At 53.0% G+C, this 70,583-nt stretch overlaps 1 protein-coding gene and 2 long non-coding RNA genes across 6 annotated transcripts; 2 read left to right on the forward strand and 1 right to left on the reverse strand.

Annotated features, from left to right (window-relative positions):
• Positions 1 to 7,217: 7,217 nt before the first annotated feature.
• SNX10 (sorting nexin 10) lies at positions 7,218 to 52,387 on the reverse strand. Of its 4 annotated transcripts, none has more exons than XM_040965063.1 (7): positions 52,307 to 52,387; positions 31,344 to 31,390; positions 19,021 to 19,107; positions 15,158 to 15,258; positions 14,788 to 14,886; positions 8,476 to 8,688; positions 7,218 to 8,045 (listed from the first exon to the last, which is right to left on the reverse strand). In XM_040965063.1, the coding sequence occupies exons 2-7, from the start codon at positions 31,365 to 31,367 to the stop codon at positions 7,964 to 7,966; spliced, it is 606 nt and encodes a 201-aa protein (XP_040820997.1). In that variant the 5' UTR covers positions 31,368 to 31,390; positions 52,307 to 52,387; the 3' UTR covers positions 7,218 to 7,963. The 4 variants fall into 4 exon arrangements, with proteins under 4 accessions (XP_040820997.1, XP_040820995.1, XP_040820996.1 ...); XM_040965061.1 differs by lacking the exon at positions 52,307 to 52,387 and adding an exon at positions 50,789 to 50,807; XM_040965062.1 differs by lacking the exon at positions 52,307 to 52,387 and adding an exon at positions 43,451 to 43,577.
• A 1,509-nt stretch (positions 52,388 to 53,896) lies between these two features.
• Positions 53,897 to 55,256, forward strand: LOC121145892. Its single transcript, XR_005882100.1, has 2 exons — positions 53,897 to 54,366; positions 54,572 to 55,256. It is a non-coding gene; the product is annotated as an uncharacterized LOC121145892 (long non-coding RNA).
• Positions 55,257 to 66,618: 11,362 nt separating this feature from the next.
• Positions 66,619 to 68,635, forward strand: LOC121145670. Its single transcript, XR_005882064.1, has 2 exons — positions 66,619 to 66,894; positions 67,794 to 68,635. It is a non-coding gene; the product is annotated as an uncharacterized LOC121145670 (long non-coding RNA).
• Positions 68,636 to 70,583: the final 1,948 nt, after the last annotated feature.

The following is a 70,583-nucleotide window of genomic DNA, read 5'->3' on the forward strand; positions in this document are numbered from 1 at the left end:
TTTCTGTGAACTTTTTTTTTGAAGTACCCAAATATGTCTGAAACAGGATTGACCGTGATCGGTTGACTTCCACTCTGCCCCTCCTCTTTGTCAAATATCACCTGTTAACATCCCTGCAGTTGCGTGCTCTGGGAACACCGCAGAACCTTCCACACCCTGTCTTCTTGCATTTAGGAAGAAGTTAACTTTAGGGGTTCACCTGCAGCTCAGCCCAACTTCCTTCCAGGCCGGCACTCCCCTGCAAAACCCGTTTCAGTACGCCTGTCTAAGCCCTACCTCTGATAGAGACAGTACACACATTGCAGGAGTAAATGTAACCTTGTAAATGTCAGCTTACAAATCACCCTTTTTAAAAAACACAAAGAAACCCCTAGGTGAGAGCTGAGATCATGTACACAAACTTGAAGTGTGCTTATACACACTGCTAATCGCCCTTGTCAAAGTTCCTAATGGGTCTCCAAGTCACGTTGCTATCAACTGTTTATCTTCATCACCGTCCCACTGAAATCATAACACCAGTAACCCACCAGCGCTCTTTCCACCCTGTGAAGGATAACAACATGTTGGTGTAAATTTCTAGTGTTTATGCCCTCCTGTAAATGGAATCAAAGCTGGATAAATCACTCATTAACAAGATCATCACACACAAATCTTTTTACCAAGTGCTTCCTTGATAAAGCAAATCTCATTATCATTAACCGAAAAAAAAAGGAGGGGTGGTGGTGGTGGAATTTGGCTGGAATCAAGACAGAAAAAAAAAAAGAGGGAAAAAGTGATGCAATTTTTTTGTGCTTACAAAGATTCAAAGATTTATATTTGTTACATTAAAATTCAAGTTACGTTTGACTGGAAATTCATAGAGGAAATATACAAACCAAAAACAAATTTCAAAGAGTGGATAATCTGGCTTCCCCCAACCTAGGGACGTGCCTCTTCCATATCAGGGTGCCTGGAATTGAGTTCTGCCTCTGCTTCCCATCCAGCTTCCAGCTTATGCACCTGACAGGCAGCAGGTGGCAGTCCAAGTACCTGGGTACCCTTGGAAGACCTGGACAGACTTCTTGGCTCCTGACTGCAACTGGGGATATTTGGAGAGTGAATGGAAAAAGCTCGCTCTCTTCCTCTGACGCTCTACCTTTCAAATGAAATGAAATAAATTAGGAACATTTCAAGAGGTGTGACTTCTCGACTTTGAGGAACACACTAGGCAAAGCCAATTGAGCCTTGCATCCAGTGGGTACCTGTGCTGTGTACGTGCTGGCCAAGCCGTGTGTATCAGCAAGCAGAGGAGGCAGCTGATACCCTGCCAGTGCTTTCAGTGCAGGATTCTGCTCAGCCTCCTACAGTATGAATGATCCTCAGGACACCTGTTGCATTCATCGTTTCACATAAGCCCAGCAATAGGGCAACTTACTATGGAAAAGGGTAAAAACAGAAAAGAAAAAAAAAATCATTTCTTCTCTGAGATCTTTTTCTCAATCTAGGAAGTTTCTGATTGCCAAAGGGTGAGAAGAAAGTTAGACATTCAGGGGCCCGTGCGATGGTATAGCAAGCTAAGTCTTGACTTGTGGTCCTGGCATCCTTTGCAGACACTAGTCCATGTCCCTGCTGCTCCATTCCTGATCCAGCTCTCTGTTTAAGACCTGGGAAATCAGTGGAGGTGTCCCAAGTCCTTGGACCTCCACACCTGTGTGGGAGACCCAGAAGAGGCTCCTGGATCCTGGCTTTGGGTTGCCTAGTTCCCACCACTATGACCATCTGGCAAATGAACTAGAGGATGAAGATCTCTTTCTTTCCTCTCTATAACTGCTTTTTTCAATAACAAAAACAAAATAAATTATAAAAAATAGAAAGGACATTAATTAATTAGTCAATTCATCACCTGGCTTTCTTACACTTTCAAAGAAGCCAGACATTTGCAGATGGCTTAGGCATTCCTCGTTGCACAGTGGGGCGAGGGTACAGATTCCATTGACTACATGCTGACCATAGGACTTCTGGGTTTCACAGGGTTGACTCGGGGCTGTCGCCACCGACAGGAAGCAGTTCCTGAGAAGGTCAATTGCTCCTCAGGTCTCTGAGCTGTCACAGTAGCAAAAGTGCCATCTCCCCTAAGTTGTCCCCTTCCTTCCTCCTACGGCCTCCATGTGCACACAGCGGCCACTCCAACACAGCGGGCTCCCCGGTCCCTAAATCTCCTTTTGTCCTTGACAACTATGCCACACCTGCCCCTGGGAACCTCCCACCTGCTCTTGTCCCCAGGTGTTGAAGTGTCACCCGACTTGGTGGAAAGTTTGCGTCCCACTGCACATGCTCAAGCTCGACCCGTGTGTTAACCAGGGTGAGCACGGTGCCTCAGGCTCCCTCCGCCGGGTACGACACCTCCTTTCTCCCTGCTCCCCCCCCCCACTACTCCTTTAATGCAGAGCAGGGGCTACTGATTACAAAAAAAGGCAGCTTGACTTGGGCAATAGGTCTTCTTCACTAATCCTCGCTGTCATGGAAATTCCAGCTGCTACAAGAATAAGAGGCTCAATCCATATTTGCCAGCCCTAATATGAAATCTGTCAGGGCCCAAATTAATGAGTTCCAAATTCCTTACATCACGATAACAGGTTAAGACTGGTCAATTAATTACATAAATCCTTCCCGATTCATTGTGCGTCCGCAGCCCAGATTGTCTTACATCACTAGGCGACACGAGGCCTTTTGGCTCCTCTTGTTTCACAGAAAAGCCCCATTTGCGTGCAGGCTGCCTGCCACGGCAAAACGTTAAATGTCACACATTAAATTTGCACTTTTCTGTAATTGCTTTTGTTAAAAAAAAATAATAAAATTAAATGAAAGCCCAGGGTGCACTCCCCGCCTTCCCTCCACCCCCACCTGCCCGGGGTTGTGGCTGTGCCAAGGGCTGGGAATGGGCTGCTTAGATTCCAGGCTAAGGGGGCACTCCCCCACTGCTAAGCACCTGCGCTGAGCGGGCAGCAGCACCCGGTGTGTGTTCTCTGGTCGTACGATCATGCCTTCCCCACTAAGACGGACAGACAGCAGGAATGTACACCCAGGGGCTCAGCATGGGACCCTGCACAGCCAAGGACCCTTGCCTGCCCGCTCCCCCACCTCGTGAAAGACCCAGCCTTTTTTCAGGAGTGTGTGCTACGCCACTGTGCATCCCAAACTCCGTGTGAGTCTTGGCCTTTGAAAACGACCATCCCTGACGGCTGTGCTAATTGGATTTGTAAATGTGCACACTGGCAGGGACGGAATGGAGGGGGAGACCTGAGGACCCCCAAATCGTCCCAACCAAATCTCTTTCCTTGGAAGCGTGGTACCGCAAGCTGACTACATGGTGCGGCTGGACACTGCCGTCCGTGGACTCCCACTGCAGCCTCTGTGCATCCCCACGACCTTTCTTTGTGCCCTTGCTAGCACCAGGTACTTTGTCCCTAAGGCTCCCAGTCCCGGCTGCGCGTGCTGGGTCTCCCTAACGGGGGGCTGCGACCTCCGCAAACCCACGACCCAGGTAGCCGGCCCTCCCTCCCTCAGATGCAGGAGGAGCGGGTTCTTTCTGCCTGCCAGCCTGCCTTGTAGATCACTCTCCAGAGCGAGCCAAGCCCGCGGGTGTGCAGCGCCGGACCCGCAGCGCCGCCCTCTGTCCACCAGCGTCCTGGCACTCGGCCTGGCTCGGCCTCTGCGCCCTCAGACTCACACACACATAGATGCTGACCCCCAGCCTGATGGACGAGACTCCCCACTACACACACACACACACACACACACACACACACACACACACACACACACACACACACTGACCCAGGCGGGGTGCGGGTTCACGCGATAGAGAACCTGCTGGGAGGGTTTCAGATCCCCAGGAGAGGATACACAGAAAGAGCTGGGGAGAGCGAGCAGCGCGCGGGGCGTGTGCGCAGGGACACCTGCCCCAGGCGTTCGCGGGGGCCGTGCAGGCCTCGGCCACCCTCGGTCTCGCGCGGCGTGGCCGGCCAGGCAGGAGGGCACTGGGGTCCGCAGCGCCGAGCCAGCCGCCTCTGCAGAACAAAGCCTGAGGTCTGGGCCCCGATGTGGGGCAGCGCCACGGAGGGCGCGAGTCGGGCGGCCGTGACGCAGCCCTGGCGCAGCGAGGTCCCGGCTCCACGGCAGCTCCTAAGCTCGGAGGGGCCGCGGGAGATCCGGGGGCTGGGGTCACCGACCCGCACCACTCAAGTTGCCCCCGCTGGCGAGATTATTTTATTTTTCTCCTCCGAGTGGTCACCGTGACGCTGGCTGGGCGCCTTGGGGCCCGCAATCACAGGTGGGGCCGCGTCGGGAACCGCCGGCTTTCTGTGCCGGTGGCGCCCGCCGCCCCCTCCATCGTTCTTTTTTTTTTTTTTTTTTTCCTCCTTCCCTCTCCGCCGCGCAGTTGCTATGGGTTACCGGGGCGGTTGCCATGGGTTACCGGACCGAGGCCGGTTGGCTCGCTACCTGCCACCCAGTCGCCGCCGCCGCTGCAGCCACGGGCGGGAGGGGCGCGCGTGCGGACGCGGTGCGGGAGCCGGGGAGGCGCCGCAGCCAACCGGCGGTGGCCCCGGGGTGCAGCCGCGGGAGCGCCGCCGCCTGCGGGCGGGGTGGGGGCAAGGCTATTAAAGAAGGCCCGAGGTAAGAAGCGAGCAAAAAATAAATTAATTAACCACCACCACTAGTCGTGTCCGTGCTATGCAGTCTGGCAGCCCAAACGAACGGTGCGGGGGTATTTTCCTCTTCTGCCATAAGCCATTTGCATCCTGTCTTTAGATCGGAGGTTTCAGTTCAGCAGAAAATGGTAGCTTTATATATATATATATATGTATATGAAAGGGAATATATATATATTCCCTTTCTTTTTGGAATTTTGGAGAAAGACTCGTTAAGTATCAAAGTTTGTGCAGCTAAAAATAAATGAGTGTCCGATGCACTGTTTTTAAGAGCCATTGGGTATGACGTAGAGGGACAATGGTGACATGCGCGTGAGAAACTGAGCCAAACGGCTTTGTAAAGGTGGCAAATGTCAAAGGCACTGCTGCTTGCTGACAGCCTTTAAAATCTTCAACTCCACTGAAACAACAACAAAAATCGCATCCATCTCTTAGCGATCTTTATTTGTGAAGAAAAACAGCGCGGCGTGCTTCTGCCAGAGCGTACCAGCCTATTTCACAGTATTTTATATGTGACGATGGTTTATAACAAACTAAGAACGCATCTATATTCCAGACAAAACCGTGTTGGAATACGTCGTTCTGTGTATGTGTTGAAAGGATGCCACGTTGTGTTTGTAAGGATAGCAGTTGGCACAAGGTTTGGAGAAAGACTGCTCAGAAACGGAATAAGCTAATGTTACCTTTGTCTTAAACTCTGGGAGGTTTTCCTGGGAAAGGGTCTTCTCTCATAGCTGTACTCCTAAGAACCTTTATTTGTAAGACATAGGTTCAATAATGAAAAATTCTTAAGACATCAAAAAAGCATTAAAACTATATCCAAATTGCTATTGTCTACAACAGTAACTATGGTTAAACTAAATGGATTTGTTCACATTCTTACGCTATATATATAAAAGTTTGATTTTACTTCATTTTGCGTATCCCTTGTCTGTGTTTGAGCACTCAATGAAACAGGAACAAGGTTTGAAAAGCTCAGGCAAGGTGTTTGGTGTCTGAAGGGACCAATTAAACCTTTGGAGTTTTGTTTTGTTTTGTTTTTCCTGGTGATATTTACCAGTTGCGATTGTATCTAGACAGCAAAGCCAGACTCTGAAGTAACAAGTTGCTGCCTTTTCAAGGCTGACTCTGCACCCCAGGCTGGCTTCCAGGGCTGACTGTGGGCCCCTGGAACAGCAGTCAGCCCTCTAGAATTCAGAAAGCATCCGGGACTATCACTCTTCAAACCCAGGTCACAGGAAAAGTAGTGATGGTGGCATTGTAGGTAGTGTACTGCAGCAGGGTAGGAGATCTAAGCCAGCAAACCTATTGGCAGCTGAAGTTGACCTGCACACTCCAGCTGCCAAGAAGCTGGCAGCCCAGGGAGATGGCTGCGGCCAGGCTCGGATGGGCACACAGGTGGCAACTGTTAGACCAAGTACCAAGGTGCTTCACAGAAACAAGCACCATAAGACGCCAGAAGAAATGTACGTTTAAAGTAAGTGATCCTACCATATAACTCAGGGTTTGGAGGTTGTGTTTAACGTGACAACTGGGATCTCGTGGGGTCTGCACGCCAAGCAAACATCAGGCAATGCTTCCTATTCATTTTGCTGCCGTGTTCTATCATCTGCACATGACGGGGCGGGTGGCACAAGCAGGCCTTTCAAAGCTGCTGTGGAACAGAAATGCTGTGAGTTCAAACACTCAGAGGCAGGGCACAGCTCTGGGAGGCCCACGTGGCGAACCTCCTGAGCCGCAGGAATTGCTCAATCTTTTTTGTTGTTGTTGTTTCCTTGTATTAAAATGACTAACCTCAGATGATAAAATAACACATTAAAATAGTAGCATAAAGTGTAATGCTTTAGAGCAAACCAAAATGGAAAAGTTAAAGATGGCATTAGAAATGTACATCTTTTTTTGCTGTTGCTTCTTAGCTTTCTGTGGTATGTCTACTGGCTTTTCCAAACACTCGTCTCAAAGACTTTAATGATACAAGAGTTCTGAATCTCCTCTTTAAATAAAATAGCTGTTCTTGATATAGCAACCTCTGCAAAACTCTGGCTGGGTAATTAAAGCACAGCACCCCAGTTTTACAAACACCTCATCCTGCTAGTCTCACAGAGACGACTTGTGCCTTTGGACACAGAAGGGACTTCAAGAATTACCCAAGAAACGCTGCCTCAGCCGAAATGTGAAGTTCAAAGTTGTTTATCTAAGACATCTTATCTTTGGGCCACTAGAAAAAAAAAAAAAAGGTGGAGGGGAGGGGAACATTTTATCCAAAAGAGGTCACAGTTCAGGAGTACATCAAAAAAGAAGGGAGCTGAAATGAGCAAGCTGGTCTCCTTTTCTAAAAATGTTTTTGCATTACTTACTGAGAAAACTGAATTTATTAATTTTTGTAAGACTCTTCCTGTAAGTAATAAGCAACTACTACTGATCCTGAGTTATCTAGTGATAAGAAATTGCACATTGTGTCAGAAAGTAAGTCATTAACCTGCAACTCTAATTGCACGATGATAATGAAAACAAATGATTGGTTTCCAGAAACCGTTTATTTCAGCTGATTGGGGACAGGGAGATGGTACTTCTGAGTGTGTAGGAGGCAAATGTGAGGACAATGACCAGCATTATTTGTTTTTTTTTTTTTCCTACCGTGTAAACATGATTTTAATAAGTGTCTTCATAGGGACCATTTTTCCATTTCAGTGGGAAACAGAATACTACAAAGGTTCCAGAACGTGTAACTAGTTCTCTCCGACGTCCAAAAGGGACGTGTCCTGCTGCTGTCAGAGAGGCTCCCCCACCTGTGTCAGGGGGCCGTGGGGTCCCCCGATGCTGCCCTCTGGGGTGATGGGGATACCATCAAACCCCTCGGCAGAGTATGCTGCCTGCCCCCCCCCCCCATCCCATCCTGCTTATCCTAACCCTAACCCTGTGTTGTTGACCCATCTCTCGAGTCCATAAAACCCACGAGGTCATTTTCAATGTGTATGTTAACTCGCTTCACTTCAGGGCAGCATCCCGCTTGCCGGGGAGGGTTTTGGCTGGAAAGGGTAATTTCACATTCACAGGCTTGGAGCTTTTCATGAAAGCTTGGCTTGAGATGAGACGACACAGAAAGAACAAACCGCTAACAAGCGACCCAGCCACCGCCCCTAAGACTTTGGAGAGCTCCGCGTGGCGGCAGTGAGCTCCTGGTAAAGAACGTGTTATTAACAAGCTTTCTTCTCTCTCAGAAATGACACGATCTGCTCTCCCTCGGCCGGTCACGTCGCCACCGCCCCTCTTCAGGATTCCTGGCCATCGGTGCTTCCTTTGCAGCCCTGTGCGCTGCTGTCATCACTGCTGTGTCCAAGCCCGGAGGACGAACTGGGAGAGGGGGGAAAAATAATAAAAAGAGGAAATTGGTTTTCACAACACACTCAAAGCCTGAGTAACAGAGGAGAACTTTAATTATCTCCAGTCACAAAGAGAGACAGGAAATTTGGACTTTTAATTAGCCATTTGGAGTGCGGTTGGATATTTTTTTTTTAGCTAGATAATTTAAACGCGAATAATTCAAGTCTGACTAAATGAAAGTCACATAATCAGAATGCAGATAATTGAATTCCGACTGCATTCATTAATTCAGTGTGGAGGTGTGTGTGAAGACTGCGATGATGAGCTGTCACAGCTCAATAAAATCTCAGTCAATTAATTTTTTCATTATCTGAGGATTGCATCAACACGGAAGGGAAGTGAGTGTGAGGGTCTGTACACACACACGTGTGTGGGAGCCTGGGCGCGCGGGGACCCCCACCTCTCCGAGTCGTAATCCGCCTCGTGGTCTCTCTTGTCTTTCTCGTCTTCCTCGGGGAAGCGCCTGTTCATCAGGGCGAACCTGTGGATGGCCTCCTCCACCGAGTACTTGGTCTGCCCGGACACGCAGGCCTCGATGTCCTCCGAGGTGAGGTGGCTCTGCAGGAAGAGGTGGAGGCTGCTGTCGGATAACAGCAGCGCGTTCTGCAGGACCCTGGGTGTGAGAGAACAAGCGGGCAGGGTCAGCGGCCGTGTGCATGCACACACACACACACACACACACGCACGCACCCAGTGTTCCGGAGCGTGGGGGTGGGCGCCACGTGCCACTCCAGGCCTTCTTCTCCCGGGATCCACCTCGCGTCCACTCCCGGGCACCTCCCCTCTAGGGGTGTGCAACCCTATGTTAACTCAGAGTATTTCATTCGGAAATGTGAGTAAGCAGAAACATTGATCGTGGGAGACATCTGCGCCAGCAAGACCTTCAAGGACACTTCTTTGCTTTAAGCATCTGCTATGACCATGTGGATTAATTACACAAATATTTTGATCAGGTGGGCCCAGAAATGTACGCCACTTTAAAAAAAAAAAGCTTCCTGCTGCCGACAGCATGTCAACCCAGTGATCTTCACTGCACAGGCTGTCAGGAAAACATCAAAACTTTCAACTACTATTAAACGTTAGAAGAAGGAGCTGACGCACTGCACAGTGCGTCTTTCATTTTGGAAGCTGAGCAACTTTGTCAGTTCAAGTTTGCAGGAGCTCATTTTGAGAGGTGAGTTTTCTTTTCTGCAACCTTTCCTCTGGAATCCTGATTGCCTCTGGATCATGGTACTGTCAAAACAAGCAACCAAATGAAAGGAATCTGATTTGAAATATGGCTTTTGCAGCAAGGGTACGCTGGTGTTCCCACATTCATAAAATCCAAGTTTACAAACGGCTCCAGCCACAGCCACACGGCGTGGCACACAGGAGGGGCAGCTGCCCACGCGGCACCTCCACAAGCGTGTGTTCTGTCTGCCGGGCGGGTCTGAAAGTCGGAAACCAAGTCAAAGAATGTGAACATTTTGACACTCAGATGTGTAGTCGATCAAGAGTTCAGTCTTGATACAACTCAAGACATTAAGCCCAGATGTGCAGGACAACAGGGGAACACTGTTCCACATGGGAGGCCCCCCACCCCTACAGGAGAGCTCTGAAACAAAACAAAACAAACGAACAAACAAACAAAACCAGTCATGCACTGCAGGCCAAATGAACCCTAAGTTCTGCATATTTAAATAAGTCACTGGGAAAAAAAAATCTCCTTTGGCCATTCATATTAATGCAGTTTAAAAAAAAAAAAACCCAAGGTCGTTAGCAAACAAGCCCTTATTCTTCCAAGTTAAACAGCTCTGTCCTGCCAAGAGGCAAGTCGTCTAAACACGCACAGAAGCAGAACCCGGAGTTCCTGTTTTCCACACCTGCTCTTTTCCTGCTTCCGAAGGGGGACGGGTCCAATTTTCTAACAGGGATGGCCAAGACACGCTGTCTTCCACCCTCACGTCCCCTGCCCCAGCTACCCCAGAGCGTGACCATGCCACAGGGAGAAGGATGGAATGCCCCCGGACAGGGAGCCAGCCCAGCAGAGGATTCCTTTTACTACTCTCTGAGATGTCTCTTCTACCTTTATAAATGTTTACCATTCTTGTTCTAAATACTTCAGATTAACACCAGAGTCACACGCCGCGGCAGGGGCCCCCTGGGAGCCGGAGCCGGCTCGGCCGCACGTCTCCTGTGGCTTCAGCAGGAGTTTCCTGCGGGTCTCTCCCTGACAAGTCACTGTTCCTGGCACAGTACTCGCTGCTTTATTTCTGTTGGAAATGTGTTTTATTCTCTTTATAAAATAATGGGTAATCTTTCAAATTGATTTTAGATGGTTTGAGGCATTGCCCCCACAAAAGTAATGAGCACTAATGCCAATGATATTGGACACAAATTCATTTTAGCTTTATTTCACGTCTGAAACAATTCTGCTGAGCCTGGAACAACTGGCGCACGGTTATTAACTTGCTGGTAACCCAACACATGGGTACAGCAAACACGAGTGATCCGAGTCCAGAGCGATCGGGATCTCAAGGCGACTGTCCTTTTTTTTCTCCAGCTATAATTCAATTTCCAATTTTACTGCGCCTGGATGCGACTCATTCTTTCCTGGTGTTTTCTGCTCAACGCTGCCATCTGGAGGACACGGAGGGGAGGACACCGGGAGCACACCCAACTGACAGCTAGGAGGGAGGGAGGGAGGAGTGGCAGGGCCAGGCTCAGGCTCCCCGCAACTCAGTCCTCCCCTCCTTTCTCTCTCGCCCGCTCACTGTGCCCCACCGTACTGCACGGACATGAGTCTGACAAAAACTCACGGCGATTCGAATGTATTTATGCTTTCTATTTTGCAGCCAGGTATTTCATCTGGAAATTTTAAATGTGCGTCCCTGTGGATTACAGCGTGTCTCGAGCCTAGCTGGGGTGTCTTGTCCATTAGGGGGCGTGTGATTACCGCCTCCAGTAAGGTTTAAATGCAATTTTTTTTTCCTTCGTCATCTCTGGGCCATATTTTCCACAAACAAATCGAATAGCGGCACATCAAGTTGAAATTTAATATAAAAGGTACTTTGTAGAATAGTCAATAAAAATGTCACTTTTAGAAGCTTCTATTAAAAAAAAAGGAATATATGTGGTTTTCAAGCCTTTTCAGAAGGAGCAAAATATAGCGCCTTGGAATTTTAAAGGAATTTTTGAAAAGAAATTACAGCACCGGTTGAAGGGCTCCCTTTTCCCATGACAGACTGAAACAACAGGGTCAAAACCAGGTTCTTGTTTTTTCCCCTGAATCAAACACAGCTGAAGATCTGGTTTTCCTCAACATGATTTCATTGCTTTTATATATATATATATAATATACACACAATATATATCCAACAATTCTGCGTATCCTACAATACTCTCATCTGAACCTGTATATATATATATATATATGTTGTATTATACACATTAATAATCTTGCTATCCTAGAATATCCTTAATTGAATCCATACAAGCATTACTATGTTATATCCTATCCCCCGCTCAACTGAACCTGTATATATTTAAATAGAAATCTAGCTATAGATACAAGCATGCATATATGTAAACATGACAGGCTCCGTTGAGGATGTTCTAGGAGATGAAGGATTACTTAATCCCTGCTAAGCATGTTCCGGCCTTACTGAGTCCGGCACAGCGAGGTGCACACATCTGTACAGTGCGTGGGAAGTTAGCAGCTGCACAGACATGAAGGAAAAGAATTTCACACAACCTGTTCATCTCTTCGCCATGAGAAACATACATCTTAGTGAAAACATTCATGATCTGGGCTGTGGTGCCCTCTATTGAATGCAAGAGCATCAAAGGTGTGTGTGTGTGTGTCTGTGTGTGTGTGTGCACAGTGTGTCTGTGTCTGTAGGCAGGTGTGGGAGGTGGGGGTGGATGTGGCCAGCTGTAGTGTCCCGGTGGTAGTAGCTATCTGTGAAAAAGAAAAGCTGTAACATCCTTTAAACTGTTAAGGAGCACCAAGCTACAACGTCAGAGTCACGGCAATGGGCCGGCCCCCTATCCCGGTGGCGCCACCAGGGGCAGAACTGCGCGTGCAGCTTGCTTCCAGCAACATTAGAAACGACTTTCACTTGATAATTAGAGAAAGAATACACGAGGAGGATGAAACCTAAGACGGAAGAAGAAAGTGGATGTATTTGGAAGCGTACTGCTTACATTTAGCTAGACTTAGAGTTCTGCTAACTGTAAAGTCTCTGTTGCATGCAGTGCCTCTGCCTTTCCCACGATTGCTTTATCTGTAAAACTAAGCTGAAATGGAAATGGCACTTAAGGCGCTGCCTGCAGTGCCGGCTTCCCTTATGGACACCAGTTCAAGCCCTGGCTGCTCCACTTCTGACCCACCTCCATATGGCAGTGTCTGAGAGGGCAGTGGAAGATGGCTCAAGTGTTTGGGGGTCCCTGCGCCCAAGTGTGAGGCCCAAAGGAGGCTCCTCGCTCTTGGCCTCAGCCTGGCACAGCCTAGCCACTGGTAGCCATTCGGGGTGTGAACCATCAGATGGAAGATCTCTCTCTCTCTCTGTCTCTCTTCTCTTTGTAACTCTACCTTTAAAATAAACAAAACCTTAAAAAAAAAATAAGGCTGAGGTAATACCCAACTTCTAAGACTATATTAAGTATTAGAACAAGACATACAAAATGCCACGTGTGACAGCTATTCAATCAATGGCATCTGGTCAATTTTATCATTTTTCTATGAAATTCCACCTGGATGTATACTTCATTATTAAATATGTATTGTTTCGTATATGACCTAAAAATGAAATGCACAACCAGAATACACACACACACACACACACACACACACACACACAGGGACATCTTGGCTTCACTTCTACAGTGCCTCTGGCACAAAACAAACATAAAAGCCAGATTTCACAAATCCATACTACAAAGTTCTGACGTAAGCCTCTTATCACCACGATGCTGTAATTTCCTGAGGCCCTCAAAAAGTCAGGTGAAGCAGTGGACAGCTGGTCCTGCTTGATGGGCAACTGGCAGAGCCACCTGGGCCACAGGGCCAGGCTCAGGACTTGGCTGGGGCCCCAGGGCCGAGGCTGGGGGAGCCTGCAGTCCACACTCTGGGCAAGTGGACCTCAGCCCTGCATCTGCGCTGCCACCTCTCGGCAGCGGTGTGGAAAGAGCAGGGGCCGCAGCAGGCAGGGCAGGCCTGGATACAGCCACTTGGTTAAGAACTCGCTCACACCCTGTGGTGGGACGAGTCACACCACAGGAGAACACCAGGTCTTTCTGGGATGCAGTCGTCATGAATCTAGCCAAAGCCCTTGGTACATACAGCATGTTTCCTTGCAAGAATGGAAGCTTCAGAGCCAGCACTGTGGTGCAGCAGGTCAAGCTGCCATCTGTGGCACCCACATTCCATATGGGGTGCTGGTTCAAGTCCCGGATGTTTCACTTCCAATCTAGTTCCCCTCCCATGCACCTGGGAAAACAGTGGAGGATGACCCAAGAGTTTGGGCCCCTACATCCGTATGGGAGATCTAGAAGAAGCTCCTGGCTCCTGGCTCCTGCCTCGTCCAATCCCAACCAGCCACCGTGGCCATTTGAGGAACCAGCGGATAAATATCTCTCTCTCTTCTACTCTACCTTTCAAATAAATCAAATAAAAAACGGAAGCCCCACCAGGACAGGCATTTGTGCAAGTTCCATGCAGTGCCATCTCTCCAGCACACGGCCAGGGCCTCTCTGCTCCCCTGAGCCAGATGTGCTACATGCAGGAGCCCCACAGGGTCCTCAGAGTCCTTCCCAGCGGTCAGGTGACAGTCACCACCGCCCTGCATGGGTTCTAGGAGCCCTCTCAACGGCAACCCAAGCCCGATGGCGCCCAGCCTGGGTTATTATGTGTGGTCACCTGGGGAGCAAACCAGTGGATGGAAAAGCTCTAAGAAGGATGGGAATTCAAGCGCCTGGACTCGGGCACGTCTATGTAGCTCGATGTTTAGTTCCTCGTTTATGAACTGGGAAGTCAGACAAACAACCTCAGAGCTACTTCCTGTCTGGGAGGAGTGAAACAGAAAGAGGCACCAACACCCAGACGGCAGTCATCATCTGAAGCCTATCGGGAACCTTACGGGGTTATCACCCCATTTTAGACATAGAAAAAATAAAAGGCACACAGGAGGTCCAAGGCTTGCCTGTGTCCCCAGCTGATAAGCAGCAGAGCCAGGGCACGAGCCAGGCGGTCTGAGTCGGCCTCCCGTAAGGTGGGTATCCCAGCATTCGGGAGTGGGGAAGTGGAGATAGACATTGCAGGTTAACTAAAAAGTTAACGCAATAATTTTTCGCAAGCGCTTGTCTGTGGCAGCCCCCGGGGCAAGCTCATCTGGGTTGGCCAATCCCACATTGTGTAAATGAGGACTGTTCCTGCCTGGTGCCCTTGTGGCGAGAAGGCAAGTCTGTTTCCCAGCAGACCGTGTATGTGCCTTGAATCTAGTTTCAGGAACCCCTGATGCGCTGTTTTCCTTCACAAGACCTGTTCCCACACATGCACCACGTGGCAGGAGCCACAAGATGGCGCTCTGACACAGGCAGTGCACCTGCTGGGGCGCCTGTGCCACCCCTCCGTACACACACACACACACACACACACACACACACACACACACACACACACACACACACACACACACACCCCCCTTCTGGCTGCCCTGGCTGGGGCACTTACTTTCGGAGGAAATCTTCCAGCCCCTGCCTGCGCTGGTCCACGTGCTGGCGATTGTTCATGTTGAAAAACAGGTTTTTAGATGGAAGTTCTGGCACTTGCCTTTGGAGAAGGTTAAAAAAAAAAGGATTTTTAAAAAAAGATTGACTCAAGAGGCAAATTATACATGACAGTAATTATCTCACAGCTATTACATAACTATTATATATACATGTATACACATAATATGGTTATACAATAAGGCCATTCAATAAGGCAACCAGCTAACTTTAAAGAAAAACCCATCTCTAAAGGCCTCTGATTTCACATCAAAAAGGGTTTTACCACACACATGCCACAGCCCCAAGACCCCTCACCCGTCTGGGTCACTCACACCAGCAGGGCGTTGCTCTGCAGCCGCTGCCGCAGCCACACGAACTCCCGGTATCGCCGTCGCACACACGACGTCTTCATAGTGAAGCACATGCTATTGGTCTGCCCGGGGGGGGACACAAAGCAGGAGGGGCATCTCAGCAAACAGCCACGTCACACGCCATCCCAGGAGCCATCCATCCCAACCAAAGTTTAAGCCGAGCTGAGCCGAGGGCCAGGCTGGTTGGCGGGCGCGAGCTGCGTGAAAGGCACTGCCGGCTCTCAAGGCCACGAGTCTTGCTTCCCAGGTTGGATCAGAGCCCACAGTGTAAGGGACCGAGACGCCCTCGGAGAACCCACAGCCATGCAGTTAGAGGGTTCTTCTGGGAACTGGAACTCCCTGGTCACGGCCCTTGGTGGGACGTCACCCAGCAAACTCGGGGGCACCGCCAGTTCCCTGGCAGCTGCGAAAGAAGTGGGATCTGAAGGCAGGAGCGTGGGGTGGGCGCTCTCACTGGCCCACCTGCACAACACACAGAAGGAAGCCATAGGCCGAGGCGCCCAAGAGGGGAGGCCGGGCTGAGTCTCTGGCTTGCTGGGCTGCAGGGAACCCCTGGCGAATGTCACCGGCCACAGGAGTGGTGGGCATGCGTGGGGTTCCTTCCTGCTCCAGAAAAGCCACCTGCAGAGGCCGCAGCCTAACCCAGCCTGCAGGGCTTCCATCTCGGTTCAGACTCGTTTCAAGCAATAATAATATTCTATTTGCACTGACTTCATGATCTTTCCCCTATAGTTTGAGAAACAAACGCCTTTAAGATGTGTATGATGTCAAAAATCCCTTCCCCACCACTCCGTGAGCCCTGCGTTGTTCCCCAGGGAACCAGGAGATCCTGCCCCTGGGACGTCAGGCACAGCCAACCCCAGGATTCAGAGTCACAGGGGACGCACACAGAAGGGTCACTGGCCCAGGAGAGAGCCCACCCTCTCTGACCATCTGGTGTCCAATCCTGCCAGGGTGGGGAGATGGGGGGATGGGGAACACTGGGGCACTGTGACGTCTGAGGGTGAATGTCAAAGCATCCTACCCTGGGCGCTCTCTCCCTCTCTTTCGTGCTCCCTGGGGACAAAGTGAGCAGTCACTGTTCACCATCACTGTGGATGTCAACACCTAGACAGCCATGTGACGCCCACGTGGACTGAGCTGCCTCTCTGGGTCCTACGTCCACAGGGGAGGGAGAAGCTGTGGGACATTGGCCAGCCCAGGGGCTCCTGGTTCACCACACCCATCCAGGGATATGAGGGCTGCGGGTCACCTGAGGTTCATTTCAATCGAGCCAACCACCAGCCACTCCACCAGCAAAGCTAGATGGAGACTTCCTGGTGCTGCTGCCCGCCCATGCCGCTAACAGCTGTGCAGCACACAGGAGACCGTCAGGACCCAGCTCTGCTGAGACCGCCAGGGGGTTAAGTTCCTCTAGCCTGGCTTGCGGGACTGCACCAACCACCGAGCCATGGTCAACTTAGCGCATCAGAGCAATGCCAGAGCACCTCCACCCGTGACGAGGCCTGCGGGCCCTGTCATCCCTGGCTTGTGAAGGCAGGGTTCTCAGGTCACGTGGCTCCCTGCGAGTGTCCTTCGGAGTGTGCAACAACAACACACATCTATAATAAATGAGGCACCGTACCACGAGGAACTTACCTTTTAATTCCATTTTCCATGAACTTCCTGTAGCACCCTGGTATTCCAGTGGCAGGGTAGAACCTACACCTTGATTACTTCCTGAAGGTAATTAAACCTCGTGTTTACTGGAAAGTGTGTGCCGAAGACTCAAAACACTTCAAGAGGAAGTTTTAAAAGGGAACTAAGGGGCTCAGCGCAATAGCCTGGTAGCTAAAGTCCTCGCCTTGCCCACACAGGGATCCCATATGGGTAATGCTTCTAATCCCACCGGCTCTGCTTCCCATCCCATTCGCTGCTTGTGGCCTGGGAAAGCAGTTAAGGATGGCCCAAAACCTTGGGATCCTGCACCCGTGTGGGAGACCCGGAAGAGGCACTGGCTCCTGGCTTCGGATCACACAGCTCCAGCAGTTGCAGCCACTTGGGGAGTGAATCATCCGACGGAAGATCTTCCTCTCTGTCTCTCCGCCTCTCTGTATATCTGACTTTGTAATAAAAATAAATAAATCTTTTTTTAAAAAGGGAACGAAGGAATCATTTTGGGTCCAATGCTTATGCTTATATGCTCAGAATACACCTTCTAGTGTAAACTCGAAAAGTAAAACCAAAACAAAACTCAGAGATACCATATCCTGGCATCAGCCTATTCCCAGCCACCAAACAAGCAGCTCTGGGTGTCCTGATTGACTTGCTGAACTGGAGGTGGGATAGGGTAAGGAGAAGGGAAGATGGGGAGCAAAAAGGAGAAAGCGTCAGGGTGTCCAAAATGCCAACATTAGCAGTTGGCACTAGGAAGAGGGCACACACACACACAGTTTCACTTTCCCTTGTGCTGGGCAGCCTGGTTCCATGCCCTCATGAGGAAATCCAGATGAAACCCAATGAGCAAACTTGGGATCCTCATGATTAGGGGCCAACAGACGCCGGCTGCCTGGGTCAGGCCAAGCCGGTGCTCTGCCGGCGCAGACAAAGACGCACTGGGTACAGTCACACGCACGGGCTGCTTCTGGCCACAGCTGCCAGAAACGGGGAGTCTGCGACAGAGGCTCCATGGGCCTCAAGGCTGACACAGCCCACGACCTGGCCCCTCAAGGAAATGCCCGCTGCTTCTCGTTCAAAACCATCCTGGGTGCCCACAGGCCGCTCACTCTCCAGGAGGGGTAGCAGGGTCTCGTTTCCGAATCCCATGTGTCGCTTCTAGGTGCTGACCCCTCCTGTGAATCCCCCTGAATCTAGGCCAGGGTCGATTCGGTGCGCTCAGTCACTGCTTCCTGCCCCCATCCCTGAGTCTGTGCCTGCCTTCTCTTCAAGGAACTCCACATCCTCTCAAAACCTTGAGGTCACAAGGCAACGTGCCACCCAGAAACACCACAAAGACATACCATGAATGAGCCAGACTTTCCAAGGGCTGGTGCCACAACGTAGTAGGCTAAGCACCCAGCTCACTTCTTAGAGCCTGGAAAAGTCCCCACACCCATGTGGCAGACCAGGAGGAAGCTCCTGGCTCCTGGCTTCGGATCGGCTCATCTCCAGCCGTTGTGTCCACTTGAGGAGTGATTCAGTGGACAGAAGATCTCTTTCTGTCTCTCCTTGGCTCTGTAACTCTGCTTTTCAAATTTAAATATATATATATCTTAAAAAAAGACTTTCTAGACCTTTTTGCATCTTCATACAGCAAAACAACAAATACTGAATCATTCATAGGAATGAAGGTAGAATCCAGAATTCAAATAGGTCATGTTTAAACTTTAGAAATACAAACATTCATCGTTCAGATTCAGTTCTTTGAATTAGAAAAAACTTAAGAATCCCAATGCCAGGTCCCCAGCGGCCGTGTGTCCTCCACCCCCAGTGCGCCTGCGGCTGCCGGTGCCCAATACCAGGTCCCCAGTGGTGGGTCGTCCTCCACCCCCACCGCGCCTGAGGCTGCCAGTGCCCAATGCCAGGTCCCCAGTGGCCGTGTGTTCTCCACCCCCACCGTGCCTGAGGCTGCCGGTGCCCAATGCCAGGTCCCCAGTGGCCGTGTGTCCTCCACCCACACCACGCCTGCGGCTGCCAGTGCCCAATGCCAGATCCCCAGTGACCATGCGTCCTCCACCCCTACTGTGCCTGAGGCTGCCGGTGCCCAATGCCAGGTCCCCAGTGGCCGTGTGTCCTCCACCCCCACCGTGCCTGTGGCTGCCGGTGCCCAGCAGGTTCATACTCACATGGATGCAGATCTCGTAGTCAATGTAAGAGTGCCAGAAATCCTCCTTCTGGATCCTGGGGTCCCGGACCCAGACACTCACGAACTCCTGTAAGGGCATCACGGGGAGAGAGGCTTCAGAGGCACGAGCCGAGCTGAGTGGGGCCGCGGGAACGACCACTCGAGCTCAAAACTGAAATGTGCTTTGGCCAGCGTGCCTGTAACCCTTTAAAAACAAGAAGTGATGAGCGTGAATCAGGCACCACGAGCAAGACTGGAAAAAACACACTTCTGACACCACGGAATTTCTAAAACGATCCAAAACAAAACCGAATGTGCCCTTGGAGGCCATCCTACAGCTTATCCGAGCACAAGGAAGACAGCTCAGCTCAAACCGTGAAAAACGGCTTCACCCTTTTCTTGAATATTTGCAGCCATGGGGGTGGGTGAGATCGGGGTACAACCACTTCCTGTTTTGTCTCTGTAAATTGCAAGTTCAAGCGTGGCCTGTTAAACTGTATCCTAACACGCAAAGACAAGGGCAGCGAAGATCAGGTGTGAAGTCGGCAGTGGCGGCCGAGCCTGGGTGCGAGCGGGCACTGACAGCCTGCTCCTGGCAAGGGCAGCATTCTCTGACACAATCCTTTCAAGAGCTAACTTCATCTTTAGAAATCCCTGTGCTGTCCGTGAAAGAGATACCGCACGGGAAGCGTCTTAGGTTCCTTTGGAAAAACAACAAGAATAGGAAATATGGGGTAAAAGTTAAAATACAATGCCTTCCAGAACGTTCTCTTTTCTAAACAGGGTTAGTTTGAAAATATGTACAGAAAAGAAAGGAAGGAAGGAAGGAAGGAAGGAAGGAAGAAAGAAAGAAAGAAAGAAAGAAAGAAAGAAAGAAAGAAAGAAAGAAAGAAAGAAAGAAAGAAAGAGAGAGAAAGAAAGGGAGAGGTGCCGTGCTGGCCATGATCACTTTTAGAGCACGATTAATCACTGGATGATAGCAAACCTGCTATTGAAACTCAGTTTTCAATAGTTGCAGTGTGTGCTGCTGGTGGGGCGGGGAGCCTACCGTACAGACTTGCTGGGTGCGGCAGGGGACGGAGGGGGTGTGAATGACAAAGTGTGCCAGGGCAGAGACAGGCCAGGCTTTCCAGGAAGCGCAGCGCCACCCCCCGCCCCAGCTCTGCTGCAGCTCCAAGGGGTCTCTCAGAGCACAGGGGTTTTCTCTCACAAACCCACATCCTCCAAGAATGGCTCTTATCACCCATCAAGCTTCGCCTTCTGGAGAGAGGGGGACTTTTTTTTCTGCCAAGGTTCTTTTGGAGATGAGTGACACCATTCTGAAGCCAGTACACAACTTGAGCAGCTTGGTAGTGGGTTTACTGTAGGTCTACTGACTTCTGAGCCCCACCACCGGCTGCCAGGGGGGGCTTCCAATCCCCACCACCGCATGGCTCTTGGCTCTGGCAGCTGGGACCCCAGGAGGCAGGCACCATGAGGGAATCCTTCCAGAGACTTCCATGGGCTCTTAGAGTTAACCCTGCACTGGGCGTATTTTAAAAATCATTTAGGAGACAGAGACAAGATAAAAAGGAGGTAACGACAGAGCGATGCTCCAACGCCTCTGGCAACGAGTCCTTAAAAGCATGTTCTGACTACACAAGCGACTATTACCCAGCAGTTAAAGCGAGGTGTGTGCGATACCCTCCCGTTACACAGCAGAGCTGGGCCAGGGAAGAAGCAGACCTTGTCCAGAGAGGCCGACAGGAGCCAGACGCGGGGAGCGGGGACTCCGCCCTTGGTCTCTGCCTGGTACCCCCGTCCTGTCCCTGTCAGATGTGTGTAATGTGTGTGGTGTGTGCTTATAGGTGTGGTCTGTGTGTGTGTGATGTGCTTATGTACGTGAGGAAGGTATGTGTGGTGTGTGTGCCTGCCCATGTGTGCGGCATGCATGGCATGTGTAGGTGTGTGTGTGCTATGTATGGTTGTGGGTGTGTGCACTGTGTGTGTCTATATAGCATGCGTGATGTGAGAGGTGTATATGGTGTTGTGTGTATATGTTTGTGTGGTGGGGTGTGGTGTGCATGTGTGTGGTGTATGCGTGTAGAAGTCTCTAGTTGTATTATTCCCACACCCGCAATTCTCTGAATGAATCAAATGAACAAATCAACAAATCAATGAACAGAAAAGACAAACTAGAAGTAGAGGTGGAGCCCCACGCGACAGCCTAGTGGCTAAATTCTCGCCTTGCAAGCACCAGGATCCCATACGGGTGTCAGTTCTTATCTTGGTTGCTCCACTTCCCATTCAGCTCCCCACTTGTGGCCTACGAAAGCAGTAGAGGTAGACCCCGAAGGCTTAGGACCCTGCACCTGTGTGGGAGACCTGGAAGAAACTCCTGGCTCCTGGTTTTGGACTGGCTCAGCTCTGGCTGTTGTGGCCACTCGGGCAGTGAACCAGCAGACAAAAGATCTTTCTGTATCTGCTTCTCTCTGTAAATCTGTCTCCCCAATAAAAATAAATACATCTTAAAAAAAAAAAAAAAAAGAAGTGGAGGCAGATTAGAAGGTTGCCTGCCACGCTTTTCCCACGACCTCATACACACACACTCAGGAGGCTGCCCCACCCCCACCCCCACCCCAGCCTCCAGGACCCCTGCCAACTTTTTCCGTAAGTGAAAAGCACACTTCAGGAACACATCACAGGCAAACATGTTAGTGTCACATAGCGAAACCCCTCCTTTGGTCTAGACGCTGATTCTCATGATGTCTAAAAGAATTCACATATTTTCCTGGGCTCCTGCAGAGTGTGGCCTCTGGGCACTGTGCCCAGTGTGGGGACCGGAGGCCAACTCCCAGTCCCTATTCATCAGGTCACAAGGCAGCCATGGTCACCCCGCAGGCTGTGAGTGGCTCCCTTTTTCCACTGAGGAGTCAGGAGTTCCAGGATGTGGCAGAGCAAAACAAAGTCATCTATTTCCAGCAGTTTGGCAGTGTAGACATGCACCTGTTACTCAAGTGTTACGTTCAGAGAAAAACTGAAATGAAGGCCAAGCGCAATAGTGTAGTGGTTAAAATCCTCGCCTTGCATCCCACTGGTTCTAATCCCAGTGGCCCCGCTTCCCATCCAGCTCCCTGCTTGTGGCCTGGGAAAGCAGTGCAGGATGGCCCAAAGCACTGGGACCCTGCACCTGTGTGGGAGAACCGGAAGAGCTCCTGGCTTCAGATCGGCTCAGCTCCAGCAGTTGCAGCCGCTTGGGGAGTGAACCATCGGATGGAAGATCTTCCTCTCTGTCTCTCCTCATCTCTGTATATCCGCCTTTCAAATAAAAAACGAAAAGAAAAACCAATATGATAAGACTAGGACACTTGGACAGGTACTTGTCAAGTCACTACAGACTCAAGGTGGAAAAAAAAAAGGTTCTGCACCAAAATGGTAAAATCCATTTACTCCAATGCCACGCTACTTGACACAGTACCAACTAATGACGGTAATACAGAGTTCCGGGGAGTAAACACACACCTGTTAACACACACACTCTAAATCCGGTGCTGCATTTCAAGGAAAGAGCACTGAATTTACACTCACAAGGCTGGGGGTGGATTCTGGCTCATACACTTCCTAACCTAGGAACTTCTGAGCCTCAACTTCCGCAGCTGAAAAAAATGGGCGTCACACCTGTGCACCCAGCTCGGCAGATTGTCAAGTGGACGACCCCAGGTTCACCCCAACCCTGCGTCTCCCCATACATCCGTGGAGAGACAGGTACCGTGTCACGCAGTGAAGAGCGTCCAGGCAGCCACACCAGAAGCCTTCCACTCTTTCTTAGCTGCCAAACCCACGCGACCAAGTCCCATGGATTCCTCTTCCACGGAGCCACAAGGACCTCCTGCCCAACATGACCACGGGAGCTGCCTACTGAGACCACTCCAGGGCCAGCCCCAGTACCTCCTCCCCACAGCACTGGAGGACAGGAAACACCCTCATGGCCTTCCACATCTGTCACCTTCAAGGTCACACTCTGACTGCTTGGAACCACGCAGCCCTCTCACGAGTCTCAGGACACTCTCCTGCAGAACCTCAGCTTGGGCATCCACACACAGCATGGCACCTGCTCTTCCCGCCTACGAAGCTGGCTGTCTCCAACCCACTGCCCACCTGCCTCCTTTTTCCTCTCCTTTTCTCTTTTTTTCCCTCTGCGTTTTTGCTAATTCCGATTCACATCTCAACTCAGTGACCCAGTGTTTCCGGAAACCCTTCCCACGTTTCCCTGGCCAGAACTCCGCCACGATCACTCTTGGCCCTCTCCTGGCACACTCAAAGTTCCCACAGTGCAACCTTGGCTGTCTCGTGGACCTGGGTGCCTGGCCCCCGACGCATTCTGTTCACACCATTTGATTGGCAGGCAAATGCCTTCAAGAACAGGGACATGGTCTCCAGGGAAAAGCTGAGCTCCAAGGTCAGCTGACCCCAAACCTCAGGCACCTGTGTTCCAGTGCCCCATGAATCAGTAACGAGTTAAGTCAGTTAGAGGCTGAAGTTTATCTCAACTTAGGAAAGCCCTCTCATCTGAGGGGGTGCCAGAGAACAACATGGGGACACCAGGGCGACAGTACTTAAGATCTCTGGGCACAAACTGTTTTGGAGCAGCCTACACACTTACAAAGCACCTATTTCCATAGAAATGCCTGAAAATCACTGTCCTGGTAACTCAGTCCTCAAACAGCATGCAACAATTTGTCAGCTTTAGCTGAAGTTCAGACATGGACCACAATGTAATAAAAGCACATTTATTTTAAACCAGTCTCTACCCTGCAATCAGCAGGCGCTGGTGGAGGTTTCCCCATGCTTCTAGCTAGGAGCAGGACATGCGGGCGACCACGGTGCCCTGGCATCTCGGAATGACACGCAGCCCTTGCCACCTGCCACCATCCTTCAGAGGAAAGCCAAGGCTGCCAGGGAGACCCAAGTACTTGAGCCACTGCATAATCTTTCAGAAATCTTTGCATGTGGATAGCCACGATTTGGTACTGTTTGGTTTGCCAATAACCTCTTGGACGGACAAGTTTAAGATGTAAAGAAAAACTACAAAGGCAGAACAGAACACCTCTGCTTCCACCCCGTGCGGCCCCTTTCACTACCATCTGACCTGCGTGTGGCCCGCTTGCTGCAAACATCAGGGGATGCCTGGCTCACCCACATCCCTTCCCGAGCACCTGCCATCCTTTCTCCGCTCTAGGGACTCAGCCGGACACCACATGGCCTCCCTGGGTCCCCCTTGCCGGGGGGATGGGTTGTCAGCCATCACTGTTTGTGTAGATCACTGTGAGGAGGATGGAGGGTTCCTGAGTCAGGACTGGTCCTGAGATCAGCTCCCTGGTGCTCGCCCGAGCAAAGCACTGCCCTCCTGGCACCACACGACGACGGCCCTCTGCTCATGAGGCCCTGCCCACACCTCTCATGGGTCATGCTTTTCCAATTCTTGGCTGAGTTTTTGTTCACTACTTCTCTCTCTCACTACGCCTTGTCTGATCTAATCACAGCTGGCCAAGTTTCTCCTGCAGTGTGCCGGCAACACTGGGCTGCAAGCGCAAGATCATCGGCTCTGCCTCTGTTATTAAAAGGGAATGAAAAACACACAGGAAAATACACCGGGAGGAGGGAGCCCACCCGTAGGTCAGTGAACAGCCCTCTCAAACCCGCAAGGAAGGGCAGGTATGTGGCGCAGTGGCTGAGCTGCCACATGGCACGCCCACATCCCTCTATGTGCTCGACTCAAGCCGGGCTTCTGATCCAGCTTCCTGCTATGCAGCCTGGGAGACCAGGGTCAAGTATGTGGGTTCCTGGCACCCACACAGGAGACCTCAAAGGAGTTCTGGGCTCCTGGCTGTTGTGGGAATTCAGAACGTGAACCAGGAATGAAAAATCAATCTTGATCTCTGTGTGTGTGTGTGTGTGTGTGTGTGTGTGTGTGTGTGTGTGTCTTTGCTTTTCAAATAAAATGGAATTAGATAAACAATAATTTTTAGAAAATAAAATAAAATACAAAAGGAAAAAAGAGAAAGAAGGTCCTCCTTTGGCACGGACACAGGAGAGCATGCTGAGCCCTGGGAGCTCTCTCCCACAGCGCCGAGCTCCGCAGGGCTTGGCTTGGCTGCTTTTCTTCCAGCCCAGCCACTTGCCAATCAGTTTCCCAGTCTGGAAGCCATGCTTCCTTAGAACAAGTCCACAGTGTCAGCACTGGCCAGTGTGGCCATGCAGGGGGCTAAGCCCCATCTCCCCGGGGGGCGAGCAGAGCCCTCCATCTCTCCTTCTCCACTCAGAGTACAAGCCCAGAGCTCCTGGGGGTCCACTCGGGCCTGTTCCACTAGAGCTGATGGATTTACTGCCACTAAGGTGCTGGGGATCCAGAATTGCTGTTACACACAGCATGCCAGGATCTGCACATGGTGTGTGCGTAAGCACGTGTGTGTGTGTGTGTGTGTGTGTGTGTGTGTGCGCGTGTGCACGCACACCCAAGGGGTTGCATCCTGGGAACTGGGTCTGCATCTTGGCAGGGACTGTAGACAAACCTTAAGGTGGAGTCAAGTGGGAGATTCAGGTCAGTTAGGGGCAGTGCCATCACAAGGGCCTGGGGCCCAGCCTCTCGCTGGCTATCCTGCAATGTACCTATATGCACTTCCACCACAGGAGAGTCCAGGTCACTGCACACCCTTGAACTTCAGAAACTGAGTTACACAACCCCATTATTAATAAAAGTTCCCTGTTTTGGGTACTTTGGTCAAAGTGACATAAAATGGGTTAATACTCCCAGTATACAGCATGTCCCCTGCATGCATGGGAAACCATTATTCACTCAATGGCCATCTGGGTAGACGGACACTACAGACTTCCGAATCTGTATTCAGGTCTGAATTTCTAGTCTGGCCTGCAGACCAAATCATCTTATACTCCCCACCCCTGTAAGGTGGCAAATCTGTAAGGGGAGAATGAAGCCATTGGGGCCTCAAGGTACCCAATCATCACACCACAAAGAAGGAACCTTCTGACTACACCATTGGGGCCTGAGGCCATAGAACCAGCACAGTGCCTTTCCAGAGGGTGTGGTGGCCTAACAGGTCAGACTGCCACCAGCAAGAGCAACCCGCTGTGGGCAATCACCCCTGGACCCCTGCCTGCTACCTGATGGGCATGGCTCAGAGTACCTGCCTATGACCCAAGGCACAGCTTCCAGGCCTACACATGAAGCATGACCTCCGACACGACTAGGAGGTCAAGGGAAACAGATGTACCTTACAGCCAGTTACAGCATCTTAGGTGGGTGGGGGTCTTGCCAGAAGATGCCCCCCCCCGCCCACCCCTTCCTTAGCCTTTAAAACTTGTAACTTATGGGCCTGGCACAGTAGCCTAGCAGCTGAAGTTCTCGCCTTGCTCACGCCAGAATCCCACATGGGCACTGGTTCTAATCACGGCAGCTCCACTTCCCATCCAGCTCCCTGCTTGTGGCCTGGGAAAGCAGTGCAGGATGGCCCAAAGCCTTGGAATCCTGCACCCACATGGAAGCCCCAGAAGAGGCTTCTGGTTCCTAGCTTCTGAGTGGCTCAGCGCCAGCCATTGTGGCCACTTGGGGAGTGAATCGTTGGACAGAAGATCTTCTCTGTCTCTCCTTCTATCTGTATATCTGACTTTCCAATAAAAATAAATCTTAAAAAAAAACTTGTAACTTATGCATAACAAAGCGGATATTCCTCAACAGCTTGTCTCTGGTGGCGTGGTTCTTATGCTGACACAGCGCCACCTCACCCTTGGTGACCTCGGAGCCTGCTGGCAGGTTTAAGCCCGCCTGTCCCTCCCCAGTGCAGAGGACAAGTCCCGAGTGGCCAGAGGGAGGGCCCTTAGCCGTGCAGAAAAAGCCAGCTGCCCGTTCTGCCCATTAGATACGGAAAGGACCCAAAGGCCTGACTCTGCACGAGACGCCATCTGAAGCACAGCCCCGTCACAGCCACCTGCCTTTCCATTTGGGTTCCGGGTTCTGTCTCATTAAACAGCAGTGTTGAGTCCGTTGAGTCCATCTAATTATTCTTATTAAAATATGTAACCATAATATTTTAATTGTAAATTAAAGTTGCATGCATGACTGAATCTGAATTCATTTTAATTTTACAATGGCTCAATGCCAGGGCCTTTTTATGGGGAAGATCCATCATACCCGATACTGCCCTCCTGGGAATTCAAGCCAATGTGCAAATGGAACATGTTTAACTAACAAGGGAGACGCTGGCTCCCTCTTCCCCTCGCTCTAGATTTATTACAGTAATAAAGCTGTTTGAACAAGAGAGACTGCATTTGGTTCCTTAGCCACCACATCCTTAAAAAAAAAAAATGTCCAAAACTTCTAGGCTTGCCATTGCCAGTTAGACAGAACAAGCTGTCACTCCGGGCTGCCTGGATTTTGAACAAGGATGCTGTTAGGAGTGAACTCCACGCCAACGCAGCAGTGGCAACCATGGACACAGTTCGTGACATTGTACCTGACCCTCACACCCACCACGAGCTGGGCCTGAATCACTTTCTAGTGAGCAGCCACTAGCCACAATGATACTGAACGGCTCACGTGTTCTTCCCTGGGACTGACCAGTGCTGGGAAGGGGAAGGGCGGAGACGCCTTTCACACAAGCCCCTTCTCGCCTTTTCTAAGTGAGGCCTGAAGGCTGTGGAGAGGTGAAAACCATTAGTGGGGATCAGCGGGGGGGGGGGGGACGGAGCACAGGAGGAGAAGGTTCCAGGCAGTGGGAGGCACACTGTTCCAGGAGTACCAGGGTGCACACACATGGTGGCAGCAGCCAGGGGACACAAGGGACACTGGGACGTGGGGCAGGGGAGTGAAGACGGGGAGCCGGAGGTGAGCATGCAGCCAGAGGCAGCTCTGGACCTGGGAGAAATCAGGAACCACAGGCTGGTTTTGACGTGGTGCTGAGGGCAGCGGACTAAGAGCTGGACGGTCACCCTGGCTACAGGTAGGACAGAGATGGGGTGGTGGACGGACACAAACCCACTGCCATCCACCCGGACCCTGCCGTGCCCTGTCTGCCTCTCGCTGCCACAGGCTCACAGCACGGTTTTGGATGTTGCCCGTCTTCCCACATGCAAAACGCAGTTTTCCTTTCCCATGGAATGAGCTCACAGACACAATCCCTAAATGCTAATCTGTTACAATTACTGATGAACAAGGACTTCCTCAAAGCCAGTGCCCTTCCTTTATGTGGATGCTCTGAATGAGCTTATAATAAAAACCAAATGATGACACCCACAACAGCAACAACTATGGCGAGGTTCTCATTGCTATACAGGAAAAAGGCTCAGTTTCTCTGACGGGGAGCCTGCAGGTGCCTCTGGGACGGCACTGCTAGGACAAGGGTCCCGCCTGCAGGGAGCACTACAGCTTGCCTGGGACTAAGACATGAATATCGGGCCACTCTCAGGAAGCACAGCCTGACAGTACACCCAGCTGTGCGAGGACAATATTCGGACACGTTTGGCCTAGCTATCCCCACTGCATCCCATACCTCAGAGTACCCACATACAATCCCCTGCTCTGCCTCCTGAGCCCAGCTTCTGTCCGACACAGGCCTTAGGATAGGCAGCAATGACAGCTCAAGTGACTGTTCCTGCCACTTACAGAGGAGACCTGGGTTGGCTTCTGTTTCTCAAATAAACAAAGATTAAAAAAAAAAAAAAAACCTTCAAATCGCACCTGTACTTAGCAAGCACAGAGTTCCCCCTTGTCATTCCCTGATTGACAGAGTGGCATGGATACTGCACTAGGTACTCTCAGTAATCAAGAGATGACTACAGTACACAGGCTCTAGGCAAACAGTACACAATTTTACAAAGGATCTTGAGCACCCAGGAATTGCCACATCCAGAGGCACTAACCTCTCTGGGGTACTGAGCGTGGACCGTCATAACTCAGGCTATAGGGCAAAGCAGAGATAGGAGCCGAGTCTCACAGGCAGGATGTAATGGACTCCGATGAAGTCTGACCACCTGCAGCGTGCCCCTCCCTGGTTGACAACCCTCAGGAGCACTGTCACATAGCGAGGCTGGGTGGGTCCCCCTTCCATGACAGCCTGGGAGAGGGCTGGCAGAAGCTCCACGTTTGGCACCCTCCCTGTCCATGTCTTCCACCGGCTGGTGCTGTGTCATATTCCTTCCCTGCGATAAATTTATCTCCTCGTGAGCAGTTAACCTTGAAAGTTGTTAGAAGAGAAGGAGGCAGTGTGGGTACCTTCGCCCTGCAGCTCGGCTAACATCACGGAACAGGTGTCCCTGGGGCAAGCAGCTCAGTTCCAGCTCCGATTAGCAAAGGATGGGAACAAAGGATGCCGGGTGTAGGGTCCCCAGTCGGACCCCAGAGTGCCTTCTGGAGTCCTGGGCAATAGACCTCTGTGTGAGTGTGGGTTATGCATGAGCTGCACACAAGCAGCGAAGGCATCGTATGCATCTTGCTGCGCATGTCCATCCACAAGACAGCCAATCACATGATGCCCTTTGGAAGTCTTGCCCCTCTCTTTTGTCCTTGTTCTCTCTCAGAAAGACACTGACCTTGCTAACTTTTCTGGTTTACAACAGCTGCAGCCAGGTTCCAGGTCAAAGCCAGGAGTCCAGAACTTAGTCCAGGTTTGCCCACATGGGTGCCAGGGATCAAAAAAATCCTTGCGCCCTTGTCAGCTGCTACCTCCCAGGGTACTCACTGCCCAGAAACTACAACTGGAAACAGAGGTACAACTCCAAAGCAGGCAATCCAAGGTGGGGCGCCAGCACCCCCAAGCTGCTGCTTAGCCACTGTCTGTGCTCAGCACCTGCGCCCAGCCATACCACTGAAGTGGCTATCACAGGCCAGGCTGATTAGATCCAAAGGAATAAGATGTCTGAGGGATCAGTCCCAGGGGTGGAGGAGAAACCCTGCAGCATAGGTTCCTGCCCAGCTCCCACTAACTTGCAAACACCCAGCACCTGGCCTCTTCCAGTACTGTGCGGCAAAGGCTTGCTACAACTCCAGGCCACCTGTCAGTCCAGCTTGAAATCCCACACACAGGATGCCGCGATGAGCCCTTTGCTCCTCACAGGGAGCATCCTTCTTCCTTCTTCAGTCTTGGGTTCCCATCACAGCTCAGGAGGAGGGGGAATTAGGGAATAAGCTGGCACCTCGACCATGGGATAACCCAACTCGAGAAAGTTAAGGTCTATACATAGAAAAAGACATACAGATACGGACATATAGATGGCAGATGATATCGATACAGATAGGAAAACACCCTTTGAAAAATGGAGAGGCCAATCCGGAAATAAAGGTGAGAATGGGCTGGGCTATTCAACAAACCCTGAACCAATAGGAAAGGCTGAAAGGAGGTGAGGTGCAGCAAAGGAGTTTCTGAAGTCTCTCAAATGGGTTTAGTGCTTTAAACTTGGTGAGGTGAGCTGTGAGCCAAATGACCATGTGACATGTATGCATGTGCTCATGTATACCTGTGTGTACACACATGGGCACATGACTCACAAATATGCACACTCATTCATGCATGCCTCATGAACATGACTCGTGTGTGCACACAACTCGCGAATGTGTGCAAGGCTTGTGTGCATCTATGTTCATGTGTGTACTTGTAGCTCACATGTTCGTATGCACCTATGTTTATGTGTCTAAACATGACTCGTGAGTGTGTGGGGGTGCTCCAGTGTACCTCATATGTGTGTGTTTGTACACGTGACTCACATACATGTATGTCTGTACATGTGCACTGGACATCCATGGGCTGCCGTTCTGTTTCATGGGGCTCCCCGAGTGAGGACATGCATTGTAGTATGGGAGCTGGGGGGGGGGCGGTGATAGGACATTCAGCAACAGGCTGGTGACGTGGCTGTCCTAATGCTCCTTCTAATCAGACAGAAGCTTTGGAAACTGGGCCAGGAGACCCAGGAGACCCAGGAGGCCAGGCCACCAGGAAAGGGGGAGGGACTCACCTGGGTTTCTCTGACATCAAGCTCAGAGACCTCCAGAGGCAGCAGGCAGCAACAAAAGAACCCTGCGGCTGACAGCTTCCCTACACGACTACCCAAAGGTGGTGACCTTCAGGGATGAGAGAAAGCACAGCAGGCATAGGTGGCAGGCAGTGCCTGGCAAAGCTCAAGCCATGAAGGCCACTGACATGCAGTGGGTGGGCAGGGGGTACGGGGAGGCTGGTGTTCTGTCCTTTTATCACTCTCCTGTAGGTGGCCATGGATGAAGGAATGCAGAATTCAGTTACACACAGGGATACTGGGTCTCCAATTGGGATGACATACCTCTTTCTGCTGTTCTGGAAACATCTTTGGCACAGGACACAGCTGACCTGGGAGGGAGACAAAGAGATACCAATACAATGTGACCTGAATTCTTAACACGGGTGAACACATATAGCCTCCCACCCAGGTCTCCTCTCGAAGGATCTAGTCCAACCCCCAGTCCTGAGACAGGGAAACCCCTAGCCACTGCCAAGTCCAGGGTGGTGGAGTGATGATAGGTCTTCAAACTACAAGGCCAAGTGAGCAGGCTGAGCATGAAGTCCTGAGGAACCAGAGGAGGCTGGAGATGTGGGGTGAGCAGAAAGGGACCCTGGTGGACAGGGACGAGACAGAAAGGAGTAGCAAACATGTCCAGCCTTGGGCAAAGCACTGGCGGGTTTACTGGAAACCCAGCCTTGTGAGGACCATGAGATTCTGGGAGAATTCAGACAAGAGTTGGTATGACCCCAAGCAAGCTGAAAGCCAGGCCCTCGGCCGTGAGCTCTGGAGAGTACAATGCACTTGACCCCAGCCCTGTCTGTCTTTTGTGATTAAAAGTCCATTTATGACATGAGGCTGTGCAGCACTCCAACAGGGGTCCGTGGTGAGAGACAGCTCTTCCCCCGACACCGGCCCCTTGGATGAGGCAGAGGTAGAGCCTCGACAGGTGTGAAGCCACCTACGGATGGAGCTGAATGACACAGGTTTTGTGGCCTCCATCTCCGGGTCCCAGATGAAGCAGATGCAACCTGGAAAATGGGAACGTTTAATTGACAGGACAGAACTATTCGGGGGCAGGGGGAAGGGCACCTGGTAAATATTTCCAGCTCAAGCAGACCCACTAGTTGCCTGTCATTCATTACACATTGTGACCACGTGCCACACCTGATGAACTAGAAGCAAGGCACACGCGGCGCTGAGCGTTTTGACCTTGAAGAGGGTGGGAGAACAGTGTGCAAGGAAAGGACAGGAGACACCACGGAAGAACCTGGAAGCCGTAGTGGACCTGACTTGGGGCTCCACACATGCAAGAGCCCGCTGTCAGAAAGCAGCGTAGCGGGGAGACAGGCTGGGGAGTTGTTTAATGGCTCCAGGTTATAAGTGTGGCAGGATGACTGCTGGAAAACAGCATGAAGATGTTAACTGCCAAATCGAGCACTTGGGTGAGGTTGTGACAGCAAACAAGCCTAGAAGACAGTGACAGTTAGCCAGGAAAGCAGGAGGAGGCAAACCATGCAGACTGGCCTAAGCAGCGGGGCAGGGGCTCGCTGGAGGAGCAGCACATAGGGATTCTCACCCAGGGAGTGACAGGAGGTGGGTCTTCTCCCTACACAAGCCAAGAGCCACGCACGGCAGAACCACTGTCTGGGGCATTCCCTGCCTGCACCCGCACCCTGTGCAAACCTCCCTCACCGTCCCTCTTCCCCTCTCCTCCCACCCGCCCCCCCCCCCAGGGCAGTTGTCACAAGCTTCCCAACAGCGTGCATGCTCCACCTCCCTATCCCTGTATTGCATCACTTCCTCCACCAGGACACACCTGTGCTCCTGTGTAAGCATCACAGCTGCTTGCCCCCACTTCTTACTCTCCAAGCAAGGAAACAGGTCACATGGGCCAAGCTGCCCAAGCCACGCAAGGACACAGACGGCTACAGCCTTTCAACTTGAACCAGTCTGCATCCTAGCCCTGTCTGACACAAAGGGTTTTAATTTCCCCCCAAATGGCTTGCGCTTTTCTGCAGTTCTAACAGGGGCTGCTAACCAGCTTCCAGCAGATGCTGCAGACCAAGTTGAATTAAGGAGATTTTAAACCATTCCAAAACACCACAGGCCCCACCCTGGGAGCTATGGTTTGTGCCCTCCCCACGACCCCAGATCCATGTTGAATTGGATGGACACTGCAGCCATACTGGGAGGTGGCACCTGTTTGGGTGGGCACCCTTTTTATAATCCATGCTGCTGATAAGTCTTGGACCGGCAAGCTTCCCACATCCACACCCAAGCTGTCAGCAGCTTCCTCTTAGCTGGGCGTGGCTTCTCCTTCCCCTTGCCTTGAAACCCTTGGTACTCTGCTGTCCACCGGTTGCTGGAGGACCCCGCCCCCCCACAAACAGCAGCAGGGAAATTCCCACAAGGAAGTGTCCCAAGATGATGCAAGGGGACTGCACTGAGGGAGGGGGGTAGGGGAGCCCACCTATGGATGGCAGCCACTGACCCAGGCCAGGGCAGGCATGACAGAGAGGAATGTCCCACGGAGCCTGGCCAGGGGCTCAGGGAATGGAACTGACCAGGAATTTGGCTGGGGTGGGGGCCGTTTCCTCCCTGCGGCGGATCATACCATCAGTGCTGAGGAATGTTCCAGGGCCAACCTTCCGGCCCTGAGGCCAGCAGGCAGCAGGAGATGTTCCGCTGGACTCCAGGAGGAGCCCGGGGATGGGGATGGTCCCTGCGCTCTCCCAAGGATCAGCTGCCCGACATCAGACATGCTCTCTCCCAGGTCCCAGTGGCCCCTCCACACACCACCCACCAAGGAGTGTCTGGAGCGCAGGAGGGCAGCCAGGTCCTCGCTTTCTGCCAGGGCCTGCTGCTCTGCCATTCCTGAGCTGCATCCTCAGGTTTCTCCCCACTCTGCCACCTGCTCACCCCCACTTTTTATCTTAGCTCCTCCCAGCGGGGGGTCTTTGTCTGGGGAGGATCCAGACAGCATCCATTGGCCTTGCCTTGGCTGAGGTGTCACATCTGGTTACACCTACAGTCTAACTCTCTGCTCACCACCCTGGGGGTCTACTACTGAGCTCATGGCCCCCCTCCACCAGCAGCACCCCACCCCTCAGCCAGCTGATACTCAGCCCTCCCACTTCAACACACCTGGCTTCTCTGCCTGCCTCAGTCTACCCAGATATTCACCCAGGTGCCCTTAGTCCCAGATAACAGGCTGGCCTGTGACGTTGCTTGGGACACTCGCCTCCCCTATTGGCCTGTCTGGATCTGCTCCCAATTCCAGCTTCCTGCCAACATGCAGCAGATGCTGGCTCCAGGACTGGGGGCCCTGCCACCTGTGATGGGACACCTGGACTGAGTTCCCAGCTCCCAGCTTTGCACTGGTCCAGTCTTTTGGGGAGTGAACCAGTGGTTGGCAGAACTCGGTCTGTGTGGGTTATCTCTTGAAATAAATAAAATAAATGGAAAGAAAAAAAGAAGTGTGCTAAATTTTCCCATCTTCGTGACGGGGCCCCTGCCTTTTCCAAGACCTAAGTCCATCAAGTATCGCAGGTCACTAACAACTCCAGCCTCCGCCTCCCCTCGTCTTCCCCTTCTCCCGCTCAGACCCTGTCACCACAGCAGCTGGGCAGCCCTGACTAACTGAGCCCAGAGATATCTGCTAAGGGATTAAGTCCCAGGCACTGCTGTAGACATCAGAGACACGATAAACAGACTCAAGAACAAAACAGACTGCTGAGGAGGCAGCTGACGCTGGACTTGGTGGAGATGACCTGGGTGGACAAGGAGGGCGACACAGGGTGGGGGCAGGGGCAAGACAAAGCCAGTGCAAGGCAGTCAGGGCAAAGTGCAGCCGTGCCAAAGCCCCAAGGCATCACAGCTGACCGGAATCTGGAGTCGGAAGGAAGCCACAGTGGTGGGCAGGGCGTTCAGGGAGGGAAGCTGGGCCTGCTTGTAGGAACCAGTCCACCTGGGCGTGGCCAAGGCTGAAGTTAGCTGTAGCAGGTTCTGGGAAACCGGCTGGAGGGAGTCGGGGTGATGCCCAACAGTGCCGGCTGGGGGTGCTGGCGGCTCAGACGGAGGGGAGGCAGAGGTGCTAGCATGCCGCTAGACCTGTGCCCATCCACTAGAGGACAGGAGAATGGGCACAGGCGGTTTTCAGGAGGAGGGGGTCCACAGCAGGTCCTCAGGAAGCGATCTGGGAGATGGGCTGAAGGGTAAACAGGTGGGTGCCTGAGGCAGTTTGGCACCCTCAGCACAAAAGGCGAGAAGGCTGGCCTCTAAGTGTATCCTTGGTGGGGATGTAAGCGGTGTCACAGCCAGGGGGACATCATGCGGGGATCCCCAGAAGACAGAGTCATGGTCATTTTCTGCTTTAGTCAGCTGGACAATGACCCACCGGCCGCCGCCAAGGTCTTCCCCTCCAACCCACACTGATTCCCTGTGGCTGCCACTCCCCCATCGCGTACACACAAGTCCAGAACTGTGGCCATACCGGCCACCTCCTGGTGGACATCTCCATCCACATGACCTGCCTGGTGCCTCAAACCTGCAGTGCACAAACCAGGCTTCTCCCTGCACCTGCGCGCCGAGGCCACTGTTCTGTACCCTGTGCTGCCTACAGGAACTCACAGAGCCAACACTCACACAGGGGCTCCAACAAGAATTCCAGGAATGCAGACTCCTTACTCTCTCTTTTCCAAACCACCCCTTACAGGCCTCTCCTTACATGCCCCCACAGTGCACTTCTTGTTCTTGGCCTCAAAGGTCACTGGCCATGTACAAGCTCCCATCAAGTCTCTTCTGGACTCTCCTGGCAGTGATGGTGGGGTTTCCCAGAGCCCAGACATACTTAGCAGGTGCTCAGCCAGTGATTTCAAAAAGATACATTGTTTTTAAATGCAAGAGGCAGAAAAAGAGACAAAAAAAAAACCCCACATTAAAACATATCTGCTGCTTCGTTTCCCAAAGCCCACTGCAGCTAGGGTAGGCCAGGCTGAAGTCAGGAGCCAGGGATGTCAATTCACATCTCCCACGTGGGAGGGAGGCAGGGGCCCAGTCACTCGAGCCATAACCTTGTGCTTCCCAAGGCGCACGTGACCAAGAAGCCAGAATCAGAAGCAGAGCCAGGTATTAACGAATAGAAAGATTAAATAGAGGACACCACATGTGCCATGTAGAGACAGGAAGAATGAGGGGGTGTCCAGCCTGACAGAGGAGACAGCTCATCAGGTGACACATGTGGCATCGCAGGGCTGGGGGTGGCAAGCAAGGCCTGCCGCAGGTCCTCAGGCTGTTGGGACCTGCCGTGTCCAAGGCTGCATTCTGGCTGGGCAACTGATTTCCACAGCTGAGTGGCTGCCTGAGGCCTTCACCGCAGTGAGAAGCAGGAGAGGCAGAAGGCATTCGGCCCGGTAGTTAGCACACACTGACTGCAACACCCACACAGACAGGTACCTGCGGGTGAGCCCCAGCTCGGCACCCAACTCCAGCTCCCTGCTACCGCACACCCTAAGAGACGAGAGCTGATGGCTCAAGTAGCCGGCTGAGGTGGACGGCTCTCCCTGCCACCCATGTGAGAGCCCTGGACTAGGTCCCGGCCTCCCGGTTTCCTCCTGGCCCTGCCCAGATCTCTGTGAGCACTGGGAGAGTGAACCGCAGGTAACAACCGGTTCTCTCACTCTCTCAAATAAGTAACAGCTTGGGTTATTGTTTTGTTTTGCCTTCTTTTTTTTTTTTTAAGCATTAGTTAAGCGAGCCCCCCAAAATATACATATTTTCTGATCTCAGAAACTATTTTTAAGTCATTCTTACCGCATGTAATACTGATTTTAATTACATCTGAAATGTAATTTGGGAAGCTAGAAAAACAGAGAAGTAACAAAATGTCAGCCACACGCCGTGTGATCTGAGGCCACACAGGACAGCACCAGCTCACACCTGCTGTCACCGTGTCACTATTAATAGTTCCCTCTGCTTCCCGACACCAGCGCTTTGAAGGGGTATTAAAAACGCCATGATCTAGACTACAAATTGTTTCACTTCCCCTCCCTGTCGCCCACCACTGTACACACCATCGTGATCATGATTTTCATACATTTCCTCACAGCCTTTCTTGCAGATACCTAGCTGTCATTACCATCAGCCTAAGTGTTGTCACAAGCCTCCACGTCTTCCCTGGCTCTCACGACAGCGGCAACATTGTCACCGCACGCCACTGTACTCTTCATCCTCTCCCCCCTGCGCTTGAACACTTCAGGGGCTTCGAGATCATTTCAAGGAAACGCATGTGAGGCCGGGCTCAGAGGATCAGTACAGAACCCGCAAGAGAAATCCCAGTCTTGCCCTGGGGGAGGCAGGCAGCCGTAATCATTAGGCGCAAGCTCGCAAGTCCCTTCTCACGAACAGGGCAGCCCCTGAGCCCTTCTCGGCCACCGCGCACACCTACCTTAGTTCTTCAGGGCCTGGAGCGCAGTGGCTCTCTCCAGCACAATGGGCAGCAGCACGGAGGCCAGGGGCACCACTTGTAGGGCAGACTTAGGATCAGTCACAGCCACACCCCACTGCCCAGCACGCATCAGAGGTTGGCAGCGAGTAACACAGAAATCAACGAAACAACAGCCAGCGAGCGAGCCACTGTGAGATCAGATCCATGTTCAAACCACAAGGCTGGTGTCGAAGGAATCTGTTAGTGATGCCTGCTGCAGCAAAAGGACACAGGGTCTGTGTGGTCTGCTAGTGATGTCTGCCGTGGCCGGAAGGAGGGCAGTCAGCACAGAGCGATGTGTAAGGAGAACGATACGACACATCTGACAAGGGCCACCTCTGGTCTAAGATAAGTCAGCGTCTGATAACATAACCATTTAGCAAACTATCTCTGAGAAAAGCCAATGCCTCGTCTAACCAGTCCTCAGCAGACACAGAGGTGGTGAGGGCAGTGCGGTCAACAGGGAGTGGTCAGCAGGACTCACCTGCCCCAGTATAACCTGGGGCAGTGGTCAGTGCTATACCCGTCCCTGAGAGGATCTGCAGTGCCCGTGGGCAGCCAGGCTGAGCAGAGGAGGACTGACCAGGACGAGGCTCCCCAGGAAGCAGCCACACAACTGAATGGCTCTGACCAAGCCAGCGGCAGTTGCTTCCCAGGCAAGCTCGTCATGCGATGCTGTCACCAGTTCAGGACCCAAAGACCAGCACAGCACCGAGAAGGAGACCCAGGATTGGCTCTGCTCCAGTCCGGACATGACCCACCAGCCTTCTCTGTGACCGCACGTGAGCTGAAGCGAGACTCAGGATCTCCCTCCAGCTGGGAAGGACAAGGCAGCTGGCAGCCACCACTCAGATGCACGCTGGTTTGTATGCTGGCACAGGGACAGCAAAGACCCAGGCCAAAGCGAGGCATGCTGGGGACCAGAGTGTGGAGGTCAGACGCCCACCTCTGCCATTGGAGGAGCGAATCAGCAGACAGATCTCTTGTTCCCTGTCTCTCCCTGCAACTTGAAACACCAAGAACATACCCATGCGCACAGGTGTGCACAGGTGCAGTTATTTACTGTGTTTAGTGTTTTTTTTTTTAATTATTATTGTTTACTGTTATTTAGTGTTCCGGGGTCCTCTTCGGTCCTCTGGCTGAATCAGGAAAGAGCCAATCAGCAGGAAGGGAACGGCCCCGCTCAGTGGCCTTCTGCCTTTCCCTGGCCTCTGCTGCAGCAGGAGGCACAAGTTTTATTCCATTTTGACCGAAAAGTGACACTGACTTTTCAAAGCAGACTTTGCAGTGGAAGGAAAACGAAGCAAGCAGCAGACGGTGGTGCAAGGAACCCTACCCCTGTAAGCAGGCGGGCAGGGCGAGGGCGAGGAGCTGTCCCTCGGGCCTCCAGTCAAGCCGCCTGCCGCAGGCCGTGTGCCATTCGTCCTCCCCTGGCCTCCGAGCACATCTCAGGGGGTTCCTGAAACGATTCACGGCTGAGAAGAACAGCTAACCTGGAAAAAGTAAAGCTGCTGCCACTGGAACTGACGGCCAGAAGTGGCAAGAAGCAGAGAGAAGCAGGACCATTGTTCCGAACGGGAACTCCTCCCGCTTCGCAGACACGCGTAATTTTCTCATGAGATACAAGAAAGCTTGGTCCTCAGGTCTGCACAGTGATACCCAAATGCACAACCATCATCGGGAAAGTTAAGTCCTGAAACTCGCCACTCCACGACCCCCAGACTACTGCCCAGGGGATGGGGCCTCATACCCTGAGCTGCCCCTACAGCCTCCTGACACAGCTGCCAGTTCCACAGACACGTGAATTTGATCATCCTTGGTCAGGCACAGCAGAGCATTCAGAGCTCAGGGGGTCAATGGTCCATTCACCTCTCAGTTCAGGTCCCAACTGAGGCACTCAAGGCCGTGTGACAGCCACTTAACACGAGCCTCACTCAGCTCTTGCACGGGAAGAAAAAGAGAACTTACTTAAAGGACTGCTGTATAGTCAGACTTAATAATACACTTACAGGACTTAGCAAGGACTCAGTGAAAACTAAATTGTGACCAGGGTGGATGCTATGGCCCAACAGGTGACACCCCCTGGCAGGTAATACCTGCCGTCCCATGTCCAAGCACCAGTTCCAGTCCCAGCTCCTTCACTTTGGGTCCAGCTTCCTGCTAACACACTCTAAGAAACAGCAGACAGTAGCTCAAGCACACGGGCCCCTGCCATCCAGATGGGAATCCCAACAGACCAACTGCCTCCTGATTTCCACTTGGCTCAGCCCTGGCTGGTGCGGGCATTGGGACAGTGAATCAGCAGACGCAAAATCTGTCTCTCTATTTGTCCCTGCCTTTCAATTAGATGAAAATAAAATAAACAAACACTAAAGAAATAAAATAGGCTAAGACTGGCCACAGGCTAAATTCATCAAAACAGAAGAACAGAGCAAGCTGGAAGTGACCACGCTACCCCAATACAAAGGTGGGTTAGATAACTGGGTGCACGAATCATCAAATAGTAAGCTCAAGGGAGCAAACCTCCTCCAGGTCTGGGGCCACTTGGGGTTCCTGGGCCTATTCTGAGTTGTCCAGATACCTGTAGATTCAACGAATGAGGGCCTGGCACAATGGCCTAGTGGCTAAATCCTCACCCTGCACCTGCCAGGATCCCATATGGGTGCCAATTCACATCCCAGCTGCTCCACTTCCCATCCAGGCTTCCTTCCTGTGGCCTGGGAAAGCAGTAGAGGAAGGCCCAAAGCCTTGGGACCCTGTAACTATGTGGGAGACCCAGAAGAAGCTCCTGGCTCCTGGCTTCAAAATTGGAACTCAGCTCCAACCACTGCAGCCACTTGGGGAGTGAATCAGTGCATGCAAGATCAAGATCTTTATCTCTCCTTCTCTCTGTAAATCTGCCTTTCCGATTATATATATATATATATATACACACATACAGCAGCCCGATTATATATATATATATATATACACACACATATATATATATCTTTTTAAAAATATTAAAAAATAAAATGAGTGAATGAATGATTAAACAAACGGAGAAAAACTTTCAGGAAATCATGCAGCAACTTAGGGCACAGTCAGAACAATGTGTAAGGGCGGGCCTCAGCATGTGGACGCTACCATGACGGCTGATCATCTTGAAGGCTGGGACGACGCTGAGCCCAAGATCTCCCTTGGGCCCCAAGCCCAACAGAGGGGCATCTTCACAGTCAAGGATGGCAACACGAGGCCTTCTGGCCTCATGTCATCCCTGGTCTGGCTCAGTGACACTGCGGCTCTTGACCACTTGCCCACTTTTCACTTCTGCATCCTTATCTCCGAGACAGAAGCTAATTTCCATATCACCGCTGTGGGCAACAGAAAAGCGAACATATGAAAAGCCCCTAGAAGAAAGCCGGGTCAAAATGAACATGCTATGTACTACTTGCTGCTGTTGATGATTGATGCTGGGCTAAAAAAAGAAATCAAAAAGGAACAAAGATCTAAAAATACCACCTGAAACCTTGGAGCGACCAGAGGCAACAGGGGAGATGCTTCAGGCTGCTGGGGTGGGGCTTCTTAGATCAGACCCCCCAGAGCACTGGAGGAAGAGCCAAAAATAGATCAATAAGATTTCACCAAGTGCCGAGCAAAGGGAGCAACAGGGTCAAGAGACAACTCACACAACAGGGAAAAACACTCGCAAGCCTGGCCTTTGCCACGGGAATTAACAGATGTAACAGGAGCGCAGCACATACACAATGCAACAGCATTTTTTCAAAGAATCTACACAATCCAGTTTCAAAAAGGGCAGTATTATCTAAACAGACATTTTCTAAAGGGAGACATATACAAGTGACCAGTGAGTACAGGAGGAAAATGCTCATCATTATCTCCCAGAAATGCCAATCAGAGCCATAATGGGCATCACCTCCTTCAGACCGGCCATTATCGAAGACAAAAAGTGGCAAGTGCTGGCCAGGAAGTGGGTACAGAAAAGGGAACCCTTCTGTGGGTTGGGAGTGTGAGTAAAGTTATTGTGGAAGATAACAAGGAAGTTGCTCAAAAAAAGAGAAATAGACCTGCCACCCAGTCCAACAGTCCCATCCCTGGGCATCTGCCCAAGGCGAGGGAGAGACGGCAGTACCCCCATGTGGACTGCAGTGCTGCCTCCAGCAGCCAAGGACTGCTCACAACCTATATGTCAGGAGGAACAGGGGGCCCTATGTTACATGAAATAATCCCACCAGACAGAGACCCCGCGTGATCACTCCCACAGGCAATGCAGAAAGTGTTGGTTTCAGGCAACCCAAAACCCAGAGGCCAGCAAGGTCTATGGTTTAGGCGGAGAGAAAGAGCAGGTGCGGTCCTGCAGCAAAGCAGGGACCCCAGGGGTGGCTGTGTACTGGGGTCTCCCTGCTGGGACACAAGCGGCCTGCGGGGTGGCGTCTGTGCCCCCTCAGGAATGAGCCCAGTGACTATGGGCCACAGCCGATGCAGAGGTCAAGATCTAGAGCTTTCTGTGCCCTTGCCCCCTTCCTGTAGGCCAATGCCTACAGGGGAGCAAGGACAAGGAGATGACACCCTTGACCCACTGTGCCCAGTCCTGGCCCTGGGATTCCCCACAGTGTCAGGCTGTGCTCAGATAATCTGAAATGATGGAATTCTGAGCCACCCTTCTTCCCTTTTGAAAAAGGAAAGTATATCACTTTTTGACCTTTTGGCTAAGATCAAGTGTGAAAGGGAAAGTATAGCAACAGAGAATGAGAAAAGAGATTTTCCATTGAACGTTTCACTTACCCCTCAACAGCCTGGTCTGGCCAGCAGAAAGCCAAGAGCCAGCAGCCAGGACCTCCATCTTGGCTTCCCATCCATCCCCTACTGTCTCTAAGCTCCTAACCAGACAGAGCAGCGGGGACTGGAACCAGGCACTCTGAGCAGAAGCTTGGCCTCTTGCTCGACACCTGCCCAGAATATGCTTCTTAAGCTACACCAAGAATGTCAAACTATCATGGCTGTGGCAAAATCGTCTTCCACGGTCTTCCTGTTTTAGGGATAACGTTAGGCAGGTGGGTTGCAATGGCATATTTTAAACCCAATCCCCAAACCTCAAATTTAGAAGCTTCAATTCTATTTTTAGAAAATAGTAACTCCTCTCAAAATGTTCTTCCAAAGGGAAAAACATAAACTCACTTGCTACTGCATTTGTATCACAAATACAATAAATAAATAAATGCAAACTGTATTTGTATTGTCTTTCAGTTTAAGAACCCGATGGGGAAAAAAAAAAGTTATAAGGACATGATGGGACAAATTGGGGTATTTTCAGGCAGACCTATTAAACAACATATTAAGTTTAGTATCTTGGATGTTTTAGCAGATAATGGTTTTCTAGCAAAAAGTTTTGGTTCCTGGATCTGACTCCTGTAAACAGACACTCCCTCGGACAGGCCCAGGGGTCTGCGGGTGCATCGCCGCTCCTCCTTGCTCCATTTTGTTAGAATCGTTTTTCAAACCCATCTCCCTCTGGAGTGTTCTTCCTTGAGTCCTTCCTCTGCCAAGAGTTCCTGCTTCCCATTCCCTGCCTCCTGTATCTTTTTTTTTTTTTTTTTAAATACGGTAAGCAGAGTCACATGCCATTCAACAGGTTCATTCCTTGACCTCAGTTCCGAAAGCGAAAGCAACCAGTGGTAAAGGAGCTTTATAGATCCCAAAGCTATCTAATCTCAGCCCTTCTTCACCGCTCAGGGCCAAGAGGAACAGCTCAGGGGGTCCCCAGCAGTCTGATTTAAGGCAGGCAGGCGACCCCACATCACACAGTCACCACAGGAAAATACAGAATGAACAACAGCCAGAAAGCCTGTAAGAAGACAGCTCACACTTCAGAAGCACAGCCAGGGACACGCGGGGTCCATCCAGCATGAAGACCACCCCATACCTGCCAGAATTCAGGTCCTTCACGGCTCGGGGGTGAAGAGCCTCCTCTGTCTGATCAGCGGCAGCATTTCATAACTTTTTCATTTTTTTTTTTTTTTCAGGCACAAGTGCCTGGTGCCCTTAAGGGGAAGGAAGGGGTGGAGACTAGCGGCTGGGGGAGGAGCACTGGGATAAGCATTTCCTAAAGCTTCAAACTCATCCCACACCTGTGCTATTTAACTCTTTGTACACCAGCACAAACCCTAAAAGAACCTGTTCAGAGACCAAGACACCAAGATCCATGCTCAGCACTGCCAAGGGCAGGAAGGCAGGCACCCTGGGCAGCAACAGCGTGCTCGTGGGATGCAGGAGGCGCAGTTGCCTGCGAGATGAAGTTGTAAGAGCACTAAGAAATCTCAAAGGGCAGATCTTCCCTGCGGTGCCTGAGAGGCAGCTCCGGCTCCCCTGGGGGATGGGCCTGGTGATTTGTTGGGGGGTGATTCACCTGCCATGGGCAGTAGGCAGGGAGTATAGCTGGGGGCTGAAATGTTATCAAGGATGCTTGGGAGGGGACACTGGGGGAGCAGACTTGAGTCAGGTCTCAGAAGTCAAGCTCCTCCAACACCCCACACCTGATGAACATCCTTATTCCACTCCCTGCCATTGGGCCCCCACTCGGGCTCCCAGCATGTGGGGCCGACCCTCTTTAGCCAAGCTACCAAGGCCACCATCCTCTGTTGGTCTGCTTCCCCCTCCAGACTCCCATCACTCAGAGCCCCTCCTCTGCCTCTCCACAGAGGCCCTGCTGCCTCCTTCTGCCTCCCTCAGCTGTCCACTCAGGCAGAACCCACACAGAAAACATCCATGCAGCCCCCAGCACCACCCGCACCTGAGCCAAGCACTACATCCCAGGACAGCCCACAGTGACCCCATGCAGAGGCCATGGGACAGCCCTCCCTCTCCACTCAGCACTGTGGAGGCTGTGCCTCTGGGAGCAGGTGCACCCGTGGTTCCTTGCAGCAGCCCCATGGGTGGGCTCTCCTGGACTCCTACACGTGGTCTCTGCAGAGCTGCAGAGGGCACTGAAGAACACACTCTGCACACAGGATTTCTGAGTGTGGCAGGAGCCTGTGTGTTCAGCCCACAGACCTAGGCCAGGCGCCCTCTGTGGGCAACTGGCCCACACTGGTGGAGGCTGCCCTCCCACAGCCTCCCTGCCTCAGGCTGCAGCATCCTGCTGAGACAGGTGTGAGGAGGTCAGTCTCCATGGGTGCTAACTGTACTGGCTCACTCGCACATGTGCTCAAGCACTGCTCATGTGTTTATCGGTCACAGACTTCTTTCTTGGGGGTTGTTGGCTCATGATCTTTGGGCTATGTTCCCAGAATTCTTGCTCTTTTCCTGACTTCTGGTTCTTTCTGTATTAGGGAAATGAGTCTAGCATCTATAACCATTAAATACAGCTCTCTGGTTTGCAAGCTCTCTTGTGTGCATGGTGGTGGGGCTTCTCGAGTCTGCATCACACTCAGAGTCATACCAATAATCTGACTCGTCCATATCGGAGGCCTGACAGCTGTAGACCGGAGAAGCTCTGCTCTGCGGTCAGGGGCTGCATCCTGGCTGCAACGTGCAAGACTTGGGTCTCTCTCTGTGAAAGCCCTTTGCTCGTGTTTCCATAGCACTCGGTGAAGCTGGCATGGCAAGCCTGCCTTTATCAGAGAGGTGAAGCTGCTGCCCCAAGCCCTACCACAGGGTACAGAGGCACACTGGGGCTTGTGGAGGCCGGAAGCTGCTGTTTCGTCTCCCTACTCTGCCTTCCTCTACGTTCCTCAAAGGACAACATCCATACGCAGGAAAACAAAGGACAGCTCGGGGGTCGTTTGCAGCCAACCTCAGAAAATCAGTGACTCTGTTTCCCAGGTGAACTCAGTATTTCTGCAGCAGGCCACCAAGTGATCCAATTAAACTGTGACTCATCCTCCGATCTCAGAGCCAGTGTGCTCGGCAGCTGACAGGAGCCCATGTCCCCAGAGTGTGCCTTAAGCACACTGCACATTTTGATTGAGAAGTAAGAGGGGCACACAGTCCCAGATCCCGGACTCTCACGTCCTCCTGACCCGGAGTAGGTGGGGAAGGCGAGGCACAGTGGGTTACACACACGTGACACCCGCACCGCACGGCAGTCTCTCCACCTGCCCCTGGGTGCACAGATCATGGGGAAGCCGCCGCTGCTCCAGGGTTATGCTTATCACCACTTGGGACACCTACATCGCATATCACAGTGCCTGCTTCTGGTCCTGGCCCTGCCACCTACGCTTCCTGGAAGGTAGCAGGTGACCCTTGACACTTACACAGGAGCCCCAGATGCACCTGCCAGCTCCCTCCTCAGCCTGGCCCAGCCCTGAATACGATGGGCCTTTGGAAGCTGGACCAATAGATGGACAATTTCTCTACACCTGTTTGTCTGCTGGCCTTTCAAATAAAAATGAATAAAAATTGAAAATAAACAAAACCACTGGTTCAGGGGACAAGGGTTGCATCCAGACAAGCCCTGCAGGTCTCCAGCCATCCCCTCTGCCTAACTCCTCCACACAGCTCAGCGAGTACACGGCAGCAGCCAAGTCAGACCCTCAACGTCCTATCCCAGGTGTTGGGCACTCTCTGTTCCCTAGGACTCTACCCTTGCCCACCTGTGCCACCCCAGCTCACCAAGACGGCTTCCCCACATCCCTCAGATCTTTGTCTACAAGCCTCCTCCTCTAAGAGGCCTTCCCTGACCACCCCCAAAGCAGTTTCCCTTTTGAATGTCTCTTTAGACTTTATGACCATAACATTTCACCTTTGAAACTATTTGTTTCTTTACTGTCTGTCTGCACCAAAGTCCCCTGACGACAGGGACCGTGTCCAGATTCTCTTCTCTGTGTCACAATAAATAAATCTTAAAAAAATAAAAAATAAACAACAGCAGGATTGGAGCCTAAAGTGCCACCCAGGCTCGGGGTGAGGAGGAGGCACCAGTGCAGGTTTGGGGCTATAACAAAAGCACCACCGCCACACTGAAGGAGACCCGGGCAGCAGGCAGCGCCTCCGTGTGCGGTGGGGCACTGGGAGTGGACGACCTCCAGACAACCTTTTCAGTCTGTTTTGCTGTGACCTACCTCTCTGCTCTTAAGAGCGAAAAAAAAAAAAGAACAGGAAGAACTTGGCCCCAGAGTTCAGTGCAAAAAGGGAGCCCAGGATGACTCACAAGAGCAGGTGACAGAAGACTGGAGTCACCAGCAGGAGGCTGCACAGGAGGCCTGAGTGCAGGGGGCAGGCAGATACCAGGGGAGTGAAGCTGGGAGCAAGCTGGGACAAGACACGCACACACAGATGGGCTGGGACTACTAGACACACTTACAGAGACGGGCTGGGACCACCAGGACACGCATACACGGACCGGCTGGGACCACCCCTGGACGTCCAAGCCTGGCCAGGTTTCTCAGCCCAAGGTGACACACACACAATTCTTTGAGAAGTGGAGGAAATGTCCTAGTAATTCTTAAAACTTGCCTTGCGGAAGTACCAAGTGTAATCCCTGAGCCTTAGACATGAGTCAGCCTGCAGGCTCTATTGGCAAAGTTCTCAAAACAGCAAACAGTTTCTCCAAGATTTCCTCACCTTCAGGGAAATGAGCCAAATGCAGACAACACCTGTATCTGGTCCACAGTCACTAGGAGTCATCCTGTGGATTTCCCAGCCAGGGAACTTCTCTGGACATCTGACCGCCTGAGGACAGGCTTACTGGCTCAGGCTCCCAGTTATCCATACTGAGACCTGGAGCCCAGAGATGGGATCACATGCCTCCAAAGCAGAGCTGACCTGTAGGTGTGGCGGGGACAGCCCAGGTTCCCCAGCACCTCTCAAGCCCACACAACAGAAAGAAAAGAGGAACTAACTATACTGCAACACGCTTCTGTACTACGACTCACGCTTTTGTGGGTGTTTTCATTAGTGACTTCAGACCATATCGGCTCCTATAGGCACGGCCCTTAGCCCTTGCTGGACAGGGCTATGTAAGCCCAAGAGGAACTAGGAAGTCCCCACAGCAACAGGTGGGAAAGCCTGAAGAAGTGATGAGATGGGGGATAAGAAGCCCAGGAGCACCCAGGAGGCAGCCAGAAGCCAGGAACGCTGCGCAAGGGCTGAGGCCAAGATGAATGGGAGGGGACGCAGTGGGTGAGTCAGCCCTCCCAGGAGCAGGAGCCCCCACAACACCCAGCTTCCAGGAGCACGTGCCTTGATCCCCTACAGCAATACAGTGTGTCTGCTCTGTTTAACACCACACAGGGGTGCACTGGGCTCACTTCACAATCTACACATGGCACCTAGATCCTCTGGCACCAGGGCAGACATAACCAAGCCCAGTGACAACTCTGCTGGCCTCACCCCACAACACCACCACCCCCTTGAGGTCCCAGCCCCCATCCCGCAAGCAGTCTAACTTGTGTGCTCTGATCCCACTCCAACCCTTTGTCCCAGGCAGTTGAGACACCAGGTAGGACTTGAAGAGGAAGACAACAGTCAGGTCCCAGCTTCCTTTCAGGAAATGATCCCTCTGGGGTAACCTGGATGGAGGTGGGCAGAGGGGAACGATAAAGAACAGCCGCTGCTGTGAAAGTGCGTGCTGGCGGCCTGGGTCTGGGGGCCGAGAGAGAATATGGCAGAAGTGACAGAGTCACTGAGATGGCTCTGACTGGGTGAGGACAAGGTTTCCAGGTGGATTCACTGGCACCCTGGGCATTTATTCAGACGGGGAAGTGGCTGCTGGGACAGCGGGGCACAGGGGAGAAGTGATCAGGAGGGAAAACCTCTCGCTCCATGGTAGCTGCCTCTGTAAGACTGTCCCATGCGCTGGGAACTCTTCCTGAGTCTGCATTCACTGTCCACACAGGCGCCCTACGATGCTGCGGGAGGGAAGAGGAAGAACCAGGGTGCCAACTGGATTCATGTGGGGCGGGTTCATCACCACCTCTGCACCACACAAGAGCAAGAGACCCATGCCCAGCTGCATCTGGGATCTGCAGAATTACAAATCCTGGGGCCCAGCTCCCTGCTGGAAGAATCTAGGGAGGGGTGGAGGGTGTGTGTGTGTGTGTGTGTGTGTGTGTGTGTGTGTGCATAAATGTTCAAAAGCCCCAGATTTAGGGAGAGACAGTGCAGTCAAGCAAAAGGACCCAGGACAGGGCCTGGGGAGCTACTGACAGCAGGATTCAGGGCCAAGTTGGAGGACCAGGCCCGGGATGCAGCACACGTGGCCAGAGAAGGGAGGCATCACCACAGGGACAGGGATTTAATAACAGTCCAGGAAGAGGCCCTGAGAGTCGGCAACCAAACGCAAAAGAGTAAGCAACGCCTCCACCTGCCACATCTGCTCCATGTGAGTGACAGTTCAGATCCCGGCAGATCCACTTCCCACTCCTTGTTCAGGTGCCTGGGAAAGCAGCTGAGAATGGCTCAGGTGCTTGGGCCCCTGCACTCACGCAGAAGACCAGGAGAAAGATCGAGGCTCCTGGCTTTTGCTTAGTCCAGTTGTGGCCATGAATCAGTAAATACAAGATTCTCTGTCTCTTCTTCTTTCTCTCTCTGTCTTCAGATAAAATTTTTAGAAAATCTTGTGCCTGTTGAGACAGATACATTGCCCCAAGTCCAGAAAGACCACCCTATAGGGGCCTAGGGGATGGGCGTCAAGGGCCAGAAACCCTTGAGGCCAAAAGACAAGGGACATTTGGGTTCCGACTGGCCAGTCCTTGCCAGCTGCCTCTGACCACATTCAACCCCTTACAGAGAGCCCCACATAGCTGAAGGCACTTCAGAGGGTCCCTTTTCCTGATAACCCAGACACAGCCAAAGCACAAAGAGTTCAACTGGCAAGGACACTGCCAACTGTGAAGTGAATCCCCCATCAGGCCTTTGCAGAGCCTCCGGGTGGCCACGCCCCGTGCACGCAGCTGAGGCCGCATCCTTCTGCTGAGAAGAGAAATCCAGGGGTTCCTTCTGACCTCCCTTCCTTTTGGGGTACCCCCTTCTCTTTCCTCATGGGCACCTGAGGAGTGAACCAGCACTCCCCCTCTGCCTTTCAACCTTGTCTTCAAAAGGTGGGACTCAGCTGAAGAAAAGCCTCCTGGCCGACTAGGCCTCCTGCTTGGAGCACCAGCTTTGGCTGGCAGATAGCCTCACACCTCAGAGACACGAGTTACACAGAAACTCAGACCTCGGGGACTCGTGCTTAAACCCACAGATCTCTCTCTGCCAAAACATACCAACACCACCATTCGACCAAGAGGTTCTACTTAGAGCTGCCTGGGCCTCCGATTCCCTCATCTCCCAGACGGTTCTGGTTTTGCTGGTGGGAGTCTTACAAAGCTGAATCACGGAGAAGTGACCGAGCTACCGAAGACAGCAGGCGCCCGGACAGGCGCTGCCAGCAGGTTCTGCTGGGCTCAGGTGGGCAGCGGCAGCCTGAAGTGAGAATGGAGTCTTTGCCAACCCCTTCTGTTCTAACCTGACATGGCTCGTTCCCCAGGGTAGCATCAGGTGAAATGGAAAACAAGACCGGATGTGAGGAGACTGGTGTGAGTGAAGTTCCCATTCTCTTCCAGGTGGGTGTCTCAGCTGCAGGGAGGCAAGATTACGGGGGCGGGGGGGTGGAAGGGGATCCTGGCACACACTGCATCCTAAAGAATTACTGGCTGCTGTAGCTAGTCAGCATGAATGCACTGGGCTGAATTTAACAAAAGTCATAAGCAGCTTAGTGCTCCCAGACGTAAATTGATGATGTAACAGGATCTGCACCCCAAGTCTGTTTGGGGCATCATGACATGGCCACACAAAGCCCCTCCCAATGCCTGGCCCCCGGCAGCCCTCCATCAACATCCGCTGTTGGAGTTAGCAATTCTAGGGGTCTTGGGGGGGCTGTCAATTTTAAAGATTTCTTAAGAGGGCTTCTATTTGTAGGCTTACTGCCCAAATGCCTGCTATGTCCCAGGACTGATTCCAAGAACAGAACCTTCCCAGGGGACAGAAAACCACGCACCTGAGCCATTCTTGCTGCCTTTCAGAGTCTGGACAAGAAGCAAGGGAACTGGGACCAAATGCAGATGCCCCAATATGCAGCTGCAAAGTCAAAGGTCCACCTCACCCCCGTCTTATTTCTGAATAAAACAACACTCACCCAAAAGATGGTTGAGCTATCTACCAACCACACCTGGGCCAACTTGGTCTCAGAGGGTATGAAACCACCACCAGGTCTCACCTGGCCATATGCCAGCACATCCTCCTGTTTCAACAGCCTGTGGGCAGCCTAAGAGCTAATCCATACCTACTGCATGACCAAGAGAACGGTGCTGCGGGCTAACGCTCCTGCATCCGGGCATTCTCCACGGAGTCCACCACAACCTCAGCCAGAACTCTTCCTGGATCAGGTTCAGAAACCAAAGCTTGGGCGAGCTGGCCCTGCGTGCAGCCAGTTCTCTGCCTGTCACCAGCCCCTGACACCAGAGGTTCTCCAGAAGTTTCCACGTCCCTACCCTATGGATGAAGCAGCAAAGTAAATCCCTGAAATGAGAGCAGCACAACAGCAGGGCTGGGAAGACAGCAGCCAGGGGGCCCCAGGGCAGGCCCAGTGCCATGCCACACGTGGCCCTAGATGCCTGCAGCTGATGGGGAAACATCCAGGAGTAAAGGTTTACACTAGAATTCCAGCTGAGCAGGGTGCAGGGGGAGGTGGGGACTCTGGGGGAGAGGCTGCTCTGCGGGAGGACACACCCACTCCCTCCTGCCCTGGGAAGCCTGAGCAAGCCCCATGGCCCACACCCAGTCTTCCCCAGGCAGTTGGGAGCCACCCAGGGAAGGAACCGGCCTGTCTGCTGCTGCTTGGGGCGGTGGGCTCAGTGCTCCTCTGGAGATTGGAGGGCCTCCCTGTCTATTTTGGGCGCCTGTTAAGTGCATCACGTGACAGTCCCAGCAGCCAATGTCAAGTCCACTTTTCAGAAAAATAAACCCCCCCTCCACTGGCCCCAAGCTTCACCTGTGGCGCCCAGGCCCAGGCTGTCCCCTTCCCAAGCACAGCCCACTGCTCTGAGAGGAGAGGAAGGAGGCCTTGGAACCCAGCCCTGGGTCTCCAGCTCTGCCGGGTTCGCGGGAGGAGGGAGGGGAGAGAGGGAAGGGGAAGGGGGAGTCAGACCCCCAGGCCTCTTTCTGCTCCCATTTGGGCTGACACCTCCCTCCCCAGGCTTTGGTTACCCACTTTGCAACACTGAAAGGCTAACGGAGGCCATGTGCTGCTCCTGGCATCTCATTTTTCCTAGGTGCACCCGCGTCTCTGGAACAGGTGAATCACGTGGTGTGACTACCCCTCGGTGATCCCCCACCACTCTGGCAGTCTGAAGCTGCCACTGGTCACCCTCCACCCCACCCCGGGATGGCTTCTAAGGCCGCACCTCTCTATCCCGCAGTTTGAAAAGAACCTGATGCCATCCTCCAACCCCATCCTCCCCACCCCCTACTTTCAATTCCCACACCACACTTCCCTAAATTCCCAACGCGCTCGCCGCTGCACCGGGTGGGGGGTTGGGAAGCCAGGATTTTTTCTGGAACCCAGATTTTCCCCCACCCTCCCACCCCCTGCCCCACCCTCTTCCGGGGCGCCGTTCCAAGCAAACCCTGGATTCATACAACCCAGCCCCCACCCCAGACAACCGGTTCGGTCTTTCTGGAGGCCCCTCACCTCAGCGGTGAGGGGAGAGGCAGCGCGTCGGTTCCAAGTCGGGACCCCCAGGGGCTGACACCTGCTCGCAGCGACCCCGCGTGCAGTCCTCACCGTGACTGTGTCACTTACCGACGGAGCCGGAGAAGCGCAGGCCTGGAGCAGGTGACGCGCACGGAGTTTGCTGACTCAAAGGCGCGGCGGCGGCGAGCGCCCAGCAACGCACGCGAGCGCAGCCCCGCACGCCCCGCGCACGTAACGGCCCCGCGCGTGGCGCCGCCCGCGGCCCGGGTACCGCCTCTCCCGCCGCGCGCGCCGCTGACCGTTACGCGGAGCCTGCGTCCTTCTTCCCCAACAGTCGGATTGGGATGCTGAAACGAAAGTTGGGCGAGCCGAAATCCCGCCAGAGCCGGAACCCTGGTGGGCGCGGGGAGAGGTGAGTCAGCCAGGTAGGTGCTCCCTGGAGGGAACTGAGGGGGGGGGAGGGTTCTGCTTGTGGCCTGGGAAGGTCCACTTTTCTGTTTGGGGTTTTTGAGAAATTAATATTGGAGGAGAAAGCTAAGAGAACCTGAGGAGGCCTGAATCGCCAAAGTATTTCTGCAGGGGCCCCTTGGGCGAATCTGCCCCTGGATGTGAGGAGAGGGAAGGACCCCGTGGCTGGCGCAGCCTCCTCCTTGTTTTCCCAGGCGTCGCAGCTGGAAAGCCCCCACGTCCATGTGTTCACAGACAGGGTCCACTGGCTTAGGGTGTCCCCGGATAAGGACTCCCCAGCGGTGCTAGGAGGAAAGCTTACTAACCCCAGGGGCAGTTAGACACCAGGAGCTCCCTGAAAACACGACCACACGAGGAGCAGTTTACCTGGGCTTCTCCAGCAGAGGGTGTTGGGGGGGGCGGGTGACCAAGGCCAGCCAGGGAGCCCCCACCCCCATCCCTGCTCACACGGGGAGCGACATACCTGTTAAAAGTTCAGAAAATGGCGGCCCTCTCCTCCCTTGGGTGGAGAACTTAAGGTTAGGAGGAAAGCTCCGCCAACTGGTCTCTTGCGGCTTCAATGGCTCCCTGTTTGCAGCGTCCGAGTTGCTGTGAGATCAGTGTGACCCACTGAGCTCTCCTGTGAAAAGCCAGCGTGGGCTGGTTGACTTCTCTGTCCCCTGTCCCTGTTCTCCCCTCACCCTTGCCCTTTGGCTACCAAATGCCCCCTGAGTTTCAATCCTACTTCTTGAGGGGTAAAACAGGTAGTCATGCTTCTGTAACTGCTTCCTGCTGAACCAGGGACAAGATGAAGACAGAAGTAGCTATGACCTCCCGGTCAGGCATTTGGAGGAAGCCTGCCTGACACGCGTTCAGTGTGGGGTCCTTCAGAGGAGTGGCTCGGCCAGAGGGTTCAATTGAGTTGCTGTGTTCTCTGTGAGTGGTCAGCAGAGGCAGACGGGGTTCAGCGGCTCCCGAAGAATCAGCAGAGAGCAGGCACCACCTGCCCTAACGGTGTGTTTTCTTGTCCCCAGTTTCCACATGTTGGCAGGTGAAGGGACCCGCCTAAACTGGAAGGAAACACAAACAGGCAGACACGAGGCGGAGGCACCAGGGAAGACCTTAAAGCAGTTTTTGCAGCTGTCTTGGCAGAGCTTAGCTGAGGTTAGAGAGAAGGTCTTGCTGTATCGGGTAATTCTATCCGCCAGCTTTGGACCCAAAACCTGCTCATTTATCACTTTGTCCAGTCACAAGCAAACCAAATCCTAGGAGAATTTTTCTTGGCAGACTTTATTTAAGAGAGACAGAAATCACCCATCTGCCTGGCTCACTCCTGAACTGCACTAGGCCACAGCCCACAGCTGGGACACTCATGCATATCTAAAACATGGGTGGCAGGGACCCAGGGCTGTGAGCCCTCCTGTGCTGTCTCCCCAGTGTAGGCGGGCAGGAAGGAGAAGAGCTGGGACTGGCACAAAGGCATCCCCATGTGGTCCGTGGGTGTCCGCCACAGCCTCTGAACTCCTTTTCCAAATCCCCCACCCTCTGAAGGCTTTACCACTTAGGACGTCAACTTCTTCCAGAAACTTCGTCAGCCTCCTGCTTACTGGCGTAAAGAGACAGAAGCATCTGGTTTAGTGGCCAGTGTGTGGGTGCCTTGTCCAGTGGTGGAGATGCTGGACCTGCCCTGAATTGCAACATTGCACATGCTTTCAACTAAGGTAGGTGAGGTGACCCAGGGCAGACAGGTGGGACCTCCACTCTGACCTCCTTGGGCAGCCCCATGGATGAGTTGCAAGGATTGAGAGGGCATTTCGCTAGGGCTGGAGAGGTGGGGGTAGGAGTTCGGATTCTGGAGGGAAGCTGGTGGGAAGCTGAGACAAGTTGGGTGGGGCATTGACAGGGGTCTTCGATTGTCTCTAACAGATTCAGGAACAAGTCCGGCCACCATTTTGGAGAAGTACAAAGATCATAGGAGTTTCCAGTAGAGCTCTTCCTGGGCATGCATTGGCTGCCAACGCCGCCATTCCGTCCTTATGCAGTTGTGGGAAAAGTGTCCCACCCCCAGCACTGAACCTGTGTCAGTGTCCTCCCCAAGAGCCTGTCACTTACCCGAGGTCCCACAGGAACCTGCTGTGTTGGTAACAGCAGAGGTGGGGCCTGCGGGGCCCCACATAGACCGTTGCCTATCTGGGACAATGGAGCTGTGAAGCCACAGCTGAAGCAAAGCCAGGGCTGAGGAACCAGGGCCCTGACTTCCGAGAAACAGCCATGCTAGAGTTGCATTTGCCCCCCCCTTGTTCATCAAGCACACGACTGAGGATATCTTGGGGACCTCAGTGCCCCAAGTGACTTGGGCTATGAAAGGACAGGATGTGCTTCCGAGCACTGGGACCAGTGTAACCACAGCTATGAACAATACAATTGCATGGAGAGAAGATAGGGCACTGGTCCCATGCCCATACCCAACTCCCGCAGCACCCCGCACCACCCAGTGCCAGACCTGCCCTTTACCTCGCGGTGACTATATATTTCTCCAAATGCTGTCCCATTTCTCCCATCTCTGCCTTGTTTTCCATGTTCATTAATAAAATGTAGCTTTTTCACCTGGCAAGAAGTGTACAGTTCAGCAAACTGAGAGACCCCCAGGCCGTGACTTTGCCACCCTACTGTGCACTAGGGGCCCCGAATCCAAAGGACTGGATCATCACGACTGCCCCCTCCCTACGGGGCAGAAGCACAGCTGTCCGTCTCCTCTCTGGGAGCAGTGGCTGCTGCAAAGGCCAAGGAAGACAACGAACAGGGAGACGCTGCCACAGGCTGGGCACAGATGCCTTGTGGTCAGGGCCAGGGACTCTGAGGTCAGACAACAGCCTCAGTGTCATCCTCTGTGAAATGGGACTGCAGCCCTGGCCACAAGCACAATGAGGACAGAGAATGTGACACTGCACCTCCCTGCACACACTGGGAGGCCCCAGCTCCCAGGATGGGGGTGCCCAGGATAGGGGAGCTCTCTTCCACTGAGAACACAGCCTTCTAGGTGTGGGGACCATGGCACCAGAGCCATCACAGTGCCTGTCCGTGTACTCACCAACGGGACACTGGCAGAAGCCCAATCGTGCAGGCAGATGTCCAAGGCATAGGAGAGGAAGTGGGCCGGGTCTGTGACCTCCATGGGACCCTATGCTGCCCAACGTCCAGACAGATGCCGGTGACACCCGTGACTGTGACTGCTCCCTTCGCTGAGTCCCTGGGAGCTGCGGGGTGCCTGGCTAGACCCTGGGCACCACAGCTCAGCCTTGAAGAGGCCACTGCTGTCAGCCCCGGCTCACACATGAGGGAAGCGCCTGCCCAGCACACAGCTGTGCCACAAGTTCCCCTCTGCACCCTGAGCCCAGTCTGTGCAGAAGCCTCAGTGACCCCGAGGGCAGACACAGAGACCACAGGGTGCCACAGCAGGGAGGGGGCAGTCAAGAAGGGTTTCAGAGTCTTCAAGAGTGCACAGCCCTGGGAGATTCTGGAGGGACTCCTGGGGTGTGGAGGGAATGAGGTGGCAGGGGCCAGGGCCGGAAGCCTCCAGGGCTGTGCTCCCAGGAATGGTCTGAACTAGACCCAGTGATAGCACCAACTCCATGAGAGTCCCCTCTGGGAAAGGCCCTGGGTCACCACCAGTCCACCCCAACCCTGGCCACCTGCCAGCCCACAGCCTCAGGCTCTGTGCCATGAATGGCATGCATATGGCTGGGGGTGTCTGACCAGGGAGTCCTGAGCAGTGCCCATTGGCTGCCTTGGAAGAGAAGAGCTCCAGGCCACTGTGCCCCAAGCCCTGGGCCTGGCAGCAGGTGCCACGTGGACAGACACCCAGAGTGAAGGAGACATCAGATGTCCACATCACAAGGTTGTAAGTTCACGGTCATGTTGAGTCCCAGGTCCTGGGGGTTTGACAGTTGCAGCCCACCTGTGGAAGCCCCAGAAGCCAAGCTGAGGCTTATCTTAACCATGACTGTGGACAGAGCCTAACTGCCCACTGAAGCTGTGTGTGGGGTTCAAGATACAGGTGGACTGCCTGGCACAGGGCCGAGTGGGCAGAGGCCAGAGAGATGGCAGCCCCAGGCTTTTGTGGAAAGGCGTGAACATGAACAGCTGAGGTGCAAGAACAAGGTTCCAGTCCTGGACTGCACTGGGAAGTCACATGAGCAGCTACAGAGGGCTAGGACGTGGTGGGGACCCTGTAGATCCACGGAGTCTTCCTGAATTCTCCTGGCCATGTAGTGGCCTAGGTGCCTAATGTTGCCACTGGAGGACAACTCTGAGACGTACTGTTCCATGGCCTTTGCATCCCGGGCAAGAGAGAAGATGTGACTTGCACGTCCGGGATGTCCTTGTGTCTGGGAGAGCCAAGACCCAGGGTAAGGAGGCCAGGAGCATGAGACTCTCTCCCTGACCTTGTTCAGCTTCTGTGTGTTCCATGTAGACAGCTGAGGTGCAAACCTCATGCTCACTCTCAGCTGAGCACTCCTTCCTTAGCTGCTCGCTGTGTCTGCTGTTCTCCCATTGTCCATTCCTTGCATCAGCCACCACTAAAGCCAGGCCATCTCCAGGAAAGGACAAAGCTGGAAACTCCATGGGGTTCAGCCCACTGACACACAAGGACCGTGGACAATGGGAGGCTCCTGGAGCACACCAAGCATGCGTGGCTAGAGTCCTGTCCCTTAGTCACCTTGGTAGGTCACCCCATTCCCTCAAGGACTGAATGCCATGGCCAAGGTCATGCGGTGCTCAAATCAGTGATGCACACAGAAAATGTCCATCCCTAGAAGTCCGGAGAGCAGTGAACAAGGGCAAGGGACACACAGCTGGGGACACTGACCTCTGCTCCTCAGAGGGCATGGCCCTGTCCCCAGCTGCCCTGGGAGGCCCAATGTGGCTCAGCAGCCCCTCCCACTGGTCACATGCTGTATCTGCAGAGCCCTCAGGGTCCCCCAGGGCTTCCTTTGGAGGGCTGGGGGATGAGGACCCAGGGTGTCCAGTCACTGACAACTCCACAAGGTAGCAGTCCCAGATGCACCCCGGGGCCGTGAACCTGGACAGCAGCGGCTTAGCTCTGGTCTTTAGGTGGAACCAGCTCCAGGAGCCTGTGGGTACAGCTGACCTCAGGATATTGCAAATGGGGTGAGAACATACATAGCAGAAGGGCTCCCACCTGGGGGTGCTGAGGGCTGTTGCTCATCAGTTTCCACATCTGGACAAGGGAAAGCACCTGCCCGCCTCTCCCAGGAAAAGATGCCCAGGACCCAGAAGGGAGACACAGCTGCCCTGAGAGGGTCAATGACCTGTGCATGGCCAGAGTTGGCAAGGAGGAGGGTGCAGGTCTGCTTCCAGCTCTGTCTTCTCCTGGCTGTGAAATGGCTGCCCCACAGGTCTGTCCCCTGGAGCAGGTATTGGTAGCCTTGGAGCAACTGTGGACAGCAGGAGGCACAGCGTGGGGGTGAAGGGTAGCCAGCCACAGCCCAAAACATCTTCAGGGAAGCTCTGGTAGAGGGGCTCAGCTCAGCAGCTTCAGGAAGTGACCTCACTTCCTCATGGGACCTCACAGAACTGGGTGCCCAGCAACCAGCACCCACATTCCAGAGCTCACTCGGAGCCAGCACAGCAGTCAGTTTCGATGCTCAGGAAGATGATGCCATGTTGTTTCCCCCGATGTCGAGGCCCAGGCCCCAGGAAGACCCACTCTGGGCGCCTGGCACAGTGGTACAGGCGCTGGGCCAGCCCTCACCCCCAACGCACCTGCTGCTACCTGCAGAAAAAGGCAAGGGCCACCCTGTGGCCAGGGCAGATGTCTGTGGGCGAGGTCACCCCTGAGGCCCCACCTGGGGAGCCCATAGCTCCCTGGGGGTGTGGGAGGAGGCTGGGATAGGAGTCCATGAAAATCTGAGACCCTGAGCTAGTGTGGGTATGGGGTGGAGGGAGTCCCAGGATGGCAGAAAGCTCCCCTGACATGGCCAAGGTCCCTGCTTGTCTCTCCCAGTGTCAGGATGCATCAGCCACACGCCGGGTGCCACACAGCAACCTGGGGCCTGCCGTGATCCTGGACATGCACAGGCCACCTACGCCGGATTACCTGTGTGTGGTGGAGCAGTGGACAGAGATGTCCATGGCTCAGAAACCTCTGTCAGCGTCCTGCCCCAGAGCCCTGGAACCTCCTGACGTGGCAGTCGGTGACTCAGTCATGGTGAGGGCACATATGCAGCCTGGGTGGCCTGCAGATGCTGGGACACCAGGACCTGAGGGCTCTGCCTGGGACACAGTGGACATGAGAACAGGGCCATCCCAGTCCCTAAACCCCTCGACAACAGACACACAGCAGAACCCTGACCTGCCAGCTGTGGCCTCCCTCAGGTCACATGAGGATGTGGTTGGGGATGCTTGGGGGACAGCCGTGCCTCGAGGGGCCAGGAAGTGCCCAGGGATGGCGTCCACCAGAGAGGATGAGTCCAAGTTGGCCATGGAGCTGTGGGGCTGTGAAGCAGCTGAGCCGGAGGCCAGAGTGTCCCCAACTGCCAAGGCCCAGGTGGCAGGAGAGGCCAAAGCAGCTCTGGCCCTAGCCCCTGCCCCTGATATTCCTGTGCCAGACCCCTCCCTCATGATAGTTTTGTGCTCTGTGTTAATTCCCGTTTTCCTGATGTTCTATTCCATGTTGTCAGTGTTCTTAAAGAAAACCTAATTTGTTTGTTGAGTGTATAGTGAATGATTTAGGGCAATGTGAGTCCTGGGGCTGGTTCTCCCCGCTGGGATGTCTCTCTGCCTACTGGGCTTCCCGCTCACGATATGGGTAGCACTGGAGAGGACACTGGGTAGCCCCCCAGGCACTGTGTGAGCTCGCCCTCCTGAGGCATGAAACAATGACTTCTTGAAAGCCTGGGGAAGACCTGTGTCACTTCATCATATGGTAAATTCCCAGGTCGCCCTACTCACCCCACTGTGCAGCAAGGTGGCCAAAGCCAGGGGCTTGGAATCTCTGGAAAGGACATGGGCCCTCCCCAGGAGTAGAGACACAGCTGTCTGTCTCAGCGTAGTGAGCAGTAGCTGTCTCAGTGTCATCCTCTGTGAAATGTGACTGCAGCCCTGGCCACAAGCACCATAGGCACAGAGAATATGATACCCTGCACCTCCCAGCACACACTGGGCGCCTCCAGCTCCCAGGACAGGGGTGCCCAGGGATGGGGGAGCTTTCTTCCACTGAGAACACAGCCTTGGGTGCAGGGCCATGGCCACCAGAGCCATCACTATTGCTGTCCCGGTGCTTACCAATGGGGCACTGCAAAACTCGGTAATGTGGGCATTGATGTCTTCAGCATGGGGGTGGAAGTGGGCCAGGTCCTTGAACCCAGATAGCCTCATCCTGCCCACCCTGCAGTAGGTAGGTTTGTCCAGCATAGGGGACAGAGTGAGCAGACACCAAGCAGACAGCAAAAGTGAGCATGAACAGGTGCAATTGCCAAGCCTGGGCAGGGTCTCTGTCCTCCAGTCCTTACTGAGTCCTCCTGGCCCTGCCATGCTCCAAGTGCATGATTTGCCCACTATGTTGATTGGACAACTGAGGCTCAGAAGAAGCAATGGGAACAGGCTATCCTTGTCTATAACCTACAGTTCCGTAAAGGTTCCAGGCTTGGGGTGGAATGGGGAAGATGGGAGGAGGGGTGTGTATGTGTGTTGGGCGGGGGAGGACATAAGGAATGCCGGGACCCTTGACTCCCAAGGAGGCTTTGGTGGGAGATAGTGGATAGCAAGACGTTCAGTAATTATCTGTGCATACTCTTTCAAGTTGCTGATTCCTGACAAGGCTGTGGTGCTCAGTTCATCCCCATCTGTATAATTGAAAACATCCAGACTTGCCTAAATCGGCCTATGCACACATTGGTGATTCCAATTGCTGGGTCAGTTCTGCCTCCAACTCTGTGTTCTACACAACCAATGAGTGTTACAATCCAGCCTGATTCTGCCCAGCACACACTTGGCCCTCATGTACACCCATGGGAGCTGCAGGCTAATCAGAACAACCCACAATAACCCCAATCCGGTTTGCATGCTTGCCAGTATGTACAGCTGACTAGTTCAGTCTGTCCTGCATCCCCTTCAGCTCTCAAACTTGTCAGTTGGCATTGGAGCCTAGTTCAACCCAACCAGCACCACTATCCAGCCCTCACTGGTGCCAATGGGTGCCATTCTCTGTCTAACCATGCCTGCCTCTAGTCCTGGTTTTTATGCTTACCAGTGGGAATGGCAACCCAGAGCGAGGTGCCCACTGTTTCCCTAATGGGCCCACTTCCACTCCAGGATCTTGCACTGTCCAGGTGGTTCTGCAGTTTAGCTTGACAGAGTTTGCCCCCTGTGCCAGCACTAGCCAGCTGATACTGCGGTAAAGCCCAACCAACCCATACCCACTCTGTCTTATGCAGTGTGTGCTTTCCCCCAGTTCAGCTCACATGGATGCCAACAGGTGTTGTAGCCCTGCCTGGCCTGGCCTGCCCCTGATCCCAGCTCTCATGTTCATCAGTGGGAGTAACAGTCCAGCAGGCAATCTCCCCCTGCCCATAGCTCCCATATCAGTCTCACTCCTCCCCGCCCCCCCGGGTCTCACACGTGCTGGTTGGGTGCTGTGGCCCAATCTGCCATAGCCTGCTTCACTTCGGCATTTGCCAGTAGGTGTTGTAGCATGGCCCAACCCAACCCGGGCTACCCCCAATTTCAGCTCACTCTGGTGGGGGCTACAGCTTAGCGCTGCCCAGCTAGCCTCCAGTCCCAGCCTGCATGTGAAACGACTGATATTGCAGCCTGACCTGGCATGACCGACAACCATTCTGATTCTCAGATTCGTCAGAGGGTGGTATGAACTGACCCAGCCTGGCTTGTCCCTGACCTGAGCCAAATGTATGCTGGCGAGTACTGTAACCTGGCCTGTTCTGGGTTGCTCTTTGTCTTGGTTCTTCTGCTCACCTGCAGGGAGTGTATCCCGACAGAGTTCTCTAAGCTTTTTCATCAAACTCTCGCCAATGCCAGATCTCACACATACTGGTGGATCCATGGGCCAGCCCTACTTAGTCCACTTCTATCCTAGTAGGAACAGCGGCCTTTCCTGACTGACATTCACCCATTTGGGTTCTTACTGTTGTATGTTATAGCACAGCCAAACCTGGCCCAAACCCAGACACAACTCATGTATGGCTCAGCAGAGGTAGAGACCTAGCCCAGCCCATCCTACACCCACTCTGGTTCTCACAAACACCGGTGGGTGCTGCAATCTAGCCCAGTCTGGCACACCTCACACCCAGTCCACACCTGTGCCAAGGGACACTGCAGCCATGTCCAGACCAGATCAAAGCTCCCACTCCAGCCCTCATGCTCATCATTGGGAACCAGGGCATACCCTTAGCTCACCAACCGGATCTGTTCCCAGCCACAGATCTCACACATGCCAGTGGTTGGTTTGACCCAGCTTGGCATAGCCCCTTGCCAGTCTTGGCCTTTGCCTCTGGATGCTGCAGCCTGGCCTGACCTGGCCTGACCCAGTCCTAACTCTTGCTGGTGGATGCTAGAATCTGGCCTGCTTAGTCTGCTCTTATCCCTGGCTCATGCAAACCAGTAGGTATGATATTGCCCAGCATGACCTGCACTCCGGCCTGGTTTCTGCACTTGCCAGTGAGATAAGGCTTGCTCAACTCCTGGTCCACCCCCTTCCAAAACCAACCTTACCATTTGCCAATGGATGGCGCTACCTCGTCCAGCCTGCCCAACACTCAAGCCTGAACCATGTGCTCACCAGTGGGAGCTACAACCCACTAGGGGAGTTTCCCAAGTTTCTCCACTTGGCCTACTCCTAGACACAGATCTCATGCATGCCAGTGAGTGCCAGGCCCTTACCCGGCATAGCCTGTCCCTGCATCCTGGCCTTTGTATGAGCTGGTGAATGTTGCAGGCCGGCCCACCCCACACCCAGTTTTAGGGTGCACATGAAGGTCTGGACCTGCCCAGCTTGTTCCCAGCCCTAGTACCCGTGAGTGTTGGTGGATTCCATGGTCACACCCAGCTCAGCCCATCACCACCTCAACTCTTAAACTAACCAGCAGGACTTGTATTTGCACAGAGTTAGGCCCACATATTTCCCACAGAATCTACCCCTGGACCTGGTTCTCTTGTGTGCTGGTTAGTGTCATGGTGCAACCTAATGTGACCCATCCCCTGTTCTAACACTCACTGTCAGGTACTGGAATTTAGCCTTATCAGACAGGCCCCCCAGCCCTAGTTTTCATGTGGTCTGGTATGTGACAGTCAGCAATGCTCCATGCTAACAAGCCCAACTCAGGAATTCCATGTGGGCAGGTGCCTCAGTCTAACCCAGAAAGGTCTTCTGGTCTCTCCCCTCCAAACCACCAGGTCTTAGTTCCCTCACTTACCTACAAGTACAGAAGCCTTGTCTATGGGAGTCCCTCAAGAGTCATTCCTCACTTACACATATGGTAAGTGGCCTTACCCATGGATGTCCCTAGGCAGTAATTCCTCACCTTCTAACATAACGGCATATGTCCATGGAAATCCCTAGGCAGCCATTCATCACCTGGACATGAACTCTCAGGTTCCTCTACATGCCCCACTAGTGCCAACCACCAGATCCCTTATAGGCCCACACCCTCCAAGTCCTCAGAACTTGTCACCAGACAGCCAGTGGGCTTCACCCCACACCATTGGTGCCTTAGCAAGTACCAGTGGGTGCTAGAGTCTAGCTAAGCCCAGCCCTCCCCAGACCCAGACCACAGCCATGCCAAGGGAGATTGCAGCCACGTTCAGCCCAGGACAATGCACCTATTCTGGCTCTAGTGTTCACCAGTAGGAATTCCAGCCCATCCAGGGCATCCCCAACCAGGCCTGTTCCCAGCCACAGTTCTCGCACATGCCAACCGAGATTGCTGTTCCACATGCGTGAGCCCACATATTCCTGTGCAGATTCTGTCCTCAGACCTGATTCACTCACGTGTTTGTCAACTTTATGGCTCAGCCTCATAGTACCTATTCCTTTTGCTGACACTGTCCGGTGGGCTGCATGTCGTAACCTTCAGGCACAGTGGCCTTGTTCATGGAAGTCCCAGAGAAGTCGTTTCTCATCTGGACATGAACCTTAAGGTCCCTGCTCTCATCCCCACCTGTGCCATCTCCCAGACTCCCTGTAAGCCCACACCCCCAAGTTCCCAGGCTGCACCACCAGGCAGCCCGAAGGCTTGGCTCGGCACTATTGGCACCCAGACCATCCAGCCCAGATTCCCCCAGCTGTAGCTACACAGCTGGGAGATTCAAGCACCCATGCCACAGCCCAGACTCACCTGAGCTCCACCCACCCACATGGCAGTGGTGGGCCTCTAACTCCATTTTCTTTTCTTTTCTTTTCTTTTCTTTTCTTTTCTTTTCTTTTCTTTTCTTTTCTTTTCTTTTCTTTTCTCTTTTTTTTATATCCTGTTTTCCCTTAATGGCCATGGTCAGTAATTGTAGGATTAAGTCCAGGAGCTACTCCTTTGCACTCAGTGGTTTGCTGGGCCCAAGAAACTCCCATTTCCCTATGAAAAGGCTTCTTTAAAAAGTATAAATATATAGATGCTTTTGTGATCACTTGTCATTTGAGACACTTTTAAGATTTTTATTTTAAAGACAGAATTACCGAGAGAGGAAAGAAGTCTTCCATCCATTGATTCACTCCCCAAGCTGCCACAACAGCTGGAACTGTGCTGATCTGAAGCTGGGAGCCAGGAGCCAGGAGCTCTTCTGGGTCTCCCATGCAGGTGCAGGGTCCGAAGGCTTTGGGCTGCCCTCTACTGCTTTCCCAGGCCACAAGTAGGGAGCTGGATGGGAAGCAGGGCTGCTGGATTTAGAACTGGCACCTATGTGGGATCCCAGCATGTACAAGGCAAGGACTTTAGCAACTAGGCTACCGCACTGGACCCCAACCCTCCAACTCTTGGCTTCCCCAGTACCTGCTTGCTCTCTGGCATCCCACGGACAGTCTGAGAACAGGTAATCCCTGAGCATGGCCCCTGTTTGTCTGTATTCCTCACCCTCTGTTCACTGCTTGGGGAAGACAGTGAAGATGTGAATGCTAAGCTGCTTTGTATTTCTAATGTGTGTACTTTCAAGAGTTCCAGGGGAGGAGAGGCCTAGCAGTAATGGAATGTGGACAGAGAAGCCAGGGAAAGGTGAATGCTTACAGCTTTCTGTCCTCAGGTTATCTGCTGCATGTCTCTTAGGATAACTTAAATAGCCGGGGAAGCTGGAACATAAGACTTCAGTTTAATAGACGGACTTCAGGGTCATTTGTTCGCCTCAGGGTTTTGATTCAGACTGGATTGCCATATGGACTTGTCATTTGCAAATTCCTAGTGGGTCCTATTGTCACCAAGCTTGGTTACTAAAGATTCCTTAATATACCGTAGACTTGTCTGGCACGATTTCACTCATACCCCCGCAACAAGGACTTCTAGTAGTTCTTATCAGGCTACCTTTCCGTGACCAAGGTGACTGCTACGGACCGCTATCCCAGCCACTCCTCCGAGACCAGGGGATTGTCTGATCTTGAAGGCTCTAAGAGAAAGCAGAGCATCTTCTCCTGGAATGTCAGATTCCTTCGACACACTTTGTGATCTCTGGCTTTTAATTCCCTTGATTGCTGAGTCCCTCAGATCTTGCTCCACAACTCCCCCCCACTCACCCCGTGGTGTGGGAAATTATTACCCCATTGAGGATCTTTGGAAACTTGTCCTGGTTGAGGAGACCCTGGGGTCCAAAAGGTGTTATCTTTTTAAAACAGCCCTAGCCTCCTCCTTTACCATCCCAGCCAGCCAGCCCCTCCTCCCTGTGAATATCACATTCTTTATGGACACCATTTCAGTGCTGCTTACCAAGAATCGGCTTATCAGTTGGTGGGAACCAAGCAGCCTCATTTCTTTCCTGGAGGTTTTTGATTCCAGCATTTGTGAGGGTAACACTGACAAAGCCTATTTCAGAGACAGTGCCATGACCTAGCGGTTAAAGTTCTCGCCTTGAATGTGCTGGGATTCCTTAAGGGCGCCTATTCTGATCCCAGCAGCTCCACTTCCCATCCAGCTCCCTGCTTGTGGCCTGGGAAGGCAGTCAAGGACGGCCCAAAACCTTGGGACCCTGCACCCGCCTGGCAGACCTGGAAGTTCCTGGCTCCTAGCTTCGGATGAGTGTGGCACCCACCATTGCGATCACTTAGGGAGTGAATCATCTGTCTCTCCTATTCTCTGTATATCTAATTTTGCAATAAAAATAAATAAATCTAAAAAAAAAAAAAAAACAAAAACCTATTCTGCCCTGTCCCATTGTGGTTTCCCAGAGTGGGTGCATAACTAGATGTCATCTATTTAGAGAGAAGGTCTCTAAATCTTTTTGGTGTTGCTGTGCTGCTTCTGGTCGTTGTGGGGATAACTCTGCAGGTACGCCTCGAGCCAGAGGAACCCTGTCTGTAGACACACATCCATGGGGATGTCAGGCGAAGCCCCCAGGGTCTGTAGCAAAAGGAGGATGCACTGGCCACGGGACCCTTGCCTTACGTGCCCAGGCCCGGGGGCAATGACCTCCCAAGGCCCCGGTAGCAAGACGCTCCCAAGGGGCCCCTGCAGAAACACTTGGCAAATTCCAGGCCTAGGCAGGCTGCTCCAGCTTTCCTCCCCAACATTCACTTCTCAGAAACCCCCCAAGTAGAAAAGTTGGCCTTCCCAGGGGGAGCCCCAGTCCAGGCCTGCCCCATCCCCTCGTAGCCAAGGAGCCCAAGTTCTAGCTCCAGGGAGGCGGGGAGAGTGGCTTCCAGGACCCAATCCCAAGGCCACGGCTCAGCGTCTAGCGGACGGGGCGGGGTCCCTGAGCCCCAACCCGACTATGGGGAGGAAGCGCTTGGGTGTCGCCGCACCCGCCGGGGTCCGCTTAACCGTTAAGGGCGCGCGGTGGGAGAGGCGAGCCTCGGGCCGGGCACCAGCCAGACGCCAGGAGAACCCAAACGGACGGCGGGCGCCAGGCCGTTACTTGCGAGGGTTCGCGGGGCTGCGCTCGCGTGCCGTTCCTGGGCGTTGACTGCCGCTAACGCCAAAGCCAACACCAACGCCTCGGACGCCGCCGAAGGGCCACGGCGAATTTGAGTACCCGACCTTGACTGCCTGCCCCGGGCCTGCGCTGCTCCTGGGCCGAGGGTAAGTGAGAATCGCGGTGAGGACCCCACCAGAGTCTCTGCAAGCAGGTGTCAGCCCTTGCAGACAGCGAGAGGGGCCTGGGTTTCCCGATTTGGAGCCGGGTCACTGCCTCTCCCACCCGAGAAAGGCGGGGCCGGTTGTTTGGGGAGGTGGCTAGGCCACGTGGATCCTGGGTTTGTTTGGAACGGTGCCCCGGGAAGAGGGTGGGGTGGGGGATTTGGGTGGAAGGACAAAGCCTGGATTCTACAAAAGTCCTGCGAGCTGGTGGGAGTCTTGACTCCCCACCCCGCGAACCCGGCAGAGCTGGAGACCCAGGGCTGGGTTCCAAGGCCTCCTTCCTCTCCTCTCAGGGCAGTGGGCTGTGCTTGGGAAGGGGACAGCCTGGGCCTGGGCGCCACAGGTGAAGCTTGGGGCTAGTGGAGGGGGGGTTTATTTTTCTGAAAAGTGGACTTGACATTGGCTGCTGGGACTGTCACGTGATGCACTTAACAGGCTCCCAAAATAGACAGGGAGGCCCTCCAATCTCCAGAGGAGCACTGAGCCCACCGCCCCAAGCAGCAGCAGACAGGCAGGTTCCTTCTCTGGGTGGCTCCCAACTGCCTGGGGAAGACTGGGTGTGGGCCATGGGGCTTGCTCAGGCTTCCCAGGGCAGGAGGGAGTGGGTGTGTCCTCCCGCAGAGCAGCCTCTCCCCCAGAGTCCCCACCTCCCCCTGCACCCTGCTCAGCTGGAATCCTAGTGTAAACCTTTACTCCTGGATGTTTCCCCATCAGCTGCAGGCATCTAGGGCCACGTGTGGCATGGCACTGGGCCTGCCCCGGGGCCCCCTGGCTGCTGTCTTCCCAGCCCTGCTGTTGTGCTGCTCTCATTTCAGGGATTTACTTTGCTGCTTCATCCATAGGGTAGGGACGTGGAAACTTCTGGAGAACCTCTGGTGTCAGGGGCTGGTGACAGGCAGAGAACTGGCTGCACGCAGGGCCAGCTCGCCCAAGCTTTGGTTTCTGAACCTGATCCAGGAAGAGTTCTGGCTGAGGTCGTGGTGGACTCCGTGGAGAATGCCCGGATGCAGGAGCGTTAGCCCGCAGCACCGTTCTCTTGGTCATGCAGTAGGTATGGATTAGCTCTTAGGCTGCCCACAGGCTGTTGAAACAGGAGGATGTGCTGGCATATGGCCAGGTGAGACCTGGTGGTGTTTTCATACCCTCTGAGACCAAGTTGGCCCAGGTGTGGCTGGCAGAACACTTACCCATCTGTCAGGTGAGTTCTGCCTTATTTGGAAATGAATGTGGCAAATGGGTTGGACATTGTGCAGTTTGGTTGGGACACCAGATACCCAAGAGGAGTATTCTTCACCTTCCTGCTTAGAGCTCTGGAGGCAGCAGGTTAAAACTCTGGGTCACTGGGACCCATGACAGATCTGGGCTAAGTCTCTGGCTCTTGGCCTCCATCTGGGGCTGTTACAGGTGTGTGGGCAGGAAACTAGTGGATTCCCAAGAAACCATCTCAGTCACAGAGCTTCCCGTGTCGGGAAATTCTCCATAGTGATTCAAGTGACTGTGGCTCCAACACCAGTGGTCCTGCCAGGTTCACTCCCCCGAGGTTCGGGAAGCGTGAAAAAAACGTCATCTCTGTGTTAGGACGACACCTGCCAAGAGACCAGTGTCAAATGGTATTACAGTTGGTCCTTCCTGGAAACCAAGTTTACGAATGAATAGGTGGAGCAACCAAAAATGTGATGTATATGAGCAAAATTGACATTTTGAGGTTGTTGGGTATTGGCCCTTGTCGGTGGGTTGAAGTCTTCTACTTGTTACAGGCTAAAGTCTATGATTATGAAGTAAGTTGGCAGCATACCACTGGAAAAAATTGCAAGAAAAGTAAGAGAAGGAAGAGGAAGGTGGAGTGGCCTGGGCAGTATCATTATACTCTTGAAATGAAATACAAGGAATATACTCCTTTTACAGAAATCATATTTTTAAAAAAAATTTTTTTAAAGGAGTTACTTGGATGACTCCCCCACTTCTAAGGAACCGTGTGTGCACCATGGGCTGCTGGGGCCTGACCAGGGTTAGACTGCCAATGAAAATGGCATCATGTCTATACGGAAAAGGCAATTTGTGTATTCTGCAAGTGCAGACCATGTAAGCTTGGAGGGCTGAAGTGTTCTGTTCCTTGGGTGTTTTTATCTTGGCTGACACGGAAGATACTGGAAAGAATGGTTCTTAAAGGAACAGTAACTCTGGGCTCTTGTTGGGCACCCTAGCATTTTTCACTTCGGGGTTCTTGAAGAAGTCTTGAGATGGGTGAAGTGGGCTGGGTGGGTGTCTGACCTGGTGGGTCAGACAGCATTGGAGGGCCTGGGTTCCTGCCCATCTCCGGGTGTGACTCCAGCTTCCTGCTAACACAGACTCTGGGAGGCAGGAGTGATGATGCAAGAGACCTCACTGGATTCCTGACTCCTGGCTGTACCCCAGCCCTGGGGTGCTATGGCCGTTTGGGGCTGAGCAGGTAGATGGGAGCACTCTTTCTTTCCTTCTCCCCATCCTTATCTGGTGGTGAGTGACAGCTGTTGGCTAGGTGAGCGCCTGCACCTGCTCAGTCACTGCTCCTTTGATCTTCACTGCAGACCGTGAGGCAGTTCCTGCCCTGTTGTTGGTGAGATCTGAGCATCCTCTGTGACTGCCCAGGCAGCCAAGGTCTTGATGTCTGCCCCGCCTTCTCAATCCTTTGTCCCTCTTCTGCCCATCTGCAGAGTACTCCTTGCTCAGAGGTGGACCCTTCCTTGCTTTGTTTAGGCCCATCACTTTACTTTGCTGTCTTCAGGTGTGGACTGTGGTCCCCCTGGGTAAACTTGTCCTTGACCCTGTTGCTGGCTCACAATGCCTCTGGTTCTTCCTGTTCTCACAACTTCCTGAGCCTGCTCCTCAGCCACACTGTGCCATTTCCAAGACAGGGAGCACTGCAGGAAGATTGTCACTTAGAGAGATGTTGTAAAAAGAGAATCTCCATTGTGGAGTGGTACTCTTACCCGCACACCTGTGCCTTTTTCCTACCTCAGCCCCAACTTTTCTCCAGTGTCCTAACATGGTCCCTTTCACATTTCTTCTGTGGTGACCCCAGTCTCCCAGGAATTCATCAGGTGGTTTGTCTGGACGCCCTGTCTCCGTGATGTCTTGGTCCAAATGCTGCTGCCGTGTGTGTGTTGTTGTTTTTTTTTTCTTCTAAGACGTTTCAGATGCACAGCAAAATTGATCCGCGAGTCTTGGGCGCATACTCTCTGCCCCACCAACACAAAAACATAAAAGCTCCATCAGAATCGCAGTCAGCACCAGAGCGGTACCTTTGTTACAGCAGGTGCACCTGCTCAGACACTTCTTCCCGGTCAGAGTACTCTGTGGTTGTTGATAAATGTGAAGTGACAATGCCTAGCATTGTGGTGTCATCCAGAATTTTCATCATCTGTTCCACTCTCTGCGGAGGGCCAGGCTTTATAAACTATAAAATATTTTTTAAAGTTACTTTTAATATTAATTTTAGTTCCTGCATGTTATGTCCAGGATTGACTCAGGACCATGGAGCAGAACTTCTCCCCTTACACTGATATCTAGGCTCTAGAAGAATCTAAAGGATAATACTTTTGTAACTTGGGGGTGGAATGCTGTCTGTGTGTATGGTGTGAGATTTAGAAGGC

This window comes from Ochotona curzoniae, unplaced genomic scaffold, assembly GCF_017591425.1.
Source record: "Ochotona curzoniae isolate NIBS_2020 unplaced genomic scaffold, NIBS_Ocur_1.0 scaffold_3835, whole genome shotgun sequence".
NCBI lineage: Eukaryota > Metazoa > Chordata > Mammalia > Lagomorpha > Ochotonidae > Ochotona > Ochotona curzoniae.

Coding starts and splice junctions, on each gene's coding strand:
- SNX10 (XM_040965063.1), bottom strand. CDS start 31,367: ATGTTTCCAGAACAGCAGAAAGAG. Junction 19,108..31,343: donor TTCCAGAACAGCAGAAAGAG/GTATGTCATCCC, acceptor ATGCCCTTACAG/GAGTTCGTGAGTGTCTGGGT. Junction 8,689..14,787: donor CTGGAAGATTTCCTCCGAAA/GTAAGTGCCCCA, acceptor TCTCACACCCAG/GGTCCTGCAGAACGCGCTGC.